Source organism: Acanthopagrus latus, chromosome 23 (genome assembly GCF_904848185.1).
Source record: "Acanthopagrus latus isolate v.2019 chromosome 23, fAcaLat1.1, whole genome shotgun sequence".
In the NCBI taxonomy this organism is placed as follows: Eukaryota; Metazoa; Chordata; class Actinopteri; order Spariformes; family Sparidae; genus Acanthopagrus; species Acanthopagrus latus.
In genome coordinates this window covers 11,630,681-11,699,675 of record NC_051061.1, presented here as the reverse complement: position 1 = coordinate 11,699,675, position 68,995 = coordinate 11,630,681, and the positions used below count along the sequence as shown (strand labels likewise).

The 68,995-nt window shown below is 44.6% G+C and overlaps 7 protein-coding genes across 11 annotated transcripts; 6 read left to right on the top strand and 1 right to left on the bottom strand.

Moving 5' to 3' along the window:
- The first annotated feature begins 150 nt into the window (after nt 1-150).
- Nucleotides 151-2,363, top strand: LOC119013692 (parvalbumin beta-like). Its single transcript, XM_037088457.1, has 5 exons — nt 151-234; nt 1,064-1,139; nt 1,336-1,468; nt 1,759-1,868; nt 2,061-2,363. Exons 2-5 carry the CDS (start codon nt 1,079-1,081, stop codon nt 2,084-2,086), a joined length of 330 nt encoding a protein of 109 aa, XP_036944352.1. The 5' UTR covers nt 151-234; nt 1,064-1,078; the 3' UTR covers nt 2,087-2,363.
- A 1,498-nt stretch (nt 2,364-3,861) lies between these two features.
- On the top strand, nt 3,862-7,264 carry LOC119013694 (parvalbumin beta-like). Its single transcript, XM_037088463.1, has 5 exons — nt 3,862-3,958; nt 4,464-4,527; nt 4,655-4,787; nt 5,480-5,589; nt 6,950-7,264. The coding sequence occupies exons 2-5, from the start codon at nt 4,470-4,472 to the stop codon at nt 6,973-6,975; spliced, it is 327 nt and encodes a 108-aa protein (XP_036944358.1). The 5' UTR covers nt 3,862-3,958; nt 4,464-4,469; the 3' UTR covers nt 6,976-7,264.
- An 864-nt stretch (nt 7,265-8,128) lies between these two features.
- Nucleotides 8,129-14,312, top strand: pvalb8 (parvalbumin 8). Of its 4 annotated transcripts, XM_037088461.1 has the most exons (8): nt 8,129-8,467; nt 8,585-9,501; nt 9,673-10,109; nt 11,928-12,019; nt 12,438-12,515; nt 13,005-13,137; nt 13,531-13,640; nt 14,001-14,312. In XM_037088461.1, exons 5-8 carry the CDS (start codon nt 12,455-12,457, stop codon nt 14,024-14,026), a joined length of 330 nt encoding a protein of 109 aa, XP_036944356.1. In that variant the 5' UTR covers nt 8,129-8,467; nt 8,585-9,501; nt 9,673-10,109; nt 11,928-12,019; nt 12,438-12,454; the 3' UTR covers nt 14,027-14,312. The 4 variants fall into 4 exon arrangements, with proteins under 4 accessions (XP_036944356.1, XP_036944357.1, XP_036944354.1 ...); XM_037088462.1 differs by lacking the exons at nt 8,129-8,467; nt 8,585-9,501; nt 9,673-10,109 and adding an exon at nt 10,225-11,662 and having other exon boundaries at nt 11,952-12,019; XM_037088459.1 differs by lacking the exons at nt 8,129-8,467; nt 8,585-9,501; nt 9,673-10,109 and having other exon boundaries at nt 11,689-12,019.
- An 8,064-nt stretch (nt 14,313-22,376) lies between these two features.
- Nucleotides 22,377-26,817, top strand: aimp2 (aminoacyl tRNA synthetase complex interacting multifunctional protein 2). 2 transcript variants are annotated; one of them, XM_037089907.1, is made up of 4 exons: nt 22,377-22,644; nt 24,213-24,431; nt 24,716-24,950; nt 25,923-26,817. In XM_037089907.1, exons 1-4 carry the CDS (start codon nt 22,522-22,524, stop codon nt 26,309-26,311), a joined length of 966 nt encoding a protein of 321 aa, XP_036945802.1. In that variant the 5' UTR covers nt 22,377-22,521; the 3' UTR covers nt 26,312-26,817. The 2 variants fall into 2 exon arrangements, with proteins under 2 accessions (XP_036945802.1, XP_036945804.1); XM_037089909.1 differs by having other exon boundaries at nt 22,383-22,530.
- Nucleotides 26,818-28,801: 1,984 nt separating this feature from the next.
- On the bottom strand, nt 28,802-31,666 carry LOC119014639. The gene is made up of 2 exons (XM_037089996.1): nt 31,313-31,666; nt 28,802-30,949 (listed from the first exon to the last, which is right to left on the bottom strand). The coding sequence occupies exons 1-2, from the start codon at nt 31,502-31,504 to the stop codon at nt 29,237-29,239; spliced, it is 1,905 nt and encodes a 634-aa protein (XP_036945891.1). The 5' UTR covers nt 31,505-31,666; the 3' UTR covers nt 28,802-29,236.
- A 1,957-nt stretch (nt 31,667-33,623) lies between these two features.
- On the top strand, nt 33,624-49,169 carry LOC119013274 (voltage-dependent calcium channel gamma-4 subunit-like). Its single transcript, XM_037087630.1, has 4 exons — nt 33,624-34,308; nt 44,311-44,394; nt 45,424-45,564; nt 45,698-49,169. Exons 1-4 carry the CDS (start codon nt 34,086-34,088, stop codon nt 46,222-46,224), a joined length of 975 nt encoding a protein of 324 aa, XP_036943525.1. The 5' UTR covers nt 33,624-34,085; the 3' UTR covers nt 46,225-49,169.
- A 5,089-nt stretch (nt 49,170-54,258) lies between these two features.
- On the top strand, nt 54,259-67,245 carry cacng1b (calcium channel, voltage-dependent, gamma subunit 1b). The gene is made up of 4 exons (XM_037089293.1): nt 54,259-54,499; nt 62,909-62,983; nt 64,671-64,808; nt 64,930-67,245. The coding sequence occupies exons 1-4, from the start codon at nt 54,259-54,261 to the stop codon at nt 65,160-65,162; spliced, it is 687 nt and encodes a 228-aa protein (XP_036945188.1). The 3' UTR covers nt 65,163-67,245.
- The last annotated feature ends 1,750 nt before the right edge of the window (nt 67,246-68,995 follow it).

Genomic DNA, 68,995 nt, shown 5'->3' with positions numbered 1-68,995 from the left:
ACGTCTAGCTATAGGCCACGGCACACATGCTACCATCCTCATTTGTTCGCCTAAAAATAGGACGAGACTACTAGACACATTTTTTCGAAACCCATGCATCTTGGTACACCTGATACTGAGACCCAAAGCGCTGTAAATGGTGTTGCTCCCGGCTATAAAAGGGCCAGGGAAGGGGACTTGTGGCAGTCAAACGAGTCCGCCTTGGTTTTCACTCGCCCTCAACGCAGCGCAAAGGTGAGTGGGAAGAGTCCCAACCCAAAAGGCCGCCGGCCGGCAGCTTAACGCAACCGCAGAAGGAAAGGGACTGAGACCAGGAGAGCACCGTGGACTATAACTGTAGGGAGAACTGGAAACAACATAGCCGAACAGCCGATGCTACCACACGGGACCACACGCCTGATTTCTAAAGGATCAACTTTTTGTGGAGGATAATTTGCGCTCTGATCTCTTTTAACCGGATGATTGAAAAAAGAAAGACAGAAAGAAAAAAAAGTTGTTTATTCGCGGCTCCTGTTGGCCTCACAGTGGGAGCATCATCTAGCCTATTTAGTGTCATAGCAGCACAGCGCGCTGGGATACACACAGCCAAGCTTGTGTGTGCGCGTGTGCGCGCGTGTGGGCGCAGCGGGGTGGGCGTCCGCAGGCAGAGAGTAGAGGAACTAAACGAACAGGAGCGCTGATGCTGCCTGACAGCATCTGCAAATTAAAGCAACGCAGTAGCCGAATCGTGACCAAAAAGAAACCGGTGGACAGTTTTAAGCCACTAGATGCTTTAAAATACAATGTTAGATATGATAATGATGCCTGATGTGAAAGCTAGAGGACACTGATGGATGACATTTAGCGCACAGACCAAAGTCTCTGCTTGGTGTCTGATGATTTAAAACACAGGAAAGTCATGGAGGATGAGCGCCTAGAATACATCTCTGAAGGCAGTGCACCTTAGCTCCACAGAAGCAGAACCAGCTGGCTTTAGAGCAGGATTTTCAGAGCAACAACATGATCACTGCCCTGCAAACTGTGACGTTTAAACTAACCCTGAGCCTTGTCTTCTCTCCTCTAGAATAAATAAGAAAAGATGGCCTTCGCTGGTGTTCTCAATGATGCTGAGGTGAAAGCTGCCCTGGACGGCTGCTCAGGTGAGCCTCACTTTTTTTTTTTTTCTCCTCACCAAAGATTTTGCTGACTTCAAAACATCTGGAGTGAACTCTTCAGAATGTGTCGCATAAACTGCCAGTTTAAACTGCAAAATTATCACATTAACATCAACACTCAAATCCTGTGCTGAAGCAGCCTGCTGACCGGGTGCTAACAGTGCTAACATGTGTCTTCCAGCTGCTGACTCCTTCAACTACAAGACCTTCTTCAAGGCATGCGGCCTGTCCAGCAAGTCCTCCGATGAGGTCAAGAAGGCCTTCGCCATCATTGACCAGGACAACAGTGGCTTCATTGAGGAGGATGAGCTGAAGTAAGACACTCAGGAAATGCACACTTGAGCATGCAACGGCCTTTAAGGCACCGAGACAAGATTTTAGAACTTGATTCCACACAAAAGCATCACACAAGCTAAAGAAATGCAATGTTTTAGTGGAGCCTAAAGGTTTAACAACCTAAAACAGTTAAATACCCACGAACAGGCTCATTCACACATCACATTTTGCCTTTAAAGGACACTCATTCCGATTGCCAAACATACCAGTCAAACACAGTCTGACATGTTCCTCATTTTAACTCCCGCTCTTTTGTGCCACCTGCCAGGCTGTTCCTGCAGAACTTCGTTGCCACCGCCAGAGCACTCACCGACAAGGAGACCAAGGCTTTCCTTGCCGCTGGTGACAGCGACGGTGATGGCAAGATCGGAGTCGATGGTGAGAGACACACACGCCTTGATCACACACAATTAATCAGCATTTTAACATCCACTCACATTACTTCTAATACCCGCACACAAACACAATCAAAGTCTTGGTCAGCGGACGGGTCCAATCGAGCTGCTGACCTCACAAGAGCCTGATTCCATCTTGTTCTCTTCTAACAGCAGTTTCATTCTGTTTTCACAGAGTTCGCTGCCCTTGTTAAGGCATAAATTTCCATTGACCAAGATCCACTTCTTCTTTTCATGGAACTGTGAGCTTCTTGCAAGAACCACTAATCATCAGCTGAAAGAATATTTTTTTATACCTTATTTATGAGTTGCCTGCGGAGTATTTCTCAAACATGGAACACATGCTTTTACTGTGAAATGTTATTCGGGTGTGTTAAATGTTCTGAAAAATGACTTGTGCAAACTGTACAACACCATATGCACTTTTGAGGAAGAGTGAAAAAAAACCAGGAATAAATACTCTTTTGGTGTAAAGTCATCTCCCTCAGGTCAGTCTTCTTTAGCATGCTGCATGGGGCTTTCTCAACACAATGGGCGGGCAGGAGGGGGGGATGCTCCTCAAAAATGGGATTTTGAAGAGGCGCTGAGAGGCAATTGAACCGACCTGCCCTGCACTTGTTTTGATAATTGCTTAACGGGGATGGGGGAGTTGAGCTGGACCCGAGCCACGAGCTGGCAATCATAGTTGGAAAGGCCCTGGGGCTTTGCTTGCACGCTTCCAAGACCCTGGGAGGTTTTCAACGGATAGCTGTCACACACATAGTGCAATTAGCTGGCCTGATCCAAGGTCTTTTTTTCTCCACCAACTGCTGCGTAGTCAATTAGATGATGTGCTGTGGCAACAGGGGGGCTATTAACAGCCCCTGTTGCATCAGCAGCCTTTCAGCAGCTCCAATCTGGTGCATAGATGCAGATCTTTAGATTTCTGAGGAGCTTCTTTTTTTCTTTTTTAAACAAATCAATCAGTTTCTTTCTCACAGGGATTTAAAAAGCGACATCGCTCTCTATACACAGAGATATTAAAGTGGAATTACAATCCTCGGGGGAAGCTACGAATGCTCGGGGAGCTGCAAGTCAGCAATATTTAAAGCCTCCACCATATCGGATGACAGGCTGAGCTTGTTGCCATCAACCAAGTGGTCAAAACAGAGAAGAGGCCTGGTGACAGCGGGGTCACCTCACGGGACAGTGCTGCCACCTACAGGCCAGAGCTGCTATCAGCATTCCAGGCAGAGATTTAACCGAGCGGGCAAAGATTGAGAATCCATTCTCCCTTTTATTTTATTTTCCTCTTTTTCTTTTTCTTTTACTTTAATTGGAGTTTAACATGTTTGACTTATGACTTACAAAAAGACAAGGTGAAAGCAGTAGTTTAGGGAGTTATTGTCCAAAACAAACCTTGTTCTTATTCTATTCAGACAACAAGCACTTAAAAAAAGGTAAACAAAATATGCCAATCAAAATGGGACTGATTCAAACCTGGAATACAAGACTATTAAAAACCTGACCTAAATGTTCAATTCCCTCCCAGAAACAGGCTCGATCTGAATAAAGCACAAAATAATTCATCCAAAGCATCTGTTCCTCACAAAGTTAACCACAATGTGCACACTCTGAGTAACTTAGTAACTCTTTTTCCTCAAAGTAATCCGTGAACACATCAGCCAGCAGCCTCCAGCTCCACACTGCTGCTCAGAAAAGAGAAAAACAGCCAATTAGCGCCACTTACGCGCCTCTGGCGCACGCGCGCTCCTCCTGAACACGGCCACTTCCCAATTCGTCCTCCTCAGCAGCGCGCGGGCCTATTCTTAGCGTTATGGGGCGATATGAAAGACTTCTTCAAACGCACCTTTTAAGCGTCTTCATTTGTGAAACTTAAAATAGACCCCTTTGGCTCGCAGGGGACGAGATTTTCGCCGCCCCCCCTCCTTCTCTCGGCGGTGTCAGTTGTCTTATGCCTCAGATTTCCGATCGGAGCGAAACTATAAAAGGTCACCGGGGAGCACCGGACAGATCACTGCAGTCGACTCTTGTCTGTGTTACCTGTACCCACACAAAGCAAAGACAGCAGAGGTGAGTTTGAATGAAACGGACGAGGGGAAGAAGACGGCGGGGACCCGCAGCATCACGCCGGGCATCTCTGAGAAAATCCTCATTTAAAAAACAAAAAAAAAAAAACAAAACTTTTTTCTATTTCTGTGTCTTTTAATGTGGACTTCACATTGCGATGAAGCTAAATAAAGACTTGTTTTCCCTGCGTCTGGACGGCTGCGTGAGGACGTGGATTTACAGCGGCTGTAGTGTTTGTCACCCCTCAATCTCTCGAGTGGGACTCAAGCGGAAAACAAGCGGAAATTTTGAATTTACTACTCTGATTTATTTCTCATCGGAATGTTGACAGTTTGACGACTGTGGAGACGCGATGTGTTGTTTAAAATGGTCGATATCTGCTTAATTTAACGCGATCCATTGGTCTACTGCTTCTGAGAGACGAAATGAACATGAATCAAGTTCAGTTAAGTTGTTGCTTGACATGCCAGTGACTTTATTACCAGTTTTTCTAATTTGATCTCTGCAGTTCAGAATGCCCTTCGCCGGACTGACAGATGCTGACGTCGCTGCAGCCCTGGACGGGTGCAAAGGTGACCCCCTCCACCTGTCACAGCCACACGCTCCTCTTCTGCTCGGAGCATCGCTGTGCTTTCATGTGTAGTTTGGTTTGGTTGAGTGTTTTCAAGTGTGGGCTCACAGATCCGCGCTCATTTTCAGACGCTGGCACATTCGACCACAAGAAGTTCTTCGCCGCCTGCGGGCTGACCGGCAAGTCCGACGACGACGTGAAGAAGGCCTTCGCCGTCATCGACCAGGACAAGAGTGGCTTCATTGAGGAGGAAGAGCTCAAGTAAGACATCCACACACACACACACACACACACACACACACACACACACACACACACACACACACACACACACACACACACACACAGTGCTTTAGGTGTGCTGCTCTGACATGGCTGTGGGGACTGGAGGGAGTGTATAGTCCAGGGGTCAGCAACCTTGTTGAAACTGAGAGCTACTTCATGGGTACTGAGTCATAAGAAGGGCTACCAGTGTGATACACTCTTCTGAAATGACAAATTTGCTGAGTTTGCCTTTAGTCATATATGATTATTAATGATTAATGATACTCATCTATGTGGAGACACTGATCATGTTAATGATTTCTCACAATAATGATCAACAATGACTTAACAAGGTGGGAAACAGATAATATCAATATTCAATTTTAATTTTTAGAACAGGCCTGAGGGCTACTCATGTGGTCCATGGGGTCTACCTGGAGCCCGCGGGCACCGTGTTGGTGACCCCTGGTATAGTCACACTGCTTCATCTTTCTGTTCCCCGAGCATTTTACCCACCTGCCTTTTCATTATTGGAGGGGAATGCACACGATAGGCGCAGGAGTCTTCATCAGGATCTATTTGTGGTCAGGTTGAGCCTGAATTGTGTCTCAGTCTGAGCTGAGGTGTGTGTGTGTGTGTGTGTGTGTGTGTGTGTGTGTGTGTGTGTGTGTGTGTGTGTGTGTCTGCAGGCTGTTCCTGCAGAACTTCAAGGCAGGTGCCCGCGCACTGACAGATGATGAGACAAAGAAATTCCTCAAGGCCGGAGACACCGACGGTGACGGCAAGATCGGCGCTGATGGTACGAACCCTGATCAGCTGTGATCTTGGGATATTAAAGGGGCGCTATGTAGTTTTAATGAAGAAATTCAAACCCAGAATTTGAACTAACTTGAACGAGGTACCAATACGAAGTCAGAAGTACATATATATTTTTCCATAACTGAACAAACAATCTGTTCTAAAGGTGTGTCCGGACCAAGAGCAAGGCGTTAGATACAAAGCCAATGATAGATGAATAGAATAGAAGCGAAGTCATTTGGGCATTTGCGTGATTTGAAAATACTGAACGACAATAGTGTGCAGGGGGGGGGGTGGCCCAGTTGTTGAAAAACACATGCTAAAGTGCCCTCTTAGGAGCGAAAATGCGTGCTAATGTACCTTCTTGGTTGGCAAAACACACTGAACTGCCCCCTTGGCTGGTTAAAATATGATAAACTGCCCTCTTGGGTGGCAAAAAGTGCTGCGAAAGTCTATCAGCATTGACCTTCACGCTGACTTCAGGACATTAACATCACTGATGTCTGGACATTGAACAGGAAGTAGAGGATATTTATCACTAATCGTTTGTGTTTGCCGACATCCAGAGCTGTGCGATAACGCATCTACTCGTGCTGAGACAGGACAATTAAGGAGATGCAATAGAGGGAAGCAGCAAGGAAGTTAGACTGCCTTGTAAGTTTTGGAAATATGTCTCAGCACAGCATAGCTGTAATGGCTCCAAAATCCATTCAGGGAACAAGCATTTTTAAAGTTGTTTGGCCAAAAGACCTGACAGAGCATGAATTCAGTTTTTTTTACGAGGAGGCACCATGACGTTATTATTTGTTGTTGTTATCTCAGCTTGCTTTCTATCAATTTTTTTGCAGTCAGATCATAGTGAAATTGCTTCGTTTTGGGTTCATATGGTGAAACAGATGAATTGTATTGATTTTAACACACTGATTAAGAAACTGCCACTCACCAGAAACAGATAGACAGGCGCTCCACGGCTGAGAACCAGGCACAGGTCAGCCTCAGGTAATGCTGGAATCAGCAGTCATCCAGATGCAGTGCTGGGTGTCACTTGAGTAAAACAAATAAAAATGAGATGGGATCAAACATGTGCGAGTAACACAAAAATCATTTCTTAACCCTGACCCTTCTCAGCCTGTTTGGCTGGACAGATGGCGGGGTCCGCCAAACATAAACAAAGTAAAACACTGTAAAATTGCGTTTTCCTTTAAGGTCAGTTTGTTTGTTCAGTCCTGAAAACAAAGAGAGTTTAATGAACGAAGATCTTTCTCCTCTGATTAAAATGTCTTATGCAAAACTACATAGTGCCCCTTTAATGGTGGCAAACAGACACTAACTAACTGTGTTTTTCTTGTGTCTCCCTGCAGAGTTCGCTGCCATGGTTAAAAAGTAATGTGTCATACAACGGCCAATGACCAACAACACCTGCTCTGATGGAACAACAAAGCCCACGTCGACCTCCCCCCTTTTCATCTGAATATAAATAATTTTTATACATATGCTGAACAGACGTTTATCCTCCTATGCAACACACTGTCCAAAATGATGATGATTGTGAATGTCGCTCGGTTGTGTTCATGTCTTAAATATGAATTTTGCTTACTGTAAAATCTCTATGATGCACTTTCCAGGAACGAACGGTACAAAAAGAATAAATATTCTTTTGCTATGGTCTTATTGGACTTTTCGTTCTTTATTTGGGCCGTCATTTATGTCTGTGACATTCTCGAATGGCGTCTTATACAGACTCAACAGGGCAAAGTCATGCGCAGCCTCTCCTTCCTTTGTGATTTTGCATGTTAACAGTGGTTTACATCACCAAAGCAAGCGTGAAATAAAACAACCAAAAGGATGAACATAGACAGAAGAACTGGGACTTCTGTGATGTTTATATATGTTACAGATAAATTGTTTTACTTACCACTTACTTGTCAAATTCATACTCATCAGCAAATACTTGGTAGCATATCGTTAAAGTAACTGCTTACTGTAGCTGTCTTAGCCAATTAGCTCAGTTAGCCGTGCAGCTAGTTGTTCAGGCTGGGAGCTCCGGTACTAAGGGAACTGGTAGTTTTTAAACTGCTAGCACAGGAGTTTTGGACTGCTACACTGCAACAAGGTACACTGATATCATAATAGCAAGACTGCTACATAATCACGTTCTGTTGATCATTTTAGTTTTGTTTTTTTTACATATCGCCCCTTTAGAAATATGAAGTAAGTAAAAAAACAAACAAACAAATATGTATAGATGTGAAAACATTAGAAAAAGAGTATTATAAATGCACAAAACACTCATCAGTGTTGCCAGAGAGTATGGCCTGAAGGAGGAATATTTGATAGAGGAAAAAAATATATTAAATAGGGAAGAAGAAGAAGAAGAAGAACAAGAACAAAAAGAAAAAGAAGAAGAAGAAGAAGAAGAAGAAGAAGAAGAAGAAGAACAACAACAACAACAACAACAACAACAACAACAAGAACGAGAAGAAAAAGAACAAGAACAAGAACAAGAACAAGAACAAGAACAAGAAAAGGAAGGGGAAAAATGTGTCCTTATGTAGCCTGTGTTCATGACTCGAGGCTCCATCCTGCAGCCACTAGATGGCCTCATGTCCATTGACGATAGACGCTGTGACAGAGAAAAGCGCTTACAGCGAGTCAACACCTGTTATAAAAACGGCAGCTGTTTGGAAATCTATCTGACGCTCTCGATTTAAACTTTCATGGCAGAAGTCGAGCCTGTGAATTTAAATAATTTGGCCCCATTCGTATAGGAAACACACGCAGGACCAAAAACAATGATCATGTTTTTATTTCCAAATGAAGCTGAGGAGGCTGGAGGTGGAGGATCTATACATCCAGGCTTGTGAAGGACATTAGCAAATGTAAATGAATAAATCATCGCCCAGTAACAGTATAGTCTGTCAGGTATCAACATGGCGCATGACATCACGCCCCGGGTCTCGATCCGGTGTCCTCTCTTGTCTCTTTTTCACACACAGTCCCGAGGAGATGATTGAGTTTCTCTTTACCTGCTCAGGAGTGCGGCTTCACGACGAGCTCTCAGCAGCAGCAGCAGCAGCAGCAGCAGCGCATCACTTGTTGAAGGGCCCCATTAACAAGTTGGCACCGGGATTAGGTTTAAGAGAGGGTTGACAATGACAAACCACCGGAGATCCTACAAGCTTTTATTTAATAATGAAAGGCAACTGGGTGCTGCCAGAGAATTCAACAACAGCAGCAACAAAAAAAGCTGCAGTGCGTCCTCTGTGCGCACAAAATGCCCGTCCCTCTCACTGACTACATGTCAAATTGAACCCAGAACACAACAAATAACACTGAAAGGACACACAATTTATTTCCATTGATTTCCATTGACACCTGTCTTCTGTCTTCAGGCTTTTAAATAATGCTTAAAAGGCTCTTTAGTGCATGTCCTGACACTGCCCCCGGGGGCCAACACCACCTGCAGCTCACGGTCGCCAGCTGACGCGTGCAGAGGAGCGACGCGCTGCCAAAAGTCTGACTTCTAATGTGAGGAAGCTGGCCGGGGGCTGCTGCGTCCCTGCCTTTGGTTACATTCAAGAATATCCCCGAGTGTCAGGTTGCAGACGTTTTGAAGACAGCACGCCAGGCTCTGAAACCAGTTTGTACTGATGATTAAATGAGCGTTTTTGTTTTAATTTCCGGTTTAATATTGTGCACAATGATCGCACTGTGCCTGTCTGTCTTTCCCCTTCCCCACACTGCTGCCGCTGCTGCATGCTGCTGCCTGTGCACACCTTCAACTAACCTTACATACGGAGAGAAATAACCTTCTTTTGCCATGTGCTGCTGCAGTCAACATTCTCCCATGAGTGTGCGTAATGACCCTTGGATTCGTTTGTGCCAGAGACGCCGGGGGCCACAAACGCCCTCGGTAAGAGACACCCTTGAATTGGTCGGTTTTTCTTTTGCAGCTGGACAAGAAGTCAGTTGTGCAGCTCTGTGCTCCCAGAAAACTGGATGAATCAAAGCGTCCAAACGATCAGAACCCCTTTATCAATGAAGCCTCGTTTGACCTCCGACTGCTGCTCCTCTCTTTTGACAGTGCACGTGAATACCTGGGACACTGCTCATAGTGCATCATCATCACCATCACGGCGGGACGGGGACACACCGACAGCAGAGGGTGACCTCGCGTCCCTTAATCAGCACAGTTGACAAAGCAATTTAGCGCGACTGTCCCCCCGCCGTCAGTGTGCGTGAGTGAGAAGGCTCCGGGAGTCCCTGACATTCACCCATCAGCACCTATATGTGTTTGAGGTCATGTTCCTGTAGGTTCCATTCAATATTCTCACCTCCGTCTGTGGTCAGTCTGAGCAACTATACAGCCGGTAGAAGTTTAATGCAGCCAAGGCAGCAGAGCAGAGCGCACCAGACAAACAGGTCACATATGGACTGACCTATGATTCTATATGATGAGGGTGCAAGTCATGGAAACCGCATGCAAGGATGACACGATATAATAAACAGCATCAGTGGACGGTAAATTCTTTATTAACCATTTGCTGAGCAACTGTAAAGGTTTATAGCCATCAGTCTGAACTTCACAGTTAATTGGTTTATAAAGCATTTCACTGTCTGTGAACAGTCAGATAACGTGAAAGTTGAAGCAGCAGGGCTCCAGGCATGCTCAGCTTATTTGGGTCACACTTGCACCCGAAAGTCTGTCAAGTGCCACTGGATATTTTTCACTGGTTGCACCGGTGCGCCCGAGATGTAGCAGATTGTTTCCTTAAACAGTTGAGGTTATTGCGATTTCTTTGTTGCCTGTGCTGTTAGTTATGAAGAATAACATGCATCTGCACCTCGAATCCTGCTGAAAATCATTTACACAATGTGATGAGAAAATAGATTCAAATGTAATGTTGGGTGCACCTAAACGGAAAAAAAAAAAAAAAATTAATTATATATTACCAGTGCAACCAGTCTGTAAGGTGGTCTGGACCCCTGGCTAACTATACGTTTCATTTGGTGATGGTTATTGTAAAGCCATAGCGTTCAAACTCGGTAGATCGTCCTTGAAGGAATGTTAATTCACATTTACTTCGTATATTCATTGACATGAATTAAGTGAGCCAGATGTGAGTTGTTATGTACATTTATATGTTTATGTTTAATTTCTGCGTGTTTGCATCTGAGGACCAGTTCAATGTTAATGTAGATTCACAATTCTTTTATGCAAACAGTTAATGCAGTGCTGTCAGAGAGGCTGAGAATAAAGTCGGACATGAAATTCTATCTCACTGGACTCCAGCTGAATTGGTCGAATATCAATTAATGCATGAAGGAACTGAATTGATTATTCCTCACTCACGGATCTCAGTGATGGGAGTGATGGAATGGAACTAGTACATTTACTTATGTGCTGTATCTAAGACCATTTTTCGGGAACTTATATACCTCCACTCCCTTACATTGTACTTTTTCCTAATAAACATGTGTTCTAACTTGTGTTACTAGTTTCTTACAGATCGCACGCTGCGTCAGAGCCAAAGCAGCGACTTTTCTTGTATTAATTGACTTTTGGGGAATATCGGCTCCTCTAATCGGCCAGACGCCTGATTTAGATGCTTTAAACAAGAGCACAGTGCTACATGAAAACATACAGCATGTGCATTTACTTGATTACGTACATTTTATATCAGATACTTACAGATTTTACCCAAGAATGCCACTATTCATAACTTTTATATTTATCAAAATCGTATTTTAACGCCATATAATTGTACTCAAGGTGACACTGAGTCCCTTTGACCTCTTCCGCTTTATAATCCGGGCACTATTCTGTGCATCATTTCCTTCTGCAGCAGCGCAACGCATGTAACATGAAGGGCTCAGTGTCCGAGGACATTTGATTTCCCATAACTCACCTCGAGCGTGATAATAATATGAGCATATTTTGTGTGTTCGTTTCGGGACCGCTGCCTGTAAAAGGATCTCTGCATGGAAGGGTGGTGGTGGTGGTGGTGGAGGGGGAGAGAGATTGCAGTTACATTACAGCCTCCCTGCATCCACTGTACTGTATAATTCTGGAGGTGAGAGGAGGAGGAGGAGGAGGAGGAGGAGGGGTGAGGGGGATGACAGGGAGGGAGTGGCGGATGGGGGAGAAGAATGCGCTTTTTAACTTAATTTGCTATTTACAAGGGCGTTACAGAGGTCCGCGGTCCGGGTCTCTGTGTCCCCGGGCGTTATAAATAGTAAAGGTTAATTAGTTAGCTGAGAAATTGGATCAGGGGCGGGCAGTTAGAATTTGATCCACAGACAGGTAACTCAAGCAATCCCCATTGTCACTGCAATCAGACCTATATAAATCCGCCTTGACAGACAGCAGTCACCACATAGCCTTACCTCTCCGCTGGATCAACGACCGGGCGAGATCTCCCACTAACACGGTAAGTTTGGCTGCGATGATTTCTGTGGATGTAAGGTTGTTGTTGTTTTTTTTCAAACTTGTTTTTTAGACTTAGCTCCTGCAGATTTTTAGCGCATTTGTTTTCCTTTCTTTTTAGAATATCGAGCCTGCCTGTGTTGAGGTGACAGATGAAAAAATAGGCGTGCGTAAAAACTTGACTTTTTTGTGCGTCGGAGGCGCACAGAAAGTTATTAGACCGCTCACGTTTGATCTGCAGGGTGAGATTAAGGGTTCACATTCCGACTCTGTAGATTTAAGAACTTTTCCCTCCGCTTCAGTTCATTTCTGTGTCCGTTTTTTGGTCACTCTCAGCTCTCCATCGGTGTCAGCTTCTTGTGTTGTGCTTCTGTGCCTGGATACGTGTGTTGATAATTCAACGTGGTTGTTTCCTCCTGCAGGAATAAAACAAAAAAAAATGTCTCTCTCATCTATCCTCTCCGCTGATGCCATCGACAGTGCTATCAAGGACTGCCAAGGTATCATCTTCCACCCGTATCATTGCTGCTCTCTCCATTCGATTTGTTTTGTTCTGTACAGTATTTCTAGTGGAGCCTGTGCGCTCACCAGACTGCAAAATGTTGACATGGAAAAGGATACATTAGTGGAGTGCACTCTAGGGGCGCAGAGTTACATTTGTTAGATTACTTTAGGAGCATCAGTCGGGTCCACACATGATCCCGCCAGTAGAGATTTAAAGATGAACAGAAATTGGCCTCTCAAACTACTAAAATATGAAATATTCCACAGGGAGCGTTCAGGAAGCTCTGGGCAGCCACTTACATCACACTTAATTAACGCCTGAGCAGTCATATGTCATCTCCTCTCACAATGTAAACAGTTTTAACTGTCTGAGAATGTGCTGATACTAAAGGGAGTTCATTCCAGTTTGGTGAAAAAAAAACAAGAACAAAACAAGACCAGACCGACACCAAATACTGACGGTGCTGTTCTCTGTCCTCCTCCAGCACCAGACACCTTCTGCCCCAAGAAGTTCTTCCAGGCTTGTGGCCTCACCCAGAAGAGCCCCCAGGATGTGAAGAAGGCCTTCGCCATCCTGGACAACGATGGCAGCGGTTTTATCGAGGAGGAAGAGCTCAAGTGAGTTGAGTGGCCGCTTCGACAGTTCGCAGACTCTTTCTTCGCTGTGTTTCCTGGTGGAGAGGGCTCGACAACTCTGCTCGGTCTTTGCTGATGTTTCAGCTTCCAGCTTCTTGGGGCTGACATGGCTTTTAGCAGCACAGTCATCGCTCACCAGCGCTCGTGTTCTCTGGCTGTACAGAAGCACCTAAAACCTGATAACCTTTGGGAATTACATGACTTGATCGACATCCTTTCAACTTATTTTACATCTTGTTACCTGTGCAAATGTATCTTTTGTGAATATATTGTATAAGGACATTTTGGGCCCCTGTTTTCCTGCGTTCTGTCTTTGTGGTTGTGTTATGTATCCTCATCCTCTGTCCTGAACTTCTGTGTGTGTGTGTGTGGCAGGTTTTTCCTCCAGAGGTTTTCTCCCGGTGCTCGCGTCCTGACAGATAAGGAGACCAAGGGCTTCCTGGCTGCTGCTGATGACGACAGTGATGGTCGGATTGGCGCAGAAGGTGAGATACGGACACAGTTCTCCAAACCTTTCGTATTTTAGATTGGAGATTGACTACATTTAGCTCGGGGCAGCTGTTCTGGGTCAGTAGGTGACAGCTCGAAGAGAGCACCGAGGTAACACAAACGGCGATGCCTCCCGACACACTCCTTCACACAGCGCTTCCCCATCTGTAATTCTAGATTTGTGAATGAGCTTAATTGATCCGACATGTTGTGTCAGTGACGCGCTGTTCACTCGAGAGCACAGCACCTGAATTAGCATCACAATGCTAGATCTCTGTTTCTCTGACGGTGTCATGTCCTCATACTTGGAGGCGGGTGTCGCATCTCCTAACACTGTCTTTCTTTTTGCTCCGCAGAGTTCCAGGCCATGGTTTTGTCCTAATCACCCGGGCGCCATCTCTCCAACTCGATCTGACCCCCGATCCCCCACGTTATTCCAATGCTTCAAGGGCTCTCTTAGTTTTAGTCTTCTTCCCTCTGGTTAGATAAAACCTTTTAAATTATTTTTATTTTGCAATGACTCGCTCTGGTCCACAGACGTTCACATTCTCATCATGTTTTTGTTTATTTTTCTTTTCCATTTTGGTATGTTTTAGACAGACCATAAAGCTGTATTTCCCAAATAAATGTACAATTTACCAAAATTACAGAGAAAATAAAACGATAAAATCCCCCCCAAAACACTGTGGCTCAAGTGTGCATCTTTCTATGTTTCTGTGTGTCTCTGGTTTGAGATGACACCAAGTGGCGTGACAAGAAAAACGTATTATGGTAGTGCTGAAATGTTTCATATGTGCACATGCACAGAAAAAGCAACCAAAAAGTCACACCACTTTCTTTCTTAACACTTCCTCTGTGTCCTTGGACCTTCAATTACCAAGAGGTAAATGAGACTGAATGTCAGACAGTATCACAGATATGAGAGCTGAGACATGCCCTGCTTCAGTCTGAGGTGTGTAGATACAGTACAGGTGTGTGTGTGTGTGTGTGAGAGAGAGAGAGAGAGAGAGAGTTTAGAGCCAACTCAGGGAAAAAGCAGAGGAGGTGACCTTGATGACCACCTGAGTGTCACCGCGGCTGGATCGAGTGACACCTGACCTCAGCTTTGTAAATAAACCCAGTTGAACCTTGGTGCTGCTCGGGCTGGGGCCACAAACCACACACACACACACACACACACACACACACACGCACACAGACACACACAGGAACGCGAAACCCAATGCATTTGCAAAAAATCAAATGCGAGATCCATCCATGCAAACACAAATAATGTATGCACATAAATACACGCACATCAGATTTGGAGGCAATAAACGAATCAGTGTGAATGTGTGTGTGAGTGTGTGAGTGTGATGCACAGATGCAAGCTCTGCAGAATGCTATAGCCGAGGATGCTAGCCTTACACGCGCCCCTCTGCCAGGCCCCGGAGAGCTTGCTCAGGATATATTAAAGAAGAATCGTTTTTTATCACACCTCTGCATCCGTCCTCCGACAGACTTTAAATAGCACGCTGTGTTTCCAATCCGTGCACTTAGAGGATTGACGGGATTAAAATTAAAAACCACCTCACTGTTCAAACACCCGTCACAGGCGCCAAAATACAGTCCAGCGAGTTTTTCCAGCGGATCCACCTCGGTGTCATTTCAATACCTGTATATTAGAGGGTGAAGCTGACAATTACAGCAGACACCTGCTACTCAGAGCTGTGGGGCATACCCTGGTATTAGCGTGAGGCTGAGGATGCTGGTGTGCTGTGATAATGATAGAGATCACGCTGCCTCTAACAAACCTCAGTGTGTTCAACTGATATAAATGTGACGAGGCCATTATGTTTTAAAGGCACACTATGCAGGACTGGTTGGATGTTGGCTGTAAATAAAAACAGCTGGTCAGAAACCAATCCGTGTTCCTGTGAGGAGCAGCTAGCAGCTACGGCCGTGCTTCAGACACGTCAAATCAGCGAGTGAGGTGACGATTCATTTGTCCAAACAGTTTCTAGCGGCTCCTTTTCCAGATGATTTTTTGTTTGGTTCAAAGCCATTCAAAAGCTGAAAGATTCCCACGGTTTGGTTTGGCAAAAGCACCATTGTTTGATCACCTGGGAATGAGACTAAACGATCAACTATCTTTTTCTAAAATCACTGTCACCAAGAAATTCCCCAACTCCCAAAGTACAGCAGCTTGGTCAGCGTCCTGTAGCTTCAAAGTATGACGCTCCACCTACCCTGCTGAGTCAGCTTGAAACGTGAATGGCTCTGCGGTAAACTTAGCAGTAATATCTAAGATGCGACGTCCAGTAAAACTTTAAGAATTAAGGTTGCTGACAAACATTTCACACATTACGACATATTGTGACTTTGGACTGTTAGAAATGCTGGGAAACAGCTGCGATCCGATTAGTTATAGGTACAAACATGACTTGCTTACCTTTAGGTTTAGGAAAAGACACTATACTTCATGATTTTGGGTTAAAATATGTTGAAATAACTACCTAACATGCAAGTCCGCCTATCATTTCCTACCATTCTGACTCAGACTTTGCTCATTCTTAAGACTATTGCAGTTGTTGTAGTGAAAGACAATCCATAACTGTCTAGTGTAACATCTAGTGTAAATGATTGAGTGATGTATAATCAAAGTGAAGCCAGAACAGGAAAATACGCAAGATGAAGCATTCATGCTCACAGTCATAAAAGATAGTATCTTGTGGTGTGGGTCGAACTAAAACGATGCCAATCAACTTCAGACATCCTCGCACATTAAGAGAATATAACTGATTAAAGAAACTTTATTGCAAACTGTTTGTTCATAATTCAAGCTACTCAATTTTAATTAACTTGGATGTTTCTTAAGCTCAAACATACTGTATATTATGCACACGGATACAAAAGACCTGTGCATATTGTTGAAGAATGATCATAAGATATATTTACAGATTAAAACGATGCCTGATGAGACTAAAAACACACAGAGCACTAATTAGATCATCATGTATCAATATCAGCTGTTATCAGTCTGATCGCTGCAGACGGCTGGGATGGGAGAGGGTGAGCTGGGGGGATGGACGGTGGTGGTGGTGGGGCAGGGTACACGACTGAAAAGCGGGACAAGGTTGGGGAAGCCAGTAGGTAACCCAAGCCAGGGGACACACAATGGAGCCGTGACCCCTGCGGGTCATGAGAGGCGAGCGGTAAACAGGAAGGAAACGTGAGCCAACAGGTCGACACTGACTGCTGGATGTGCTGCTGCGAGACAGCAGTACAAGATAATGTGACAAGCAGATTACCTGGACTCAAGGGCAGAGAGAGGGGGCGAGAGAGAGAGACAGTGAATGAGAGAGAGAGAGAGAGAGAGAGAGAGAGAGAGAGACTGTAGTTTTGATGTGCCATTAATGTGCTACAGTCCTGCTGGGACGACAGTGGGGGAATGATGACAGAAACCAGCAGTTATTGGAGCGTAACAGTATCAGCCTTATGAAAATGATTGTCAAGAGATAAAACAGCAATTCAGACAAAACATACAAGTTTAAAGCAGAGTTTCCTTGCACTTTATATGCTGAACAGCTGTTACTTCTAGTCCTGTGGCTAATCATGTCCTCTCAACATGTCATTTCAGAAATAATCACTGAAGAATAAGAATTAAGGGAATTAAGAGTGAGGTTACAAAAAAAAACAAAAAAAAAACCTGGCCCCGTGAATCGGTCCAGTGACTCGGCCATCCTCTGCTTTACTCGTGTCATCGCATGTGTGTGCACTCTCTCCTACATAAGCGCATGCAGAATGTCTGTTGTCTGTCATTATGGGCATCTCTCTCAAATCACAGGTGGCTGTGGCTCCTCCACTGGTTCTGGCTACCTCTTGACTCGTAACACCGGCAGCCTGGCCGTTGTTCATCTCTTCAGCCTGGCTTTGTGACCTGACTGAAAACAGTCGGTCCGTAGGCTGTCATTTGGGTCTTAAGCTTGTGCCCGCTGCTTTCTTTTTCTGGCATCCTGACCTACGTGTTGGTCCTGGCAGCACTGACTTATGCTCTTAATCATCACACTTACGTTTGGTGCTCCGATTACCACATCACTTTATAATGGGAATATTCTTTAGTATGTATAGGAAAACACGGAATTCAGAATCCATTCGACAATTCAAAATATAATGGAGGATAATACAGTGAGGCTTTCTGGCGAGCAGCTCTTAAAAAATAAAAGTCCTCTGCTTCTTGTTCTTACCCAGGAGTTGTGCTAAATCATATAATTTAACGTAACGTGATGATGGATGGAAGTACTGAGGGCGACGTGTCCCTTGTGTATCCCCTGAAAGCTACACCCGTGGTAGCTGCCATGGTAGTAAAAGTAGTAGTGGCAGCAGTAATCACCCTGAACTGTTGGATGCAGCATTGGGTATCAAATAAAAGCGTAGAGCAAGCCAGCGTAACTTAGCTTTGCCCTCATATCAAGCTATTTTTGCGTGACTGCTAACGCCGTGCCGTGCGGTTCATCCAGACCGGCGCTTCAGGATGGACACACGGGCCTTCGCCTGCTTGTCTGCTTGGCGCTTCAATAATTGATGCTCCCGCTTCATTGTCACCAAAAACTCATATCAAGAAAGGAGTGTCCGGCTCACCTTACTGATTAAGTCCGTGTGAAACTTTAATGTGCACCCCATCTTCAACTGATAACAAACTCGAAGTGCTCAAGCAAACGAGGGTAATGGGAAGCTGAACCACCTGGACCTCCGCCGCGCGCCCAAGTGCATGCCGGGACCAACGCCGACCATAATTTGCCTCATTCCCGGGGCCTTTTGGAGCCTGGACGTAACGGGGATGTTGCTACCCGATAGTCTGAACAGGGAGGAACGTCGTGAAAGATTTAACTGGCGTGTTGGGATGACTGAATGGGCTTTGTGAGCTCTGCGCAGGAACTCTATCCATAATGCAGGGGATGACAGCATTGCCACTGTTCCCCGAAAAGCATTAGTCCTGAGCCTGTGCGTATGATGTCTGCGTGCAGCTTCCCTTCATTAATGAATGATAGGCCTGATACACACAGGGCAGTTGAGGAAGGCCATTTTTTTTTTTAGAAGTCTGTTTCCACCCTGGCTTGAGCCTATTGTTTGGATACCCGGTAATTGGCGTGTTTTATATATTAAGCTGTGTCTATTAACCGGACTAATGCAAGATTGCAATTTGAACTAAAAGCCACACCCTGCCAAAAGCCCGCAGCAGCTGCTACATGTGCTGACTCACCGTCAGACTGAGTAATGGCAGCCGTGGCAATGTAGACAGGTACTTTGCAGACTTTTCCAAATGAGAAGGCACAATCAGATAAGATGGAGAGAGTCATCCAGGACAAACTTTCTTCAACTAGCTGAATAATGGAGGCAAACTGTCCTGTCCGGGAGGACAACGAGAGGATGTTTGTGTCTCGGTTTGGTCAGTAAACACCTTACAACATCCATAAATGCGGAGGTAGATACATACAGAGCACCTTCGTAAGCTCGGATAATGCCCATGGTGCATTTAGACAACATGACGCACACGTGTCTGCATCCTAATCGCAGTTTACAGTGATAGTAACACGGTAATAACATCACAACGGCCAATCTTAATGTTGTATTTTGCTTTTGTTTTGTTGCCTTATGTTCCTCGACCGTTTAATTCTACAAGTTCGAGGACAAACAAAGTTTCATCTCCTCTTAGCTGCGCAAATAAACGTTAAGCACACGGCGCTCAAGTATCGACTCATCCCAGAGCTGCACCCACAGGCCGAGCACTGCACATGTACAGTGTTATGATTGTCAGAACCCTTGTATGAACTTAATGCTCCTTCACTTTGATAATAATCTTCAGATTAGTGAGATTTGATAACCACGCTGTCCCCACGTAGCACATGCATTTTAATAAGGCGTGATCAAGGCAAAGCTTCATTTGGGTAAATGTGCTGCCTAAATCAGCAGGAAGTCACGACTCCCAGTCAAGAAACAATTCAGCACAAAACCTCTTGTACAACTGCAGATTGTTGTTTTTACACCTCAGGTTTTGCATGGGTTAAAGATCAAGATATATAAAAGTTAATTAGTAATTTTTTTTTTTTTTTAATTTGGAACAGTGTTTCCCTGTCCCTGTATATAGTGTTCGTGCTAAGCTAAATTAACCAAATTCTGGCTTCAGACTAATATCTAACCAGGAGTGGAAGTAGCTAATTACTACTTATGATTACTTTTTGGGATTTTTTTTTAAGTCTATAATTTTAGGCCATGTAATGTACTTAGTTACTTTTAAAATACTCATAATCTAGTACTCCCAGAGTACAAATTAAATCCATATCCAAGAAAGAAAATAGGAAAATACAGTAAAATATAATAGGTTTAAAAGAGGCCAGACTAAAGAATAAAAGTGCAGATAAAAGCCTTCAATGAAGAGCAGTGGCAAACCAGATATGTGGTGCTTGACTGCTTGTATTAAAACAATTAAAAATTCAAATTGTTCTTCTCAAACGCTAGTTTTTAATGGCTGATGTTACTCTCTTACCGTTTCAGAAAAATACTTATCTTAATACAGGTAGTTTTACTTGTAATTGAGTAATATTTCAGCTAAACTACGCTAACTAGCACTTGGATTTAGACTAATAGTTAAAGAGAAATATGAGAGCGTTACCAATCATCTCATCTAACTCTGACAAAAAGTGAAGTATTTCCCAAAGTGTCCAACTTTACCTTTGAGGCGCTACTCTAAGCACAGTATTCATTGCACTCCCACAGTTCACACATTGTGGGTCGTGTACCTTGTGATTTAAAGAACTACTGTGGACTGTCAGGTTTCAGCTCCCTTCGCAGTCTCAGTTTCTCGCTTAGGTCTTAGTCTGGCCATCAGATCCGACTGTTACCTCAGCAGAGCTGCCAAGTTGTCCCCTACTCACACTCACACACACACACACACACACACACACACACACACTTCTCCTCATTCCCTATTTCTTGTTAGACTTCAGCGAACAGTGAATTGTTCAGGGTTAACAAGCTGTTGGATGGCAAACTCAGCTGCTCATTTTCATTAAACTCTCTGGCTGCGTCTCTTGTGGCTGAAGAGGGGAGAATGTGGCTAAAGTGTGAAACAGTACTAAGCCGAGTCCTGTGACAGAAAGATGACAGAGAATGAGGTGAGTGCGAGGGGACATGTCAAAGGAGAGCACGGTATCAGGCAAAGTCACAGCCTCTTCAGTTGCTTCCTGGTGAGGGATTGTGTTGCCAGATTTGATTAATACAAGGATCGCTTGTGATTGTTAACAGTTAGACTGAGCAGGTTGATTTTGATCGTTGCAACAGGTTGATGGACGTGGAGCTGCTAGACCAAGGAAATGTATGACTGAAATAAATGTAAATAAATAATATAAATGCTTTCTTCCTAAACTGTCTCTGAAGCTGGAGCTGACTGGACTGTTTATTCCACTTATTCCAGATTCCAGCATAAAGACTGCTTTATTTTCCTCCAATGAGATCAGAATCAGAAAACTGCTCTGATAATTCAAATTTGATAACTGGCCAGGCAGGAAATAGTTGACCCATACTATACCTTACACAGTGGCGGTTCTAGCTTGCATGACGCCCTGGGTGAACCTCACCATATTGCCCATATGAGGAACCGTCCCTGACAGTACATACGTCTAACACGTATCATTCAGGACAATTTTTACTTGTGCAATTACTGCCAGAAAGTTACTTCTGGCACTTGAGTCAATTTAACGGAACTATAAGACTTTTACTGAAGAACTATTGGTATGGGTGACTGGATGGATTTCAGTTGGATTTCAAATGGATTTATTTTGAAAATAAATCTCCACTTTTACTCAAGCATGACTTTTGATCAATTTTTGCAACACTATGTTTAGTTATGGTCCGTATGAGGGGTCAGTATGACCTCTTCCTCTGTTGACTGCTGACCTACTAGATGCAGAAATTATATTGTGGCGCCCTCTACTGCATGTGTGATGATACACACAGAGAGAGAAATGTGACAGCGTGTAATGTGACTGTGAATCTGGATGATTTTAGCATTGATGTGTGAATATATAAAACAACTAGAGAAGTCCTGAAGAACTTATTGGATCAGAAAGAAAACTAAGACAAAATAAATAAATAGATAAATAGAAAGAAAGAATGAAGATATAAAAGGTTACTCACCACTTTTCTTTCTTTCTTTCCTTCTTTCTTTCTTTCTTTCTTTCTTTCTTTCTTTTTAATGAACTTTGTTGAAAGACAATTCAATATACAAATAAACACATACGACATGTGTTACATATAATTGAACAGAAACAAGATATTATAATGAATAATGACCGCAAATGGAATCTGTTTGTGGTTGTTAAGGGTAAATAAATAAATAAATAAATAAATAAATAAATAAATGAATTAATGAATTAATGAATGAATGGATGAATAAATAAACACTGCACCACAGTGATCCATTCAATGTAGCTTCTGTGACACTTAAAAGCCTGTTACAAGACTATCTAAAGTCTAGTCCTGGGTCTGTCGTGTTTGAAAGAAAAAAAGAAAGCTGTAAGAAATACAAGGTTACTCATCGGTTTTATTTAGTTGCTTTTTTCAAATGTACTTTATTTAAAAACAATCAAACACACACGTATAATGGAAGAGAATAGAGAATATTTAGAACAAAATGAAATAAGAAGGAAAGAAATAAATGTTTATTCGCCACTTTTTAGCAGGCTGCTACGTCGCCGGATGTGACGTCGCTGCGGCCTCTTCCGGCGCGTCGGTAGCTGCTGCTGCTGCCTGTCAACATCACACATCCCCAGAAAACACCGGGATTTAGTTTTTAACTGTTTGTGTGTGACAGTCCGCAGGCTGTCCTCCGTCGTGCCCATGTACAAGGTAAAGCCCATCAGCGGGGGTCACATAGAGACCGACTTACCGACCTGCATGTACAAGTTACCCAATATCCACGCGCAGCAAGGGAACAGCTGCACCTCCGAGCACGCGCTCCAGGTAACTGACAACTGATGACTGGTCTCATATCGATAAGGTTCATCGATTTCCAGATGCTCCGCTCAGTATCTGTGTCTCGGTGTTGGCTCGAAGCTCGTTTTTCGTTTCGCACGCAGTGACACGCGAAGCCCGCACGCTCTGTTAGCATTAGCTATCGTTAGCCAAGCTAGCTGGCTGGTCAGGACAATGAGTAATCTGACTTCTGGCTGATGCAACGATTACTGCACGTCTCCGCTCCTCCACCGGCGTCTAAACATTATCAAACGATAGTGGGGAGGCCGGTAGATATCTCAGCTCCACCATGTGACGCATAAAGACATGAGACATGATAAAGTCATGTGTCGATGGTCTGAATGGACTGAGTGGACCCCTTCAGCTGTGCTGTGGTGGAATGTAATCAGGTACATCTACTAAGTTGTTTAACTAAGTAAATGTACTCAAATACAATGTTAAAAGTACTTTAACTGATTATCTCCATGGAATATCACGTAATACTTAAGCTCTCAGTGGCATATACTGCAGTGATATTTACACATACATTAACTTAACACGTGATCCACTGTTAGATTAGCTTGTTTTGGAAAAAAAAAGGAACATTTGTTTGATTCCAGTTTCTTATATCTGATTTCTTTATGCTCCTCTGTGCCAGTAAACTAAATATGGGTTGAGGACAAATCACGGCATTTTGAGGAAGTCATCTGTAGCTTTGGGGAAACACTGATTGACATTCACTTCTGTTGTAAACACTAAATAACTAATGGATTAATCAAGAAATAAAATCAACAGCTTAATCAAGAATGAAAATAGTTGCTGCAGCCCTACGTTTGCTCCACGTTGTCTGACTCCAAGAGTGAAATGCTGAAACACACAGTTGGCAGTATACCAGCAGGTCTGGGTGTGACTAAGTTGCGCACAAACCTTTAAAAAAAAAACAACAGCCCCAAAGATGTAGCAGGTTACTTTTTTCCAACAGTTTACGTCATCGTGATTTCATGGTATTGCTACTGTTACCTGGATACTTCCTGCAACACTGCACCACAGTGATCCATTCAGTGTGGCTTTTGTGACACTTAATAGCCTTTTACACGACTATCTAAAGCAGGGGTCACCAACCTTTTTGAAACTGAGAGCTACTTCATGGGTACTGAGTCATACAAAGGGCTCCAGTTTGATACACTCTTGTGAAATAACACATTTTCACAGTTTGCCTTTAGTCATACATGATTATTAATGATTAATGATACTCATCCATGTGAAGACACTGATCATGTTAATGATTTCTCACAATAATTATCACCAGGGACTTGATACAGATATATGACATGAAACAGATAATATCAATATTTGATTTTCAGTTTTAGAACAGGCCTGAGGGCTACTCATGTGGTCCATGGGGGGCTACCTGGTGCCCGCGGGCACCGTGTTGGTGACCCCTGATCTCAGTTTCATCCGTGCAAGGACTGTTAAGTGTGGAGACACCAGCTTGCACCCACATCGTCTCAGGATTGTGCTCAAGCTGTGAAACGCCCAACACTGTCAGATTCAGTTTCTGTCTCTCGTCTCCCAAGAATGGCGAGGTGGACCCGGCTGTCAGAGCTCTGGAGGCCCGGCAGGACGAGATCATGAGGAAACTGCATGAGCTGAAAGCAGCTGTGGAGGGCCTGGCCAAGACGGTGACCACCCCGGATGCCGACCTGGACCTGACAGTCAGCAGCAGCCTCTCCTCACATAGCTGCAGCTCGGCAACCTTCAAAGGCGTCACAGACCTGGACACGGTGCTGGGAAAGGTGAGAAACTGGGACTAACACCGTGCTCTGGAAGATGCACTGACAGAACTAGTCTGTGTCACGACACAACTTTATTGCTTTTGATTCGATGCTTTCCTGTTCACACCCATCATAAGAACTTATAAACACTGCGCTAACATGCACAACCTGTTGATACCGGAATTTGTCTCGAAGCACAAATGGAGGTGTGGACTGATAATAGCCTGTTTGTGTACTCTGTGTTGGCCGTGTTGAATGAGCCAAGTGTTGTAATAATTAATTAATCGTCTCTTTTGTGTGACAAGGACCTCGGAGCTCTCCGTGACATCGTCATAAACGCCAACCCGGCACAGCCCCCCCTGTCCCTGCTGGTGCTCCACAGCCTGCTGTCCCAGCGCTACCGGGTTCTCTCCACCGTCCATGTCCACTCCTCCGTTACCAGCGTGCCGCCGCAGCTCCTGTCCTGCCTCGGGCCTCGCCATGCGGACAGCTACGCCCGCCAGATGTTCCAGCTGGGCTTCACCCTCATATGGAAAGACGGTAAGATGGAGGTGATTGACAGAAACCGAGGAGTGTAGGAGTTTTATACGTTGGTTCCAGGCGTCGCTGTTTAATTTGGATGTAACTTCTTGGGAAAGTGTGTAGGTGGTTTGTTACTTGCTTTTTTTTTCTGAGACTAAAAACTAATTAGAATACTTCTCACCCCACCAAAGCAATCAGGACAAACAACAAGCTAAAAACAAACTGGAATCATTTGAGAAGGGGTTTGACTCTTACTGTCAGTGTTGAGAAGCTTTTTGAATAAAGTAATGTAATTATCAACAAGAGAATGATGCAACCGTAAACACACTGAATAACAAGCAGTTTCTGGGTGTTTTTGCTCTTTTCACATTTTTACTTACAGTGGGCTTGTTTTTCAAGTCCTGCATCTCCTTCACTCTCTCGCAGCATTGGGGGGAAAAATTGGGCTCCACATGCTACACATATTAAACTCCAGACATATTTACAACATCTACAAACAACCTTGAATAAAAAAAATTTAACGTGACAAAAAAATCACTGAACAAGCTGATCGTGGTTCATTTTTATCATCAAAATTGTAAATATCCTCACATGGATGACTTGAAATGCTTTCTAGGTTGGTTTCCTGATTTATTTAGCTTTTTATTTAATATAGCTTGCAGACTGTCTCCCCCCATGAAAACAAATTAAATGGATTTGTGTAAATATTATGATTTCCAAACTAACAACGGAAATCATTCTAATTTAAGGATAGATTTGTTTTTATTTTCCTGATGTTTGTTCTCTTAGAAATGTGAAAAGCCAATGATAAATTTTGTTTTTACAGTTTCTGGCCATGATAAATGGTGTGATTTCAGAATTGTGACCCTAACTCGTGTACAGAGTCTCATTGTGTTTTAGGAGAATCCTTTCTAATCATTCCCTGCTTTGTGATCGTGTTATCTAGATGGTAGCTCTCGTTTACCATGAGGTACTGTCCTTTATCCACAGTTCCTAAACTGCAGATGAAGTTCAGCGTCCAGAACATGTGTCCCATCGAGGGTGAGGCAAACGTAGCGCGCTTCCTCTTCAAGCTGCTGGCGCCCTACCCCAGTGACCCCGCCCTCGCGACGCTGGTAGACAGCTGGGTGGACATGGCGTTCTTCCAGCTGGCAGAGGGCAGCGCCAAGGAGCGCTCAGCCGTCCTGCGGGCACTCAACTCGGCTCTGGGCCGCAACCCCTGGCTGGCCGGGCCGGAGTTCTCCCTGGCCGACATCGCCTGCTACTGCTGCGTGCAGCAGAGCGGCTCGGCCTCCGCCGCTCCCACTAATGTGCAGCGCTGGATCAAGTCCTGTGAGAACCTCGGCCACTTCAGTCCTGCCAAGCTGCTTCTGCAGTGACCGGGGCCGTCCTGGGATCAGACACCAGAAGGGGTGTCTTATCCAAGCAAAGTGAGAGAAGGGCATTAGAATATTAAAGTATGCCAGTCATGTCTGGAACTCCCTCTAATGCTTCCCTCCTTACTAGACTATATCACTGAACTGACAAAGACACAGTCGAAGCAACACGGTTGACGGTTAAAGTAGCTCTAATATTTGTGCCGGCCCTGCTGCTTTTGTAAAATAAAGAGATTGTAACGCTATTTTATGCAAGGAAGGAAGCATGAGAGGACTGTGAAGACATGGGCTTGGTGGTGGATAAAATCAAAGGTACTGACAAATGTTGTTAGTCCAACACACACTGTACACCTTCCACCCACTTTGTGCCTAACATGATCCTGTTCTAAACGTGTGTGTGTGTTAATGTGTGGTAGCGGGTATTACGGGCAGTTTAAAAAAAAAAAACAAGTAATACTTTGTACCATTTGTTTTTCTGAAATCATTAAAACTTTGGATCAAACTTTGAACTGGGCCTTGGGTTTGTTTCATTCCACTGTTTACTTTGGAAAAACAAATATCCTCCCGCAGCTGAACAGGTGGCATTTTAATGACGTGCACCTACAGACATGTGTCCAACAGGTGGCAGGCTTGTCCTTCATGGAACCACTTTGTTCACTTGCTGGGTCCCAAACACTAGTCAGGTGATTCTTCCATGACAAGGTTTAAAATACTACTTAGATCCTTTTAACTATTTGTGAACCAGTTGAATTTAATACTGTTCACTCTATAAAAGTACACAAGCAAATTCAGACCATCAGCAAAAATATCGGCTATTTCTTCAGTTAGTCCTGATGCCTGTCGCAGAATAAGTCGCGGAATAAAAACATGTTTTACAGCTGAGTTCTGAGGATGAATGGAAGAATGTTGCAGCGTGAGAAAGAAGCTGCTCTGCTATCTGGTGCTAAAACAAAGTTCACTTTGTTTGCTCTGTCCTCGGGGCTCCAGGAATCAACAACAAAAAATGTCTTTGAAATAACTTAAGAACTCTCATCTCTGGGAAAATCTACTTCACCTGATTTTCAAAGAGTCCTCGCTCAGACCCCTCTGGCTTCAGATTTTAATTCATATATTGACAACGCTCATCTTGTTAAGGGCTAGTCTGCATCTCCTCTCTGAGGTGGAAGATGGAAGAGGAATGTCATCACATCTTATTGCTCATGTGTATTCCCTCGTACAGACCTTCAACCACGCAGGCAGCAGAAGATGTACACAGAAGTACATTGGTTGAATAAGTTAATTTTGGAGAAATCATTTCAATGAGTGCAATGTCTGTACTTGTAACTATGAGAAGAGAGAAAGCTGAGGTGAGATTTGAACATTCAAGGAGCTAAAACACCTTGCCCCCTGAAAAATTAATAAAAATGTAAAAAAAAAAAAACAAACAAACAAAAAAACCCCTCCATATTGAAATTTTAAAAAAGAAACATCACAAAATATTCGTGGATTGTCAGTTTTTGTGGAAAAATTAATGGGCTCTATTCTGGGTCGGGACCTATTCTCCATCTGTGTTTGTTCTGGCCGGCTTCGAATGTGTTTTGGTCCTCCAGCACTTAGCGACCTATTTTTAAGAGCATGTAATGTAGTGATTGGAGCTTTCCCTAAACTGCACTTCCCTAAATTCACTGTTAAAACTTGCTGCTCGGTGTTGGAGAGCTTTCCCCTGGAAACTGCTGCTCAGTTTGGGACTGGTCGGGCGGCTGTGCTGTCTTCTATTGTGAGGTGACAATTCTATTTCCTGTAGCAATCCTGTGTTCTCTCTCTCTCTCTCTCTCTCTCTCTGCAATCGCTTGTTCAAGCTGCGTTTCTGTCCTTATCAGCTGATGTTTTTGCTGAATAGAATCCCAACAGCCTGTCTGTCAAGCAGAATAGATTCTGGAGCAGTGAGGGCCAGTTTCACAGCAGTCCTACTGGTTGTTTTTTCTTCTTCTTATCGCTGTCTGTCTTTTCCAGCTGCTGTGGGAAAATGCATGATAAAAAAAACCAAACAAGAATATATACAGAGTCATACATGCAATACTGTTGGAAGAGAAGAAAGGGCCAATCCCAGGGCGCCTCATGCTCTCTGGGGGGTTGGTTTTGCATCTTCAGAAGTGTCATGTTTTCGACAGCTCGGGTCCGGACAGAGGCCTGTGTATGAATGCGTGCGTTTGTATGCTCTGACAGCATCCTGTTGGTCTCCAGGCAGCTGCCTGACAAGACGAAAGCTCTTAACTGACATCTGCACGCGTGGCGAGGAAAACACTCGGGACTCTGCATCCCTGGAAATGTGGTGTTTGCGGTGCTGCGTGTCTTCCTCACACACACACAGGCCTCTTTGAAACGGTTATCAGTGTCGGTTGATGCAGTCCGGGCTGCATGCAAATAAAGCAACCGTTCCCGCACCGGCACTGATCTCGCTATCGCTTTCGGTTTCCGCCCTTTTTGCATAAAAAGGTCAGACACAGACACAAGTAGGCTCTTTCCGTATCTCTTTATATATGATATAAAACATACAGACAGGAGATGCATTCTTGTCGAAGAGCTGTAGAAAAAGACACACTAGCTTCACTGAAAGACCGAATCGCTTCAGTTGCACCCCGTGGCTACTTCAAATCACAACAATAGCACAGATAGAAAGATGCTTTCGTCAGTATGTTCAGTCCTTGAATGCCATTGTCCTTTGATTGTCAATTTGATATTTCCATGATGCCGTTCAGGAGTTGGAAGGTATGCTATCAAAAACATGGTTCGGAGAGGCGTATTACAAAACAGAAATCACATCCGGGCTAAATTGTCTGAAACGAGATCTTACTCAGGGGTCCTTCTGTAATGATTTTTAGCACAACATGGTTTGATTCTGCATCGATTAAAAGGCTGAAAGACAGAGAGAGTCGCGGGGGGACGTGTTCACTCAGTGACCGAGGTGCACACGTTGCTGTTGTATCGCAGCAGCTGAATGCGTTCGAAGTAGTCGTCGGTCAGAAAGTTTCTCTGCGAGGTGACCAGGTTGCCTTTCTGGCTAAAGAGGCGCTGGACCGGAGCCGTAGACGGCAGCGTGGTGTTGTATTTGAGGAAGAGCTGCTTCACTCTGGGGAAGTCCTGCAGGCACTCGAGGCTTTTCCCCGTTCCTTCAACGTACTTGCGGATCTCGTCCATCACTCCCCGCTGCTGGATCTGGATGGCGGGCTTGACGGGCCCGTAGCTGAAGAAGTCGTCCTCCGACTCGATGGTCGACAGACTGCGGCTGGGGTTGGTCTCCGTCACGTTGCAGGGATCCACCTGGGACGCCTCTGTAGCCAGCAGGGTGCACATCTCCTCCCTCTCGGAGGCGCCCATCCACCACAAGCGAAACTGAGGAGTCGTCGCCGTTGCGATCTTCGCCTCCGTGCTGGCAAACAGCTCCTGGAACCGCACGTCGATAGCCACCACCATGGCGTTGATGACGTCGCTGAAGTAAGTCGCCGCGTCTTTCTGCTCACTTAGCTTGTTCTTCAGGCTGAGGACAGTCGGGATGACCAGCCCAAGGTAGCATTTCTGCTCCGCTTGGAAGAGTTCAAGTGCAAACGCGAGCGGGTGGAACACCGTCACGTACTCCTTCAGGAAGGCCATCTCCTCGGGCTGCATTCGCGGGACCTCGAGGCGGGCGCACAGCTCCGTCAGCTCCCGCTCGGTGAGAGAGACGATCTTCTGCACGGCACAGTACTCCACGTTCCAGCGTATGACTGCGGGCACGACGAGCGCCATCTTTCCTATCTCCTCCGCCGCATCCATGCCGACCTGAAGGTGGTGGCATTTGCTCCATATGGCGTACACCTTGGCCATGGCGCTGTAATGCAGCTGGCACATGGGCCCCTGCGACACCGCCTGCCAGAAGTCCTCCGAGACAACCAGCTCGAGGGTGTGCGACGCACAGCGCTGCACCGTGGGCAGAAACAGGAGCATGTCCTGCTCCGGCTCGCCCTCCAGGACGGCGCTCACGTTCTCGTAGAAGCCAATGTCGTCGTCGCTCTCCGAGCTGTCCACCGCGAACTCTTTGAAGACGCTCACGAAGGGGCTGCCGTTGTCTGTGACCGTGGTCTGCACTTTGCTTTCGATGTTGTACGCCACGTGGATGTCGTGTATCCGCCCGGCGATTGTGTCGTACGTAATCCGGCCCTGCAGCCGTGCAAAGCCCAGGGCGGCAGATTTCCTCTCCAAAGAGTCCTGGTCGATCCAGTGACAGGTCATCCCGAAGAAGCTTCTGTTGTTGGCCGTCCAGACGTCGGCCGTGGTGCACACGTACTGGACGGTGCTCAGTTTCGCCATCAGCTCTTCCCGCATCCGGGAGAAACCCTGGTCCACCTTTGTAAATAAGGTCACCCTGTCCATGGACTTTAACCCTTCTGTCAAGCCTGCGATCAGCTTCCTGAAGCCCGGTTGCTCTAGCAGATAAAACGACTGACAATCCTCCACGATGAAGTTGAAAATCAGATCGTCAGTCTTTGCCTGGGTCATGCACTTGGAGATGATCTCCGCTTTAAGTTTTTTGAGCTGGCAGTGCCGGCTCTCTTCGCCGTTGTGCTCCTCTTTCTTCCTTCCCCTCTTGGCATCGGGCCTGGCTTCGCAGCCCAAATGTGTTCTCTGGAAGAGACAAGAAAAAAAAAAACCACACAGATACAGTTTCTGGTTACTTGTTGGAGGTGTTGCCACTAGTGTGTGCTGAGTTTGTAACAGTTAAAAAAAAAAAAAAAAACTCTGAAACTTGCAGCATGTAATAAAGCAAAAAAAAAAACACAAAAACTCATAAGAGCACTTTAGAAAGACACATGCAGAGTGAAATGGCTTGTTTGACGAGGAGCCTGCAGCGCCCTGAGTTAATAAGCATGCAGCTATAATGTAACGTTATTAATCACGAGGGCAGCTATTCATTCATTGACTCTTTCAAACATTAACCCGGCGGCTGCTGGAGATCATTACAGGGGGAGATTACTTTGTGAAACTTACGTCTAAATGCTTCTTAAGGTTTGATGTGGAGGTTTTCGACGTGGAGAGCAGATTAACCCTCGGCAGACATAGATTACACTGGACGATGATATTTTTCCCTTGATCTGCCTTGTACGTGAAATGGTGGCGATAACGCCAAGTGTGCATGGCCGATTTAGTCTCGCCGCCGGGCTCACTGTGATCCACATCCATCTCGGACTCTACCTTCACTGGTACCGACGTCTTGAATTATAATAAAAGTACCGTAATCCGATTTAGTAATCGTGATTACACGTAAAGTAACGATGGCGGTAGAGAAATCCTCATGAAAAAGGGGCAGGCCTTTGTTCGGGTGTTGCGCAGAAAACGAACAAGGATCGGACACCGGCGTCGCCGTGCTGCTCTCGCGCATGCGCGTCGGCTGCCCTCGACCGCACGGTAAACGCGCGCGGCCGGCGCGATGCGCACGCGCTCCGCACACACGGGGCGCCCGCACCTTGACGCAGCTGTCCGCTCCTTGGGACTCTCATCCACGCTGATGGAAGTACTTTTACCAGCCAGCATTTCCTTTTCCTACACTGATGCAGCGAGTTGGCGCCACCTTCAGGTCCGCGGACATAAAAAAAGAGAGCACTGCTTTTTAATAGATGAATTATAAAGAAAACATTTAGTCCGTTACTACTTATAAGAAGAAAAAAGTCATCTTGGCTGCAATTGCTGTAAATAACTATACAGATAAAAGTAGAACAATGACAGAAACGAAAACAGGGATGTCAGATTTCCACTGATTTAGGTAATCCAGATAATAATAATAATTATATTAAGTAGTATGGAGTTTACAAAAGCTCTTCAACGGACAAAGCAAAAGCAGGTGACTGAGGAAGACAATGTGACAGAATCAACATGAAGAAGCCCAGGCTGAAGGAAACTTTCCCAACTTCAGTGGTGGACTCAAGATGTTTGAGGGGCCGGGGCGAAAATAGAAGGGCACCTTGAGTGCAAGGGGTGGCCCCAGTATAAAACTGTGATCGATCTATGGTGAGGAGAGGTCACCTCATCACGTTTTATCCTGTGGAAGGGCACCCCAGAGGGCACCTTATCATAGCTAATCTATAGGCACCCAAGAGGGCAGCCCCGAGTCCACCAGTGCCCAACTTCATACCGCTCCTCCTCTTTGTTACAGCTGAGACTCCTTTAGTACACACAATAAGACATTTTGTTACCTAAGCATCGGGGCATGTATCCCAGCTTTGCTTTATCCCGAGGGCATTTTACATCTTGTAGCTTTGAATGAAACGTGAAAGTTTAAGACTGAGTTGACCCGTGGCCGTCTGATTGCCGACTTTCTCTCATCTCAGGTGTCTCAGCTTCTTTGCAGCAGTCACCTGTTGCTTCTGCAGTTGTCAGTCATTTTACAGACACAAAACAGCCACTTTGCACTCTGAGACGGGCTTTACGGTGGAATTAACCAGTTTATCGACCGGATTTTTGGCAGCACCATCGAGGGGGTGTGTTTGTATTTAGCCAGAGGCACCTTGCCAGCAGAGGGGCATCTCCCGCTGGTTTGAACCCCCCCCCCCCTCACTCTGGCTGAGAGGTGCATTAAGCATGCCTGTAATCTGCCGCTGCACGGGCTTGATTTGCATATTTTTGGTGTGCACGTTTAGTAAACATATTTGTCAGCCATGTAATCAAAATGAGAGGCAGGTATTTTCATTTCATTCATTTCATTTCATTTCACTGAGGATATGATGTTTTAGCCAAGTATTTTTTGTGACTTCTGTTGATCTTAAATTTGGCGACACATCTATCTATCTATCTATCTATCTATCTATCTATCTATCTATCTATCTATCTATCTATCTATCTATCTATCTATCTATCTTCGTGCTTGCTGGTACAACGCACTCACCCCGCGTGTAATTGCTTTCTTAATGCTCTGTTCAGCAAGGGAATTGGTTGTTATTGGTGTTAGTGCATCCAAGGGAAGGACCGTTGTGTCAAATTGTCTCATTATTTCTCTCCACCACCCCCCAACCTTCCATCGTCTCCCCTGTGACTGTGAGTTTTGTCATAATCCTCGCTGTTGAGTTCAGTGGAGAGTGTCCAAACGTCTCACATGAGACTCAGATTGTTGTTGGCTAATTGATATCTCCCCAAAGATGGACTCCAAAATGCATCAGTGACCCAATTGAATTGAAAATTGTAATGTCACAGCACAGAGTTGGGTTTTTTTTTCTTTTTTTTTTCTCTCTCTCTCCTTTCTTTATTCACCGGCACACCTCCTCCATTGGTTAGATTTGGTGAGGGTGGGGTCTCACTTAAGAGCCACTGACGTAGCCGTCTTTGGTTTTAACCGAGGCGCAGCCTGTGCAGGGACAGAGAAAAGTGTTTTGAGACAAAGATAAAGAGGCGAAACAGAGGAATGAAGTGGCGAGGGGAGGTTTAAAGTGTCCTGATTTGGTACGCGATGTTGCTGTCGTGCCGTCCTGCGCGCTGCGAGACTGTGTGGAGCGTCTGGAGTGGGCACAACTGGTGTCCGCTCTCATCCACAGCAGCAAACAGTTGGTTCTGAGCATCAGGTGATCGTCTCAGACAGCATTCCCACTTCTCCTTCTTCTTCCTCTTCTTCTTCTTCTTCTGTCTCTGGGTGGACACCTTTTTTTTTTTAAGCAGAGGAGCAGAGAGAGTGGACGCGCCTGAACAAGTATGACCAAAGGATCCGCGCCCTGACGCGCTTCGGTGAGTGCATGTTGGACCGGTGAGAGTGACTTGTGGACTAGTATGAAGCGCCATGGCTTGGTGTGACCGCGGGGTTCAAACGCTGCTGGCCACCGTGGGGGCTTTCGCTGCCTTCAGCCTTATGACCATCGCCATCGGCACGGACTACTGGCTCTATTCGCGGGCGTACATCTGCAACAGCACCAATGCCACCACGGACGAGACCCAATCGCAGCCAAAAACCAAGAAGGGCGACCTCACCCACTCCGGGCTGTGGAGAATCTGTTGTATTGAAGGTAAGCCTTACACGGTGCTCAGCATGCTGATCTGACACACACTGCTCTTTTCTGAAGCAAGTAGTTAAAATGCTCTATTTTGTTTTGAGGAGGAGTCTGTTTTCCCTCAGTGCGCACGGACACTAGGGCGCACTCCTTTTACGCACGGCAAAACGTCTCAGTTGGGAGATGGGGACACAACAAAACACGATGATAAAGGTGGGGAAACGTTCAGAGGTTATAGGTCACGTGGAGAAAGTTGCGGATTTTAACCAGGTGAAGTCGCAGATTTCCGACAGAAAAGCGTCCCGAGCGCTAAACTCGAGCCGTCTGCCAACTGTTACATCGCATTGTTGGAGCGCACGGCCCGCGCAGCAAACACGACTGTTCTAGTCTGCGAGAGACGGCGATGCCAAGCCGGCGCGTCTGAGCCCATTCACTTTTAAGCCGGCCGCTGCCAGGCAATGTGCGCGAGTCTACTTTCATTCATGTCTTCGTTGTATCCGATGCTGTTGCTTGGCAACATCCCTGACATTGCTATGGAAACATGCCCAGTGATTTAAAAATAGATGGCTCAGGGTTCATGTCATGTCCGAGCAAAACAGAGGAACATAATTTTAGTTAAAGGACATGAAGTGAACCTCCCCAAATTCATCTTTTCATCCTTTTAAAAGTGATTTTTTGTTTTTTGGGGGGGGATGTTTGGGGAGGAGGTGCGCTGGCAGTGACGTCAGAGGCAGACAGCCGCTCATTCATTGACCAATCTTCCTTCCGGCCACCCCTTGACTTCTCGCCTCCGCTATCAATGAATGAGTCGATGTTCCTGGATGGATTTGTTCATGTCACAAACGTCTGTCGTCATGATACTGAAATAGATGGAAATAGAAGGAGTAGAAGGAAAGTAAGGAGATAAAACCTCACCTATATTTTGAGAGCACACCAAAACTTACAAGAGGCATCGTGAGCCGCACACAGTACAATCCCACACAGGTTCTACGCTGTCTGAATTTAAAATGTGCACGCCAAGTTGTTTGTTCAGAACTCTATTTCTTTAAAGGGAAACTTTGTAGTTTTGGAGAAGAAATTCAAACTCAAAGAATTTGAATATTTACAATACCAGTGGGGTCATTTCTTTTTTTTTTTCCATAACTGAATAAGCAATAAGCTAGAAAAGGTGGCAGGGTCCGCCATATACTGACAAAGTAAAACAGTATAATGGTCAAAATCAGTCAATGAAGATCTTCAGAATTACATAGTGCACCTTTAACTTTAGTAAACTGCAGAATTAAGAAGGATTTTGGCCATAGCTACAGACAGGCACTTCAGATTTAACAGACACATGAATGCACAGGAGGAGGCATCCTCCCTGAGCGCAGCACATGAAACGTGACACATTTTAATTTCTGGAGCATTACCACAGAAAAACGTGCAGAATGTGTTGTGAGGTGGAAACTTTTTCTTTGGTCACCTTCAACTTCAAGAAAAATTTGCTTAAGGTGTTCATTTATATCATCTTTTGTGTCGATACATTAAGACTTTTTAGATTTAGCAGATGCTTTTATCCAAAGTGACTTACGGCAATTCATACAGTGATGGTGCCGACCACCACATCAGGAGCACTTTGGTGCTCAGTATTTTGCCCAAGGGCACTTCAACATGCAGACCAGGGGAATCGAACCAGTGACCTTCCAATAACAAGACGATGACTCTACCCCTGAGCCACAGCCACCATTTTTATCAATATGAAGCCATTTTATCTCTTTAATAGGATGTTTTGTTCTTCTCCCTAAAAAGCAGCTGGATGTTTTTAAGTTGTCCCCTGAAAATGAAAAAAACAGAAACACCATTTTGCTTGGACACAGGCTGCTTTAATAACCCTTTTGTCTTGGCGTTGGATCATGTGCTTTTTCCATTCTTTGCATTTGACTCAGAAGATTATTTGGCTTCCAACCACATTTGCAAGACTTAATGTCACTGGAGGCCACATACAGCTGTCATCAATGATTAAACTGTCTCCGGGCTCGTCCTGCGGTGATGATGGACGCTTTAGACACATGTGAAGAACATCCCGCTGTGTTGTGACACTTGCAATTTACTGAGAGTCAGGCGTGGCTGGGCACCTGTCTGTGATATGGACAGACTCACAGTCTGCAGTTACGTCCCTCCGAGACCCGGGGAAATGAAAATAAATCACAAAAGCCTGCCATCTATTATGTCGAGCTTTGAAGTAAGTAATGGGAGGTGGATTAATGACGGCGGAGACAAAGGCCGGCTCTGTGCGACGAGGCCTCCTTCCCTTAAAAGCAACAATCTGACAAATAAAAGCCTGGACTATCACATCACTCTCTCCTGCGCTTACAGTTTCACTTCTGCGCCTCTGCTGAAACTACAAGGTGCTGGACAGTGGCTCCGTTGTCATGGAGACTCATAAGTATAGAGAAGACAAAGGAGGAAGTCTCAGCCCCCCTCCTTTCTCTCTCTCTCTCTCTCTCTCTCTCTCTCTCTCTCTCTCTCTCTCTCTCTCACACACACACACACACACACACCCCTCTGGTCATAATGACAAACACGCTGTGTTATTGACGGGGATGACTCTGTGTGTATCACAGCTACTGTGGAGAACATCACCACGTTTGGCTGAACAGACTGCAGCGACAACACATTGCACATTTTCTCCTCAGAAGCCTCCAGTGAGTTTGCTTCAGTGTCTCCAGTCGCTCTGCCCGGCGATTGTTACCTGTGCGGCGTTTCAGGAATACGCCGAATGAGGTCATCCACCGAGACCTTTGCATTTCTCGAGAGTTGTTTCGATTTTTCTCCCCCCCCCCCCCTTCCTTTGTTTGTTTTCTCACATGAATGCCGCGAGGCCAGGGGTAGCACTGAGTGGCGCCTGATTTGCATCAGAATCGGCAGTGCATCAGAGGCTGTCGCTTACGTGCAACCGAGTAAATAATACCAAACCCTGACAATGAGAAGTGACCTAATGAGTAATCCAATCAGCTGGTCCATATTTACAGTAAACATCCCAGCTGGAGGTGGTGTGAGTGGCGAGGCAGCTGGTTTTTTTTTTCCTAAGGGGGGCAGCGAGGAGGGTTTTCATTTAGGGTTGCTTTGTCGCTCCCATCGTGCACTGCAAGTCTGTAATTAAAACGTACCAACTATGAAGCCGTGCAGGGGCACTAATTAGCCAGTGGGCCCTCACTGCCACCTCTGTTACTATGTCCTCCTCTCTGTTTCATGTGCACTCTCTTTTCAACTCTTTATGTGTTTGTCTCTCCGCCGTTCCCAATCATCCTCTTACCTGTTTTATCTTCTGTTGTTCCTCTTTTTGAGTTCACCCTCAGTCACCCCCCTTTATACCCACAAACCCTCAGTCCCATTTTCCTCTAGGATGCATTTCTCCTCTCATTTTAATGAAGTTCCATGCGTCATGCTGTTTGAAAACAGGTAACCCTAAAGGATGAGTCTGAAATGGTGGGAAACTGACTTTCTCGCAGAGAGTAAGGTGAGAAGATTGATGCCGCTTTAATGTTGACATGCCAAGCAGTGGCGGACTCAGGATGTTTGAGGGACCAGCTGTATGCGGCGGGGAACCTGCATGCAGAGAGCTGTGATACATTTATATCCTGGAGGGCCCTTTATTATGTTTTATCCTCTATAGGGGCATCCAACAGGGCACTTTACCAAAGGTAATTGTAGCTGGATTGTAGCTTTGCTTCGACTGGGGGTCAAATCTTACATGGAACATAATATGATAGTATATTTAACTTATTATTTTCTATTTCTTTACAGTTTTCCCTCGCTGTTTGGTTAGGTTAAGGGAGCTGAAATTCGTGGTTGGGTTTAGGAAAACAGGGTTTGGGTTAAAATACATCTCATCGCAACGTTCAACGTGTGTGAGCTTTCTGTGTGTGATGGCCCTGGAGCAACATTAATTGTGGATGGTGATGGAACAACACCAAGACAGGGATTTCAGCTCATTTTCATAGTGCATACACACACAAAACTTGAAATTGGATACGAAAAAAAATGAAACAAAAATGCTGTTTCATCATCTAACAATATCAGGCTTTAATCACACAAAACACAATGCGATATGAAAATTATGTCATAAAATGTATAAGAGAGGACCGATGGGCTGCATTGCAATAGAGCTTTAGTCTCTATACACACTCAAAGCATGAAAATCCCAATCGCATTGAGAGGCCACGATATATGTACATTCTTGTAAGTAAGTGACTACACGAGGCTTAAGATCTCAGTTTTCCTCTAACAATGCGGTAACACAGTCTACCCCAAGCAGGGCTGCGTTTGAAGGAACTGCTGCCTGGTGACAATTTAATTAACCAACTGTCAGTCATATCAACTCCAAATCACTGATGTCTTTGCCAAATTGCTTTTCTTTCATCCTCACTTGGACTGGGGGGGAAAAAAAACAAAAAGAAAAAAACTGGAGGGGTTTGTTTGATTACCCAGAGGCTTTTATATTCTGCTCCGGCATTCCCTGCTCGCTTCCAAACTAACAAATGCATGTGTCTGTGGGAGTGTGTGTGTGTGTGTGGATGTCTGCATTTGATATCGAGGCCCGGCGTCGGTGCTCTATCTGTTTACAGCTTCATGAAACCTAATCATCCCACCTGCTGTACACCTCAGAGCGCTTCTCCCCTGTCAGTGTTCGCGCACTCTCCACCGCAGACCTAAAAAGCCAAGCAGACTCCAGGTCTGCTCTGCGTCTGTTAAGTGAAGCTTTACTGCGAAAACACATCACCTGCTGGAGGCTACGTGGTTCTGCGAAGCGCAATACTGAAGTCGCTTTTGATCGGCCTAATCATCAATCAATTTGCCGAGCTGTTGAAGTGTGAAAATTAGGAGCTTGTGATGCACCTCACTCCTGGAGAGCGACGACTCAATGAGACAGTGCCATTGGTGTATTCCACCGGGGCCGCTCCCTTATTGGCCGAGCAGCGCTAATTCAAAATAATGACAACGTGCATCATCCTGTTGCTAGAGGCATCACAGCTGTGACAGCTGCCTCTGATACACGGTGTGTGTGTGTGTGTGTGTGTATGTGTTTGTATGTTTTGTGTCTGCGTGCATGCGTCCATTTGTGTCTGGCAGTCGTGCACTGTTAAGTGGCGACAGATCTGTGACGGAACAGGCTTTGTTGGTTGCCAAGGAAGTGCTGTCGCTTATTCGGCGAGTTTCAAATTACAATGAAGATGTCAAAAGCAACCTTGGAGATTGTTTATGTAAATGAGCTTATTAAAGACTAACAGGGGTTGCCATGGAGAAGAGGAGGAGAGGCTCAGCACGGGGCTTTGCATCTCCAGTCTAGGCCAGGAAATCCTTTATTTCCTGTGTTATGTGCTGAGGATTATTTCTCAATTTGTCGCAACACGATCACCTTATAACATCCAACAGATTTGTGGATCAAGATCTTTTTTACCAACACTCCGGAGACCAACCATATGTCTGTCCAGTCCAGTATTATGACAGTTTGGGATACGGTGACAAAATGTACGTATAGGACTCATGTACATGGGCACAGATTAGTTTTTGTCACTCCTTCACTTATCAAGAAAAATCGTGATCTTAAAGCTACAATATGCAAAAGAAAATTCACAAGTCAAGCCAAAATGCATTTCTGTGACAGATCTGAAACCAACGTGACTTCACCAAAGTGCTTCACAGCCAAGGACGAAAACAAAATACGGTCATCAAAACAGACAGCAAAAGCTCATGCAGCATTCAAGATGAGATCCCTGAGCAACAAATTAGCTATAATCAGTGACAATTCACAAGGAGAGGCGAAAGTATTGACATATTGTGTGAAGAGAGTGCACTTCACCACATCTTCCCCACCCGAGAGGGCACTTGATCATGTTTTATCTTCTGTAGTGGCATCCAAGAGGGGGAAGAGAACGTGAAGAGTCATGAGTTCTGACATTATAACAAACACATCTAGGATTGTGTCTATCTATTGAAGTCTACTGAAATCTACTGAATCTACTGAAGTGAGCTTGCAAAACCGGCATGCGGTGGTTCCAGAGGTGGGCGCCGACTGATGTCCGAACCTCCCTCAGAACCCCCATCGCCTTCAAACTGTATTCCTTGTCATCAAACTGGATTCCGTTGGTCTCAGAAGCTGCGTTTGGTTACAATCGGGCCGTGTTCACTGAGAGGTTGCTGATCCTGTTTCAGATGCCCTCTTCCCCGGCTCTAGTTCTGGTGCTTATTCTGATGCCACTCCTCCAAACCCTGGAGCCCCAGACTGCATGGCTAACTGAGCTAACAAGCTACAGTCAGCAGCAGTTACTCAGGGTATATGCTGCCGACAGGTGGCCAGTTCTTACATATTGCGCCTTATAGTGTATCATTAAATCAGTCAGTAGCTGCCCGAAGTTCTTTCCTTCATGCTTATGTGCTATTTGTCTCTTATTCTTGTGATCGAAAATGTTCTATGAACATTTTTCCTCTGACAAATTATGAATAAAACAACTTCTAATCAGCCTATAAAAAATGTCAGGCCCACTCATGCCCATATTTGGTTTAAGTCACATATGGAAATTAACCGCAAGTATCTGTCTCTTCAGTCAGTTTCACAGCTTTTACATTGCGCAGCCATCCTCCGACCTTTGTTTCACAATCCACATTTTGCCCTTTAACGCTCTCTCTGCCTTCCCTGGTTCCTTGCTTGCCGATTCCCTTCTCTCCCCCTCCTCCTCCTCTGTCTGAGCTCCTCTTTAATGTGGCCTCCTATCTTTTCCTTTTTCATCCCCATCATTCCTCTGGTGCCTGCGCTGCTGTTGTTTCATTTCCTTGTACCCTCTCCCCCCGTTTAATCTCCTCCGCCCTTCCTCCCATCTAGTCAGTATTCAGACTTTATTTCATTTCTTGAAGGGTCGATCTGACAGCCTGCACGCACACACACACACACACACACACACACACACACACACACACACACACACACACACACACACACAAACTAAACATAGACATTGAGCTGATAACTGTCACTCATAAATCACGCGCCTTGAGGCCTCCGCTTATAATCAGATTCCCAATCAGTTGTGATACTGTCTTTTATTTCTTCCATTCTCTCTCTGTCTCTCTCTGTCTCTCTCTCTCTCACTCACACACACAAACACACACACACACACACACACACACACACACACACACACACACACACACACACACAGGAGACAAGACAGAGGCGTCAGACTGGCTGGGGGAGCAGGGGACTGGACTCGAGTAGAAGATGGAGAATATTGTGCACAAGTCCAAAAAATAGTAAAACAGTAGTGTTCTGTCTGAGCTCACAGTGAAAAGTGTGTTGTTTAGTAGAGACGACACAAACGCTTTTTGAAAAAAAAACAAACAAATGCACATATAAAATCTGCTCAAGCCCCAGATGCTGCAGCATGATCTAGTGTTTACACGGCAATTAACAGCACAGCAAAGGTGTCTGTATTTTTGTAATCTTCACAGTTCTTGATCTAACCATGAGAGCAAGATGTCTTTTTTTTTTTTTCACAAGTCTCATATTGCTGCTTAAAATAGTCCGCAGCCCTTTTTTTTCCCCTTTTTTTTCCCATCAGTGACTAGACACAGAAACTTGTGCTCCATTTCCACTGACTGATTTGACGCTAATTAATTTGATGTCCCTTATTAAGCAGCAGACCTAGTTAACGAAAGCGAGCGTGGCCTTAAAAGCTGCGGCGCAGACGGCGAGGGCTGCTGACCCTTTCGGCACCTGTGATATGCAGTTGACAGGTGTCTGTCTGGCGCAAGGCTTGTGATTGGGAGGCTAAACATTTTAGGTCCGCCCTTATCGCTGCCGCCTGTTAAGCCGTTAGGGATGAAAAAGGAACCTCGGTATTACATTCTGATCAAGTGTGCAGCCGTAATTTCAAGTGGTAAATGTGCCACCGATAGAATAGTCAACTGCATTAAAGTGCTTGACAGGTGTAGCAGCACTGACGGAGGCTTATCGAATGGTCAGTTGCTTTTTCGTTGTTCGTTGCTTAGACAAACACAAATATACAAACATACATATGCTCTTTTGAAAATATGTGAGTGGAGCCGCAGTTCGGCCCACCTTCATTTATCTGTGGGTGCTGTTTGCAGAATAACTTAAGTGTTGCGGCCATTCACAGCCCAAATGGGTGAATGAATAGTCAGAGAGCTCCCAGCATTACCGCCGCCTCGCTCAGCACATCCATTAACCCCACCCCCCCAACCCATTTCTCTCCAGACAAGGTGTTGTTTATACACCGGCTCAATTACAGCTACCGCCTTCTCTCGGTTTTGACCTCTCTCTCTCTTTCTCCTTCTCTCTCTCTCTCTCTCTCTCTCTCTCTCCCTACACTCTGTTCTCTCGTTGCAACTCGCCGCGGCGCTAAAAAGCTTCCAGCTCACGCTCTTTTGTTGTTCGAATAGGCTCCTTGTTCCTCCCGGCACTCAGCCATTCACCTGAGCTGGATTTCGTCACGCGCCACAACCCCTCAAACCCCCCCTGGGGAATTGCAATCTTAATCCCGCCGCCGTATAGCGTATGCGCTGATCCTGGGAGCACGAACCAACCCCCCAATATGCGTGCTCGCCGAGGTGTGAACTTGAGTTTGCAGGATTCAGGGAGCTCCGAACAACAACAACAACAATCGCTGCCTGACCCCGAGTGTTCTTTTAAAAGTCAAGTTCAGAGGTCAAAGTCTCCGCTATAGTCAGAGGTGAAAACTGTCGGGAGGGTAATGATCAATCCTAGAGAATATGTTGCTTCTGGAACCGATGTTGCAATGTTGGTTTACAAAAACAGACAGAAACCTCCTGCTCTCACACTAGATTGCAGACAAATTGTACTTTTTTCACAACGTCACATCAAAGTGCATACATGCGATCAATCCAAGATGCGTGTTTGACGCCCTCATATCTCATTAATAACGGCACTTTCAATAACGTCAGGAAAGCTCTCGTCATAGGTTCAACCACTTATTATAGCGAATGGAACACAGTTATGCTCGGCGCCGATGGCTCCGCTCTTGAGATTCTCCTGGAACTGACCAAAAGAGGGAGTGTGATGCAGAAAACACCCCAGGGTTTATAAGAGCGAGCCCAGAGCAAGACTGTCAATGCAGTTTGTGTTTTTTTTTTTTTTCAGCTTGAGCTCTGGGAGGACTTGTGTGGGAGCAGTTGCGGCTCTCGGCAATGCAAATGAACCAGTTTTCCACCCGGAAGTGACTGTTGTTGTTAGCATGACGTCACAGTGATTTGGCCTGTGAAGTTTCTATTAATAGACATTGAGTCCTTTCTTAGTTTTTTTTTTTTTTAGTTCTCAAAATAACTCTCAAGGCTGCTGTTTTGTCCTCATTTTAGCTCCCCTCCGGTCTGCTTCTTCTCTTCAATTCTTCAATTTGGTTTGTTCGGTCATGTAAACCGTCGCCAGGAGCGCCGGAATTGAAGTGTGTGTGTTCCTCATGCAGACAGGACCGCCTCTTTATGGAGTTCTCTGTCCTGATTGGACTAAAGTGGGAAGGGATACAGTATTGCTGGACACTGAATGGTCAATGCGCCCACGAGGACACACCTGTTTGTTTTGAAATGACAGTGCCCGATGGGGGACGTCCAACACCCGCCCGACTACATCACTCACTCAGTATGACAGGAACGTTTAGGGAGCCACTTTGCTGTGTCCCAGCCAAAAATAACCAGCAGTAACCCGAGAAGTGACTTCCCACTCCTCCCTCTTTTATCAGAGAGGGGAGGACAAGTGCGTCTTACTCCAGTGGACACGATTTAACGGGTCACTCGGTTGGGAGCGACTGCAGCTCCGCCTGCAGCACCCACGCATCCTTCAGCCCGCTGAAACCAACAGGTGTTTGATGGATTCACACCAACAGCCTAGACCACAAGCGTCACATAAATCCAGTTTAACCTCACGCATATATTCTCGATCCCATCTGTCGGCTGGTCGGTCCTCATGTTCTAAACACCATGTGTATCCTTCTGATTGTCCTGCAGGCATCAATCAGGGCAGCTGTTACAGAATCAACCATTTCCCTGATGACAACGATTACGACACGGACAGCTCTGAATACCTGCTGCGTAAGTGCTGCCCATTCATTCTCTCTGTCCCGCATTGTTAAAATCATCAGCCCTGTTGCAGGAAGTCCACGGACCTTTAATGCTGTCTTAATGCTGACAGGAACAGAGACTCATGCAATGCAGTATACTGTACAATTAAAGGTAACCTTGCCAAACCCAAGTACAAGATGCTGCATATTTGTCCGAAAGCATTAACCGATCTTTTTTGTTCTTCAAGGTTTTCAATTGACTTAATGTTCATGCGTGCTAATCAATTAGCTCCAAAGCCACAAGCTCACAGCAAGAGGAACTTCTGTGGGGAAGAGTGTTTGTTGGCTGTGTGGGGACATAATATCCTTGTGAAAAAAAGAAATCCTTGATGGTCCTTTTTCATCAAAGGTTTTTTTCTATGAAAAATGGTTAAAAAATGAAAATGGCAAAGGCCTTCACTTAGTTTTGCATTAGTCTGATATAAAAAAGAGATAATCAAATATCAAAAGAGCTTAATTTACTGCACAGCCAATTCAGCATTTGCCTAATATGCAGAGAAGAACAGAGGAGACTTATCAGACTTTGGACAAAGTCCAAATGCAGTACATTAGCCAAGAGGGCTTATTCAACTCTACAGTTGAATAAGCTCATCCATCCTTGGACACTTGTAAAATGGCACAGTGATTCATTTCTGGGGAGGTGATAGTCGGTGAGGGCTCTTGTTCCATCCCACAGCTGATTAGCAAAGCTTTGTCACAACAAGGCCCCAACGTATAAAAGGTAATGGAGTTTTCAAAAATGGATGATAAGAGGTGAGGGGCTGGATAAATGAGGGTTCAGCGGGGTAATGAAAATTCAAATTATTTAATAAAGTCCATTTTTCTTTAACAGAAACGGTTGTTCAATGAATTTCCAGATCTCACACGCATGTGCCTGTTATTGGTCTATTTATGGTTGTATTTTGGTATCTATAAAACTGATTAAAATGAATCCCAGTACAACCATTTTTCGGTGATTAAATGATCTCCTTGCCGTGTCCTCTTGCCTACATCCCTGCAGGTATAGTTCGGGCCTCCAGTGTGTTCCCCATCCTCAGCACTTGCCTGCTGATGCTCGGCGGGCTGTGTGTCGGCGTCGGCCGAGTCTACAACAAGACAAACAACGTCCTCCTCAGTGCAGGCATTCTCTTCGTAGCCGCAGGTGAGCAGCAGGATTGCGCTGTCAGCCGTGCTCCCAATGGTCATGGTTGGTTCTTCATCATGTCTCCTCAAGGATTCGTCGACGTCTTCTGACTCCTTCTTGACTCTGTTGTCTTTTGCTTCTCGCCCGCCAGGTCTGAGCAACATCATCGGCATCATCGTCTACATCTCGAGCAACGCGGGAGACCCCAATGATAAGCGCGACGATGACAAGAAGTACACCTACTCCTACGGCTGGTCATTCTACTTCGGTGCCCTCTCATTCATTGTGGCCGAAACCGTGGCCGTCCTCGCCATCAACATCTACATTGAGAGAAACAAGGAAGTCCGCTGGAGGGCGCGGCGCGAGTTCATCCGCTCGCTCTCCTCCTCCTCCCCGTACTCAAGGATACCGAGCTTCCGCTACCGCCGACGGACGTCGCACGCCAGCTCTCACTCTACAGAGGCGTCACGGGAGAACTCGCCGGTGGTTGGTTTGAAAGGAGTGCAATCTTCCAGCGGGGCCCTGGATGAGCTGTCCATGTATGCCCTGGCGAGGGACAGCGTGACAGAGAATACGTACAGCCCCGAACATGAGGCGGCCGCTGAGTTCCTCCAGGTCCATAACTGTTTCCCCAATGATTTAAAGGACGGGGTGAATCGCAGGACCACACCGGTGTGAGGGGCATATCGCTGGGGCTCGGAGTTCACCTGGAAGTGGATGTGGGCGAATCTGTTGGGCTTGTGGTAGCCATCATCACAAGAGACAGTCCTTTCTGAAAAGACTGGAGCAAAAGAGGGGGGGGACAGAAGACGAGCCAGTTAGTCATCACCTGCTTGTAGAGATCATCGAAGCAGAATAGAGTTACATTGTCTATGCTGTAGCCGATGCAACATTAGTGTTAATTTTCAGCTGTCGAAATGCTTAAAGGAGCAGCGCGTGGATCACATCCCCTGTTTGTGTAACGATCACTGAACATTTTGGATGAAGGGAGGGTGGAGCGTTGAGATGTGCTAATCAGCAGTGTTCTGCCTGTAAAGTATGTAAAACAAGGTGCTAAATGAAATGTACTCTTCAACTTGAAAGTGTTCCATTTGTGCGTGCAGTTGCTATAAAGCGTAGGCCTCTGTCCGAAAGTTTGTATCGTGCCCTCATAACCAGTCGGGTCTTGCCTTATACTCTAATCAAAGGTGTGAAAGAGACAGCCGGGGCTCTGTCTCTCAACCGTCCTTTAAAACAATGTATGGCCTTTTAGACAAACTATAAATATTTTTAATGCATCATTTTTCACAACAGTGTGGTTTGGGAGTCGGTGTCCTAGCGAATGACTGACTTGCTGAGCGGAAATGCGTTCAATGTTTAGTATTTTCGGGAGATTGTTCGAGTCAATCATCCAACATAAAAAGGTTTTGTCTCCCTCGCTGTCTCTTCCTTAATCCTATTCTTCTCTGACATTTGTCGGTGGAACAAAATGTCCGACACTTCTGTTGAATGGCCCCTTTTTGTTCACTTCCATATCAGTCCGCCGTCCTTCCATCACGCCCCCCACCCCCACCCCCCCATGGATGTGACATTATGTATGTGCCTGTCACGAGAGAAGAGCTGCTGACAAAAAAAGGGGGTGCCCAGAACTGTGAAAACGGCACGGGTCAGGACTTCCTTTGGCTCTGAATGAAGCCTTGGGATCCACAGAGCTTAATGGATAACGATCAGAGCCAGGCGGAGAATGTTTGTCTGTCTGTCACACCCCTTGCGAGTCCATCTGGTCGTCTTTTTTTGAAAAGAGGACCCGGCCAGGAGCAGAGGGAGCCACGTGTGGCGGCATCCCTGAGGGATTGGGCTTTAATAACCGGACGCGCACCCGTGTGTGTGTGTGTGTGTGTGTGTGTGTGTGTGTGTGTGTGTGTGTGTGTGTGAGAGTGAGTGTGTGTGCGCTTTCGCACGTACGTCCATCACTGCTCTTTCTTTTAGTTCTCTCAGGAAAAAAACTGTGTTGTTATGGCAGGTTGAAAACTTTGAGGTCCTCTCCAGACTTCGTGGTCAGCCCAGTCTCTTCAGTGTGAATACTGATTACACGACTTTAAAATTTTAGATGCATGCAGTGAATACGCCAAAGCCCAGTTTTGCATCAGGATCGTGATTCGGGTAAAACAATGCAAACTTCCCTTCCGGAAGTCATAGATGAAGACAGGCGACCAATTGAAAAGCACCATTACCTTGATGGAATTTCAGATTTCTCTCAATTTGAGCTTCAGCTCTGTGGAAAATAGGGACACCAAAACTGTCAGGTGAGATAATATAAACAGCTGTCCAAGTCAAGTTGAGGATTGGTTTGACTGATAGGTCCAGCAAAAGTAGATCGCTGGGAGACTGGTGTTTGTGTCCCAGTGAAACCTGAAGTCTTTGCTGACCTGTTTTAATTGAGAGAATGTAACTTCCATCACTTAGAATATGTTATTGATAACATTCAGCCACTAAATGATCCATTCCCTCGCCTCCCTACCATTTGCATTCATGCCAAATCACAGCTGTCGCTCGAACCATCTGCCCCTCAAGTGGTTGCCAGTTTGTTGCAATGCCTTATGTTGCTAACGTGAGGCGGTACAGTATGCACGGCACATCCTGTTGACGAAACACAGATACCACATGATACCAGTGGTGTTATACTATTGGTTTCCTTTAGATTTTTGTTTCCATGTTCACCTGCATACAAAATCGAACTTTGGTGGATGCACTCAAAGCAGTTTGAAAGCTTAAAGTCGTGTTGGTTGTACACAGGTTGATTGGGTTGCTGTGGCAGTGGCGGGAAATGGACCAGTGATAAATAAAAACCTGGCAAGAATGATTTAAGTAAAAAAAAAGAATAAAATACCATTAATGTATTTAGTAAATGTTGTGAGTATTTACTTGAGCTTGCTCCAGGAATCAGCTGGAGTTAGGGTTTTGTTCAGTCTGAGGGCTATTCAGTTGGTTCCGATTCAGTAGGTGAGCTCGCTCAACCTCACAGGAGCATTTGATTGTATTTAATGTGTTTGATATGCCATTAGAGATACCACTGCGTATACAAGGCTGAGCTCATGTAAAAGAAAGCCATCAGTGTTGATCTTTTATATTACAGTTTTGGGGAAAAAGTAAAATGTGTTTGTTTGTAATGTAAAAGCTGTTAAGTTGTATATAAAAGTACAATAAAAAATACAAAAGAGAGGAGGAAAAAAAAACACTTAATGTGCAAAGACATGAAGACAGGGTTCAACAGTGTCAATGATAATGACTTGATGCAGTTTGGTATTGGTCATACTATTAAATCTACCATTTTATGTTCAGGTAAACACACGCTGGTTTTGTTGTTATCAGTCAAAAACAATTAATCTACTGAATATTCTGTTTGTAATGTGAAGTACAGTAAGTTAATTTAGGAGATTAAAAAAATAGATTTTCTATTCCATGTGTATGCGGCAGCTGTACTTTACTGTATGTGCTTAAATTGATTTTTTGGCTTACTGTTGTGAATTAAGCACATTCTCCAGTTTTTTGAAGAAGCAAACGTCTACAAACATTCAAGTACGGATGCCCAGAATGGAGCGGAGAAGTTGGAGTTGTATAATGAAAAAAAAAAAAAAAAAAAATCACGGAAAAGAAATTGAGGTGTCAAGAAAATAATATTCAATATGTGAAAAAGATCAAACCAACTGGAAAAACATCACTATTACCTGCACATACCCTTATTTTTTGAGTGCCTTTTTTAATTTATACACTGTATTTTCTGCTTCCTATCTAAGTCGGAATTTACTTCAATTGTTCCTCCTCATCATCACATTTTATTTACAACCAAAATCATACTGTTATAGATGAATAAACTAAATCAGGGTTATACTGTTGTGCTTCAGTGGTGATTTCTTTTAACAAGACTTACAGTCATGCTAGCAGCTACGGAAGTGTTCAACGTGCAATCACTCTCATAAGGACGATGTTGAAAAGGTGATGTTTAGCAGGTTCACTGTTGGTCATGTTCAGCATTTTAGCTCAGTGTGTTTGAATGATAACTTTTACCAATTAGCGCTAAACATGAAGTACGGCTGAGGTTGATGGGAATGGAATGGAAAAATACTGTACAAATTAAACATTTTAGAAGGTGGTGGCAACAAATCAAAAGAGATTTCCAATGCTATATGTGCACCAAATTTCATGGCCATCTATACTGTAGTTGTTGAGACATTTCACTGATTTCAAAATCTGAAAATTCATCCTCTGAGGACCATGAATTTCCTTAATGGTAAACAGAAATGTTAACTGACATCACAATTACTAAAAATCCACACACCTGGCAACGCAGGTTATTAGGGAATCCTACCAACTATGTACAAGCAATACATGTACACATGATGTATATGATTTGTGCAAAATAACTGCACCATACATTCATCTCAATGTAGCTTGATTTCCTTTGAATGCAGCGCTTCATTCACATTTCTTTGGCTGACCTTCTCCAAGTCCTGAATGCCTCTTCAGCTCACCTGCACAAGACTGAATCACTGTCATCTCAGAGTGAGCCATGAGCTGCTTCATCCTCGGAGACTCCTATTGTAAGAGAAAAATAAATCAGCCGGCGTCGTGCTGATAGCAGCGCTCTTTGATCAAAATGTTATAAAGCCGTCACTCTCGCTCAGAGAGATGCCACCTGATCTTACCAGGTTATTGTTTTTGTTTTTTTTTAAATCCAGCTGATTCATCAGTGAACGGAGTGAACCACTCTTTTTCTGAATGTGTGTGAATCATATTACTGTCGGGATTGAACAAAAGAACGGATGGTTGGCAGCTGAATGGAGCCGGTCAGCGTATATTCAACTTCTCAATGCAGGATAAAGGCTTCTCCATATCACAGTCTTAACTATTGTCCACCATTCTTTTTAAAGGGGTAATACATGAACCTGCAAGAAAAATAGGGATGTACTGATCAGTATCGCTCTTTTGGTTCTGAACTCTTTCTGTAATAACAAAAATAAAATCACAGATATGTCGTAATACCCGCATTCCCTAAAAGGACGAAGCTGTTCAAAAACCTGGGAGCAGCTGGAGAAACTGTTTTCTCTGCTCATTTCATTCAACCACCATAACTGGAATTTAGAGAAGAATCAGCGCAGTATTGGGCTACATAAAGCACAAATTACTTTCAAAAAGAACATTAAAAACAAACAGTAGCGGGTGGCAATCGACGGTCGCGGCAGCTAATCTGCTAAATTTGGCGTTTAGTCCGCCAACATCAGTGTTTGTTATGTTGTTGTTGTCACCGCTTGCTCATGGTAATGTTTCCCTGTAAATACACAATTCACATTTTTTTGGTTCCAATCTATGTTTTAGGACGTACTTCTAAAAAAAAGAAAAAAAAAATGGGTAAGTTGGTAAGCAATTATGAAAGCATCCAGTGGCTGAGTTTTGACTAATCCTAATAAAAAAAAGTGTCCAGCTACCATCAATCGAGACACTGAACAAAGTCCAGATTTCTCCAGTGACAACTTACCCAACTAGCTCATTACTGACATGAAGACATGAAGATTGAGTAAATCGACACCACATTGAAAGTATCGGTGTCCACAGTGGGTTCAGCCCCTTTGGATGCAGGTGTGCTTACGTTAGCCAGGTGTTTCCTTAGCAGTGTTGCCCTGGCCAGCGATTAAATAACATTTCCTTGGTAGCCTCAAATACAGAGTATGGCACGCAGAATTTCTCCTACGTTGCCTTATCCTGCCAGATGTGTAATCATGCTGATGAGATTTCATTTTGAGAAAAAGAGGAATGTTTATGCAGCTGTTTATCTAACTGGGGAAATCATCTTTTGACAGTAATGTCTGATGTTGCCGTACAACAGCTACATCAGCCCCTCGTAATTTCCACCTAATTTAATCTCTCTTCAGTGTGAGCTCATTAACTCACAATTCACCGTCCCACATCACCTCCTGCTTCATGTAGATCAACGACCAAAGCTTTTTTTTGTTTTTGCCTGAGCCCGGTCTAGTGAGCCCGGACGATGTCGTTGGAGGGGGGCAAACACGCGTAGTAACCAATCCCGCTGTTTTGGACAGGACTATTAACATGACCCTCATAAAAACTCGCCACAGGGCACGGGTAATCTAATTTAGCTTGAGTAATGCTGCCTGTCATTAGCAAATGAATACAGTCGGGTCCCTCTGAAAGCTATGCAATCTATTGAGCTGTGGGTAAAATTAGCCTCCGGTTAAGCTTGTTTTTCATCCCATGCTAAAAAGTTCTAGCTGGCAGCTGTAATTGAAGTTAATGGCTGCTGAGTTTAGACGTGTCAATCCTGATTCCAGCCGATGTGATTTTGCGTGTTTCTGTCACCGCTCTGATTGTTCCGGCGAAGGGAGCTCACCAGTGATATTTCTGCCAAGTGGCACTCGCGGGTGAGTCAGAGATGCCTTCCCGCCAGCTGCCGTCGTCCGTTTTCTCAGTGTCTCTGGCATGTTTCTGGCCCCGTATGTATGACACATTCACGTCGTCGATTACACGATACCACAGCCGTCCGCGCGGCCGCCTGTTGCTTAGAGACTGTGAGGCGTTTGCTCTCTCCGCGTCACCCGGGGGACCATGAGCAAATGAAGCAGGTCAGAGGGTCACCCAGGAAGACGGGGCCGTGCCAAAAGACACTATTATTACACACTTAGAGACAAGCAACGGTCTCACAGCCTCAGCGTGGGACTCGTTCCTCTGGGAGAAGAGGCGCTTTCGCTGCAAATGCATCCAGGTGGAACGTGATGATGAACACAACTGTCTCTCATCTCCTCTCAACCCCCCACCCCGCTGTGGGGTTTCATTTTTTCTTTTGTTTATTTGTTTTGAAAGCTGGTGAGCGAGATGATTTTTTTTCTTTAATGATCAATTTCCTGGTTCAGTTAGCTCCGGATGGTGTTTACGGAGAGCACTTTCTCATTCATTTTCTGAGAAGCGTCAGGCTCTCTGTGGTCTTTCACACGCGCACACATGAAGACATGATACACATGTTGTTTGTATAATTGGCGTGCAGACGGTACAAACAAAACAGATCCTCTCTCCACCTCCTGCTAATGTCTCGCCATTTAGTGTGTTAAAAACCCAGAACTGCGTGAGTGTTGTCAGGGCTGAAAAATGGGCCAGAGTCCCGTCTAAAGTGGGGCACAGTTTATAAAAAGCGCGCCCATTTGCTCGAGTATTTCATAGGGAAAAGGTTGATTGTGCCTCTGAGATGTATCAGCTTTTTACATTTGTTTTTTTCCCCCACCTTCAAACACTGCAACGTCATTCAATAGTAAAGCCATCAAAAGCACTTGTGTGCTGAAACAAATGAGAAATATATGATAAACGATATGATAGAAATTCTTAAGACGCTGAATCAAACACAGTATGTCAAAGCCACTGGTGGGTTTGACATACTGCTCCAAATGCACGTTAAAGGTCTAACACGTAGTTTTAATTAAGAAGAGAGACATACACTAAATACACAAACTGTCTTTATTTTCACAACTGAATAAACTAAATATACTGACCTAAAAGGACAACACAATGTCATACTGTTTTACTTTATGTTCATTTGGCGGACCCTGCCACCTTTCTAGCTTCAAACAGTGTTCTGGGGTCCTTACTTTCCTGTGGGAACAGCTTGTTTATTCACTTACGGAAAAAAAAATATATATATATTTCTGATTTTGTGTTATCACCTCATTAATATTGTAAAGTTTTAATTTCTTTACCAAAAACTACACACCGTCCCTTTGATATATGTGCAACAAACATAAGAAGTTCTAATAAATGAGAATTCTCTCCTCATGAACTGAACATTGCATTTTAGAGGCTCCATATCAAAGCCCTTTTTTCTGTCTTCCTGAATCTGGATCAGCTGCCAGCATCAGGTGGGACCCTCGTCTCGGGCCTCGTCTCTGCCGCTGATTGGCTGAGTAAGTAGATCAGCTCATTCAGACGACAACTAATAAAGGAAATCTCCCCCTCAGGAGTCCCCTGGCACTTGGCGCCTGAGACGATTGCGCTGGATTGGACTGAATAAGAATATAAAAAGAGATGTGGCGGAGTGTTTCGCATACACGAGAAGTCGATGACATCAGTGTTTGGCGACGCAATGAAATGTTGAACAGCGCTGTCGAAACTCACTCAAAGTTTTCTCTCTGATGATGTAGATTGAGGTGCAAAAATGGAACGCTTCACAATCACCTGACTGTCCAAACTGTAAATGAAAGTGTCTGATCTCGACCTGACCCTTGGCGACACCAGAATGGTCAAGTAACAAGTGTAAAAGTCGCAGGTACTTTCTATTACATCTTCATCTCGTAGCTGAATGGCCTCGCCTCGCCAAAGGCAACCAGGGAGGGAGAGGAGGAGAGGAAGAGAGGTAGAAACTAGGGCACTGTTATCTGGCCCCTTTTCACCAACCACCAGGCGCAAGGCAGAGAAAGAGAAAGAAGGAGCTGTGGACAGGAGTGCGCGAGAGAGGCGAGGACATCAGAAGTGTAGCGAAGCCGCAGACAAGACGGGGGGGAACCTCTGGAGTTAACATCCAACGCCAAGGGGCCGAAAGCAAACAAGACGAAGGCAACCTCGGGTGTTCTACGCCGTCTTCACGATCCGTCACACGTGTGCAAACCACAGGCACGCGCACGCACGCACGCACACACACACACACACACACACCCCCGCAACTTTGCACGCAACATGTTCGAGGAGCAGGCGACCAAGGTCAAGATCACGTCCGTGGTGATCCTGGTGGGCATGTCGGCCATGCTGGCGGCCGTGGTGACCGACCACTGGGCCGTGCTCAGCCCCCGGGTGGAGAAGCTCAACGCCACCTGCGAGGCGGCCCACTTTGGCCTCTGGAGGCTCTGCAAGAAGACCATCTTCATCGTGGAGGAGGACCCTCAGGGCAAAGGCTGCGGCCCCATCAGCTTACCTGGAGGTATGGAGCCTCTTGATCTCACTCGCTGGATGAAAACCTGCTGTTTGGTGATTTGATTTTTTTTTTTTTTTTTTTGCATTTTCTGTGCTCAAGCCTTAACAATTCCATTAGTTATCGAAGTGCTTCTTTTTTTTTTTTCTTTTTTTTTTCCTTTTCTTGTGTGTTTGCTGACTGACAGCTCTCGTGGCTGAAAATAGTCCCGGATGTGAGTTTTTCCTTTTGCCAGATTTAGAAAAGACAGATGAAGAAAACAAACATTTGTTGTTGGAAAGCAGTTTGGAACCTGTAAGGAAATATTTATACTGCAGTTCTGCTTTATGTGTTCGCGTAAACAAGCCAGTCCAAAACCTCGCAGAAACAACAGAGGAAACAAATGTACTTGAGAGATGAATTTGATGGCGTGACTGTTAGCTCTCATCCAGTCACTTTCATCACAGTTAGAACTGAGCCTGGGCATTGACATGTGTCGGGTTTCAGCAATGCAGGATGGTGTTTTTGCCATCACTGCCTCCTTGTACGTCAAACCCTCAAATATTGCGCCGCTGACATCTGAAAAATCATTTAAGGACAGTCTGAGCGGATCTGTGCGTCCATCCCTTCCTCTTTTAACCTCTCCTCTCACACAAAAAGGCACGCGCCAGCACATATGTTGGCATGTGCATGTCCGACACACAGACACGCACACACACAGATACACACGGACATGCGTTTGGACTGATTGCGCGAGATTCCTGCATTGTGCTTCTCACTGAACCGTCATTATCTTCCACAAAGGAAGTCTCTCTGAACAGGCTGCCAATTAAGTGCAGCCGAACAGCTGAAGTCAAGTGCCCTAATGGAAGAGCATGGAAGCTACACTTCACATTTAACATAAAAAAAAAAACACATTCGTCTGTTCAGTCAGATGATGATGGACTCTCAATACGTTAAGAAGTAGGATTCATTTTACCTCACGGCGAACACCTTATTCCTCAACTCTTTGAATGTCTTAACAGGAAGTGTAACATAATTCATATATGCAACAACGTACAGACGATAAGTTGCAATGTTACGTTGTCATCTCTTGTTACGTCTCTGGGCTTCATTGGCTTTGAAGGAACCAGATGCAAATCAGGCCGTCTAGCTTCGAGTCAGTTTTATTAGTGTAGCCCAATATCACAAATCACAATTTGCGATTCGTCCTAAAACTCGATTCAGATCAGGGATAACTCTGCACTGCAGTCCGTGGGGAGAGATCTTTTAAACAAATGCAGCTAATTCAAGCAGTGTTTTCTGATACACTGATACACCTTGGTTTGCCCAATGTTTAAATGGGCACTGTGTCGTTTTGGAGAAGAATTTCAAACTCAGAATTGTAACATTAACCAAATTAATATGGTAATAATATTTTTTTTTCCATAATTGAATAAACAAGCTGTTCTCAGAGGGAAATGAGGTCCCAAGAGCACTGTTTGAAGCTAGCAAGGTGGCAGGGTCCGCCACATATAAACTAAAGTTAAACTGTATGAAATTGTTTTGTCCTTTAAGGTCAGTTTGTTTATTCAGTTTATGAAGAGATTTAGCTTGTTTAGACATTAGAGGAAATGAAGATCGAAATGTCTTCCTCCAAACCACATAGTGCACCTGTGAATTACCACTGTCTGTGAAAATTCTCACCTTCTTCTCTGAGACTTCCTGAGAGGAAGAAAAACTAAAAAAGTTGGAGGTGCTGCTTAATCCAAAGAGCAAAAAGTCAATCTTCAACTCACACGTTCATTTAGGAACTTATTTCCCATCCTTGCATAACACCGCGAACGGTAAGTAATTCCAAAAAAGTAAATGTGTCTCGCATTCAGAGGCCTGCTCTTTCAAAATAGCCTTGTGGCTTTAATTACGAGCTTGCTCAGAACAGAGCGAGCCCTGGGGTAAACACAGTCTCTCTGGCCTCTGGCTGTGTGCGTGCGTGCCTCGCAGCCTAACGGAGAGATTTCAGTCTGACTCTATCATTGACTTTAGCCTCCAGCTCCAGCACCTCAGGATCAGTACGGGCCTTAATGAAGTGTGGCTTCCCGCTCTGGCTCATGAGTTAGAGTACACCTGGGAGACTCAGGGGGGATGAAGGGGATCGGGAGAAAAAAAAAAACAGGAGTCCACATGGGAGGACAGGGGCAGGGGTGCCTCTGTAGATGGGGCTTCCTGACAGACTGAAGCTGTCAGCGGCTCACCTGTCTTTACATCCAGCAGTGTGGGGAATATGTGGCAGGAACATATGAGCTGTTTTGACAGAGACCCCCACTGCTACATTCCCATGATTGCACGGTGCTTCCATGTTTGGCTCATGAGCGAAGATGAGTCACATTTTTATATTACTTCTAAAGGTCTAGTGATTCGGGCGTGTGGCTAGGCAGCTCTGCCATTTGCTCCCACGCCACGCTCGATGGTTCAGTTACACAAGCCCATCTCTCTCCATTTGTGGCCCCGGTGCCATCAGAAATGGATCTGTGGGTGTGGTGTCGTGTCCCTAGTCCCGCTCGATGCGATGATGACACTGGATGAGATGCGATTCTTGTTTCAGAGAGTGAGTCTCAGCGACTGTCCTCGCCTGGCGGACTGGCTGTCGTTCTCCAGCGGCCAAGAAAAAAAAAAAAAGAAGAAGAAGCATCTACAGGTTTATTCTCAACAGGTGCTCTCTCTCTCCGCTGGCACCCACTTGGTCAACCTGCCAGATCGGTGTAATTTGACAGCGGAGAGGAGCAGAGAGAAAGAGCCACTGTCTGGCTTCTGCTGCTTGCTTTTCCCCTCGATAGAGTGATATCGGCAACTTGCAGCTTGGCTGAGTGCTGACGTCTGGATTGCACACTGTGTTTCTAATTTCACGTGTATGAAAAGTGTTTTCTCGTGTGATAAATTCACAGGTGCTTGCAGTTAACAAGCCAACCTTAACACCAACGTTAACACCTCATGACAAGGCCTGCATAATTAAACAGTTTTGTTCCCTCCATTGATTTTGTATTAGTAATTCTAGTAACCCAATTTCCAGAGTAAACGTTGTCGGTGTAAGTTTCCGCAAGCCAAGGATGTGTTCAAACTTTATGTTTTTTAATTTCACAACCAGCTGATTAGGAAAAGATCTTGTTTTGTCTGTCGCCAACAACACTCCTGGAAATTTTCCCGACGTCTTGTCAAATATGACAAGTTCTGTTGCCACCAACAGAGCTTGAAAATGTTGGATGTGTCACTGAAAATATCAAATAGTTTGGGGCTTACAAATGTTTAAATGCATCTCGAACGGCTCTATCCATCGGTGGTGGCTCGTAAATAGTATCCACTGGTTTAGCGCGTCTCAAAGTTGAGAGGTTGTTTGGGTCTCACGCTGATAATATCCACTGGTGTCACTCTTACAAATGATGAAACACTGTCCCCAACAGTGACGTCTCATTAGTGATATCCCATGGTTTTTGTGTTTATAAATGTAACAGCGTCATCTCAAACAGTGGTCTCCTGTCAAAGATTTATGTTAAAGATATGGCTTGATGCCTTCAAATGATGAAATGCTATCTCCAAGAAGAGAATCTCCTGAAACCCTGTTACAAGCAGTGATCACTTGTTAAAATGTCCATTAATTAAGCGCTTATGGATGTTTCTAAATCTATCTGGAACAGTGGGAGACATGCTACGCGGGGTCGAGGTGAAGTCTGAACAAATAAGATGGCGAGTTATTCTGCTGTCCTGAGATTGACCGGGTGTTCGTTCCACCACTGAGGCACCACAGAGAAGAGTTTGCTGAGCGACCTTTGTTTGCTCTCAGCGATGGCGGTCACCAGCCTGTCAGCTGACGTACGGGAGCGAAGTGCTCGCGCCGGGACGTGTGGTCAGAAAACGCTTTCCCAAGCGGTGGTCTCGTTAATTATGTCCAGAGGGTTTTGCCGTTATAAATGTTGAAACGCTGTCTTGAGCAGCGGCGTCTCTTTAATTATATCCAGTGGTTTGCGGGTGACAAATGTTGAAGCGCTTTCTCGAATGGTCGTCACTGGCTTTGAAGCTGTCTTGCCTAGCTGTGGTTTGCAGAAATTAATGACTGGGCTGCTTTTCCATCTAGAAAACCATTGCTTTGTTCTGGAATTAGAGAAAGTTCTAATGACATTGTAGATGGATCTACAAACGTTACGGCGCAGCTGACTGGCTAAAAACAGCACGCCAGCGTTGCTTCATCAGCTTCTCAATTTAAAGGTGCGTGAAGTGTTACATAATGGTTTAAAATAAAAAAAAGAAGACCCCTGAGTCGATAGAGAGTGCACTACCAGATTACATCCTTGATGAACGGTACACCCAAGCAAGCAGCGGTGATTGGACTTAATGACACGCATTTGCATTTTCCCAAACAGATGGGGAGTCGGTCGTCAAGAGGCGCGTACACAAACACTTTTTCATATAGGCACAATTACACCGCTTTTGTGATGGGGTTGCATAACAACGGCAGCAAAGCAGTGAACCCAAGTGACTTTTGAAATTAGCTTCCCACAAATGACGCATGACAGCTTGAGTGCTGTAAAAATCAAACAGAACCCTTTATGGATCGCACCATCACTGCTCGGCTGGGAAATAAAGATCATGATTTGGTGCTTTTGTGCGCGCGTGTGTCTGCGCGCAAAGAAGCCAGGAAGAGGAATTTATCATCGGAGATGTTTTTAGTGCTTCCAAATGGTCAAGCATCCGTTTTTTGGGTTTTTTTTTTGTCTAATTCTATAGCGGAAAGATATTACCACCAGAGAGTCTCAAGATAAAATGTCCTCCTCCACGGGTTGGTGCCCCCGATTCAAGCACCGATGTAACCTTGAAACACCATTTTCACTTCATAGACACCCAGTCATTTTCCTCTCAAGTCTGCCAGGTCCCTGCTCGGAGTGCACAGCCAGAACTGTGGAGGTGTGTCGCTGAATTTGGCATTCAGAAAACAAGTTTAAGGTTCAGAATTCGAATGAATCACTTCCCATTATGTAAATTTCAAATAAATGAAAGTAAACACACGGTCAGAGATAACTGCTGGCGTCCCTTTCGAGGCGAGATGCTGGGGTGTAGTTTGTGGTGACGATCGTCGTGACAGTCGAACCAAAGAGGTTTTGAATCGAGTGGTAACGGCCGGGCCACGCGTGCAAACACGCGCCTACCGGATTAGGCTGCGAGGACTCTCCTGTGCTGCCGTGTCCCAGTTATCACAGCTCCTGGTGGAATAGCTGTTCAAATACCACCAGCACCACCAGCAGCAGCAGCAGCAGCACCACCCATCCTATTCACATTGACCCAGAATTAGTCGGTCATTCTGCGTAGCTAGAAAAAGAACAGCCCCCACCTCCGATCACCCAAAAATCCTGTCACTTGTAAAGCTCAGGCAAAAGATGAAAAAAAAAACAAAAAAAAACCCATTCAAGACCACTTTCACAGCTGTCACTGGAGCTGAACACATGGAAATACAGTTATTCAGTGAGAAAATCTGTTGTTTTTTGTTATGTCAGTTCATGTATTTCCAAACTTTGTTGGCTCATTCAAATGGTGAAAAGAAGAGACATCAGCACAGAAGCCGGCTGTGAAAAGAAAAGAAAACCGAGGAGAGTTTTAAACTGGGAGTAGAAGCTGGGTTGGAAGAGAGGGACGGGTATAATGGCAGGGGGAGAAGGGGAGGATGTAGAGGAGGGGAAGGGTAAGGGGCGAAGCTGCGTATCGAAGAGAGGAGGGGGGGCGGCACAGTTCAATGGAAAGAGGCAAAACTAAAATGACAGGCGACACCACCGTTCTAATCACTCTCCCTCCCTGGAACTAAATATCCCCATTAGCCAGACTGCAAGGTCAATTATAGGCGCCCAGATGTTTTCTCCCTCGGTGGATGTTCACCATCCGAAGTTAAGATACATGCTCAGGTTTGTTTTTCAAGTGCTTCTGGGCAGCTTGTTTGACTTTCGTTCTCAGCCACAAAGCCCTCAAACCCCCGCTGAGCACTACCTGCTCAACACCAAGCAGAGACAGACACAGTGAAGCTAATGGCCGGTGAGCACGGCGCAGCGTTTGGCAGCTAAAGAGCCTCATGTTTCTCTCGTGAGTTGTCATAGAACAAAATCGGAGCATAAGGAGCACGGGTATCGGAGCTCTGTTCACCAGATGGTCAGCAGAAATACTCCAAATGAAAGCTAATGTGTCTCTGTAACTGCCGGAGGCGTGAATAAGCAACTGCAGGCTGACGAGTTCGCCATATCAACTCGCAGTTATTTGCAGTTACTCGCAGGTACAAGCCAACTAACAATCCACTGCCGTCAGGTTGGAACGACAACTGAGCTCTTGTTTAGTTCTCTGTGAAATCCCGAATAACTGCTAAATTGGTTTGATGAATCTAGTGGATCAAGAATGGATGGCTTGACTGGTCTCTACGTTATCCTTTTTTAATTCATCGGGATGAGGCGGAGAACTGGAGGCTCAGTCTTTTGGAGCTCCACTTTGTGTAAATCACATCTCTGTGTCTTGCCTTTGCTCGGTGGGCAGATAATAGTCTTCACAGAAACTGGGGTAAATCTCGCAGCGACACCCAAACACGTATTATGTTAGATTAGCTGAGCCCCAGGGGTACAGACAGCTAATGAGAGAAGACTTATGAAAATAATATATTTGCTGATCCGAGCTGCACCGTGACCCCGCCTCTGGTTCTCCCCACCGCCTGCCCGCCCATCCCCTCACACTCACACACACACACAGACTTTGACACCCACATACAAACACGCACACACGTATGCATGCACACCCTCCTCTTGATATGCCGTTACATGGGTAAATAGATAGGACTAGGCAAGACCTGCAGCAGCCTGTTGCTAGGTTACCTCTTTAGTGATTCTTTCTCATCCTGGATAACAAACAGCTCCTCTGTTGCCCGGTACACACACACACACACACACACACACACACACACACACACACACACACACAAACATCGTCCGCCTCTGTGTGGACAGAGAGAGAGCACCTGTCTGCTTTATGGGTTTAATCTCAGCAAGAAAAGGGTGGTGGAGTGGAGGAAAGAGGGGACTCTCACTTGGCCTTTACGTCCTCTCTCCACCCCTCCCTCTCAGCCCAGCTGCCCTCAGAGACAGCAAATAGATAGATGGATGTGTGGGCAATGACTGCAGCCAGGAATGGTGTTTTATAAATGGGACTACATTGAAGATTGTGGTCAGAGGACAAGAGTTTGGGCAAGCACAGTGCAGAAATGTGTCATCTCTGTGTAGAAATAAGTGTGAACTGATTTCTGAGAAGTAAACACAGCCAACACTGAGGACAGTGACTTTAAGACATTTAATTTTAGGATGACATCAAGTCACGGAGCACTGCTGTTATTCGGAGGCGGTGTTGAGCGTACATCTAATCAAACTGCCAAAGAGGAAAAGCAACAGTCGAGCACGCTGATTCTCTTCCAATTTAAAGGAGAGAACGATGAGATTTGAGATGAGAATAAAGTGGGAACCGCAAAATTTAATGACTGGGTGAAGATGTGCATTGGCCTCTGGGGTGGGACATAACGCACATCCTGACATGGTCACATGTTTTTGCTTACTTAACCTAACCAGGTATTGTTGTTGCGTAAACGTATTCATGTATTTTTGTTGCCTTCACCTGACCAGGTATTTTTTGTTGTGTAAACATAATCACATATTTTTGTTGTCTAAAACCGAACAGGTTTTTTTGTTGTAAAGTATGTTTGTTTCCTAACGTTAACCACCTATTTTTACATAATTAGAAATGATGGACCCAGAGCAACAATCTGGCCAATACCGCCTCTTTATACTAGTCTATCCTTTGCTCCTGTTATTATCACCCCCTGCTGGCACTGCAACATTCACACATGTGTTTAATATTAGCACACAGGCGAGGCAAACGGTCACACTCGCTGTCCTCCAGTGGATACATGGGTCTATTACATGTTGTAAGATGTACTGGGAATTTATGACCAAATTGGGGTATGGAATGGCATTGAAAGTGTCCAAATCACTTTATATATTAATGAGTATTGGATCCCGAAAGCTGTTTTAGAATCAATCGAGAATTGTAGACATCTGAAGTTTGACAGTGTTCTGATCAAACACATTTGATAGCTGAAAAGCGAGAAACTGACGTCACTGAAAATATATAACATTGTTTTTTACAAGGCCAGCTGCAACACACCAAGGCAGAACTGCAGGCTGAAATAAACACTAAATTAATAGAATATTTACTCTTTTACTTGTCCATATGTCTAATTAATATATGATTACATGTTACTTTTCTACTGGTAGATTTGGTAGATTTTGCATCGATAGTGCAGACCCACAGGACTAAGGATGCAACCTGTTTCTCTTCCTCTCACGTTTCATCTCCTTCTGTCTCTTCTCTTCTCTCTGTCTTACTCTTCAGCAAAAAACTGCTCCTACTTCAAACACTTTACCTCGGGGGAAGAAGCTGAAGTTTTTGAAGTCAAGACTCAGAAAGGTGGGTGCCTCCTCTGTGCCACTAAGACTGCACGTTACAACACATCCAAAAGTCAGGCCCAATTGTGACATGACAGAAATATAACAGAAACCGTCTCTGGTAAAGGGAGAGGAAAGAAGATGTACAGTATTTCTGCAACACGGATACAAGTGCAGTTATCATATACCCCATATTATGTGAACCTACGCACAACATGTGAAGAAATACAGTGTAATAGATACACACAATGACGCAGGCACCTACATACTCCCATCTTACACAACTCATTTCCAATAGCACATTTTTTCAATATAATATGGAAATGTTTTAAACTCAGGTACATGCACACCATCCGTCATATCAGATAAGAAATCTGTTCTAATTTCCTCCGTTTTTCACTCATACTTAATTGTGCTTTAGTTGGCTACATTAACTCCCCTCACCTAGTAAAGAGGCCTACGACCTCTTCATTTTACACAGTGACTGTTCAATTCTGATCGACCTGTGCCCTCATGTAAGACAGTTTCACATTCACAGATTGCTTTTGAAACAAATAAATGCTCCTAAGTACATTTGAGGCGTTACAGAGTAACTTTGTCTCTGGTAGTACTGCTAGCTGCACGGCTAACTGAGCTAACGAGCAAATGACAGCTGCAGTTGGCAGCAGTAAGCGGTTAGAGGTGGCCAATTCTTAAACATTGTACCTTTCACAAAGAATGTGTCAAGATTAGCAAGATTGAAAAATATGATTTACATTATCATGAAATCAGCCATTCTGCCTATTGTCTCTTATTGTCCCATAAGTTCATTCTGATGCTGCTATTTCTATATTTTTACTTACAGTGAGTCAAATTTTCACTTGAGACTTCAACTGTTAAAAGAATACTTCCACATTATTGCTACTTTAGCGAAACAACCTGATCACCCTCTCTGTTCACTGACCCATCGCGCCAGTAGAAAGAGCCGCATCGACTAAAAAAAAACAAGAACTGACTTGTCAAATCTGGACGGCTTTCAGATCTGCTGATGGAACATGACACAGCGCAGGGGTCGAGTGCACAGGAAATACATGAAAACATTCCCAGAGACTGACACACGCACGCCATGCCTACTCAGACGCAGACCAACAGTCTTCAAACAGACGCCGAACGAGCCCCGATTTCTGCTCCGGGTGTGAGGTTATTTTACACCCTGTGCTTCTCCACAGTCGGGAGGCTGAGATGCAACAGGATGCTCGGAGGATCATTTCTATCACAGTTGGAGTGTCAGAGAGAAGCAAAGACGAGATTACCTTTATCCAACAAACAGACAGGAGGAGCGTGAGAGAGAGAGATGTTAGAATCATCTCGTTTAGAGGCCCCGCAGCATCTTATCTGTCATGCAAATGGTGTTATTGCCAGCTCGGATAAATGACTGTTGTTTTAAAAGCGAGGCTAATTTAAAGGCTAATTATCTGTGTCATAACTGCCTGAGCGTAATACTGAAACAATTATTGTGTAAACGATATTGCAACCTCCCCTTCCTACCAACTCTCTCAATTTTTAATCGCTACCTCTCCGCTGTCTCCCTTCCTGCCATCAAGTTCTCACTCAATCTCGCCTCCGGAGTGTCTTTCGTTCTCTCTCTCTCTCTGCGTCTCCTCTCGCTCGCTCGTTGTTTCCTTTCGCTGTCTGCTTCACTTCCTCCTCTTTCCCAAATCTCTCCCCAGAGTACAATATCTCGGCAGCAGCCATCGCCATCTTCAGTCTGTTCTTCATGATCCTTGGCACCCTCTGTGTCATCTTCTCTTTCGGGAAGGGCAGGGACTACCTGCTCCGGCCCGCTGGGATGTTCTTCGCCTTCGCAGGTCAGATGTAGCTGTATAGCAGATGTAGCTCTGAATATCTGAAAGTGCTCAATAAACCTGATCCCACTGAGTTGTTGAGTTTTACCTCCAGCAAACCCCGTCTCTCTGTTTCCTCACACAGGGCTTTGCATTTTCATCTCCGTCGAGGTAATGCGCCAGTCAGTCAAGCGCATGATCGACAGCGACGAGACCATCTGGATTGAGTACTACTACTCCTGGTCCTTTACATGCGCCTGCGCCTCCTTCACCCTGCTCATCCTCAGCGGAGTCGCCCTGCTCCTCATCTCCATGCCACACATGCCACGCAACCCCTGGGAGACCTGCATGGACGCAGAGCCCGACACCTTAGATTAGCCGCAGGTGGCGCGACGGGCTAAATGTTTTAAAAGCCTGGTTTAAAAATGACAAGAAAATACAAGTGGTTTTGCATATTTTAGCCCTTTAACTACTCCGACTACACTCCCACATATTTACATGTATCATTACTGCGAGCTATTTTCCAAAGCATTAACCGTTTTTAGTTGTTTATTTCTTGCTGTCCATGTCCGCTGATTTCAGTTCATGTTGGTAAAATATGCAAATCAATGTGGAAAGAATTGTAATAGACAATTGGTGACAGCCACAGCAAAAGCAATGGCGTTTGCACTATCTTCACGCGGTAACCAAGTTGAAAGCAGGAATTGTTTTGAAAACTTGTCATCGTTGGTTTGTTTGAGAGCCGAGGAATAATGAAGTAGCATCTAAGACTAAAAGAAAAATTAAATGTCTGACATTACCTACCCAGATGGAAAATTGGGTAATGTTTCAGTGTTTCGTCATCAAAACATTACACGAGTTGCATCATTCTCCTAACCTGTTCTTAATCCTGGTTTAAGGCTTGAAAACAATTACACGCTATATATTGCTGGATTTGAAATCTTATTGGCTACATGATGCATCAACAATCTGGAAGCAGGCGTTTCAGTAGTGCAGGAGAAGGGAGGTAGAAAAGAGTGTCTGTTACTTGTCCACACATTCACACGTAAGGGCGGACCTAGGAGAGATTAGAGAAGATGTACCTTTATTGATCCCCCCTTGGGAGAAATTGCTCCAGTGAGCTGCCAATCCAGTGGCTGCCATCTCTGCATCCACATTGTAGAGGCATAATGACGTCTGCTGTGAAATGAGAAGAGTCTTTTTACTGTTGAAGCATCAGTCATTGCAGTTTGTTTTGTTTGTTTGTTTTGCCATTTTGTCACCATTTATGCATCGAGTTCTGTGAGTTAGACTAAATATGAAATTAATCTAATGGACATTTGGGAACACGAGAAGACAGTTTTTTTATTAGAGTTTGATGCACTACTTAAACACCCAGACACTTAATTTGTAAATTGGCAAAACTTCATACATGAGTGAGTAAATAATAATCTCTAAAATGGAACTTTTGGATGACGATGCTGTGTTTGGGTTTGTGAAAGCATATTTCATGAATGCAATGCTTTTTCAGCAAGAGGGTCTCAGTTTTTTTAAGATGTTGGAGCTTTCCTCCAGCACCTAAACACCTCCACACATGAAGTGGGCCCTGCTTTTTACTGCGTTACCAAATTACCAGAAAAGCGATGTTACGTGGATACAAACTAAAACTGAACTAAAATTGACTGGAACTATTGGATGCCTGGAAGTCAAGAAAAGATCAGTCTAGAGGCACGTGGTATAAGTACAAACAATGTGAGGAAATATGAATAAAAACATGCAAACACACCTTTAAACCTTTAACACTTGACAAGACAAGACGTGGGCCAAGTGCCACATTTAACAGTTTGAGGTTTGTTGCACTGGATTAGACTGGAAAAAGACTGCAGTAAGATAACAAACAAGGACGACATGATCAAACCTTTAGACTTAGACAAGGTAGGATTACAGAAGACTAGGCAAGATTTAAAAAAGCAAAGAAAAAAGAACTGGACTAAAACGGTACCAGACCAGATGAAGACGGTGAGCGATTGCGCTGTAACGCCTTGTTTCAAGTGAAGTAGTGAATCGTTATAATGGGCTACTGTCACGCTGCAGTCTTTCCTTTTCTCAAAGGACTTTTTTACAATCAATCCATGCCATTGATTGTCTAGAGAGAAACCACTTGCCCGCTACTCCCTTGATGACATCAGTCATTTATTGCAGGTCAATGTTCAAGACCCCTGGATACGTAAGTCCAGGAGCTTCGATCCATGATATCGGTATTTGCTGAGCCTCGGGGTGACGCTTTGTATGTTAGCACATGTACTCTGCAGTCAGAGGGCATTTTAAAAGCAGTTAAAACACCAGAAATAAACAGAGAACGATAAGAAAATAACCGACCATTTACTGACCCCTTACTGTCACCGCATGGATGGATGAAATATGATGTTCAAACAAGTCAATTCAACAGGGGTCATGACTCTCACAGCCCCTCCTTTACAATGTAGACCTATCTGTTGGGGCCCCTGTGCATCATATGACATTGTAATTACACATTTGACTAATACGGAAAAATACCAATAAAGCCTGGCACCCTTCCTTGGGGCGTAGCAGTGGCATATGGAGCTGTAAGAACAATACCTTGTATATAAAGAGTTTCGCCAGTGGTTATATTTTTCAACTCTCTCCAAAATCTATAAGCATAAACGTGTTTGGAAAAGTGACTAAACACTGTGTTTATCTGCTCTATCTGCAGACATCAATTTGAATTTCAGGTGAATCTGGTTATCCTGCGGTCGTCACTCTTTATTGTGAAATGTGCGAAAATGGAACGACCGTTAGTTAGTATAGTAAGGGCTTATCAAATGGTCAACTAAAGTTTTGCCACACAGTGGGTTATGAAGCATACCTTCTCATAAAAACACATTATAACATCCATAGAGTTTTTACAAAGATAGATAGATGTTTATGCAACTTGTGTATTTACAATGCTGTATCAAATCATGCTACCTTTGATTTTGGGGCCACATACTGTAAAGCTAATATAGCCTTTTAGGGGTAAGTATGACTTCTACATGTAAGTAATGCCTATGATTTTAAAATGGTTCCTTTAAGCTTAAATAGTTTTCTGTTGTGTAGACAACTGTTGTTGCTGTCAGATGAAAACCTCATTCAGATGGACGGACTGTTCGTATACTTCTTTATATGTCTTTTTCTTTAAACTATTTTCATGTTCTAATCATAGATGACCTTTTACAATCAATTAAAAAAAAGCCCAAAATCAGGTTGCATCTGACAGCAGTCATTTTTATTTGGCCCTTTTTCCTGTGTAGATTCGACACAAGGGTCGTATATTGTTAGAGAAACAGTCTTCTATGTCCAACATGTTATTTTTCAGTGAGTCACTCTGGCCCCGAAGTCATTCGGATGGTGCAGGTGCAGTGAAATTAAAGTTCCATAAATGACGCTATTTCACAGGGGAACACGAGAGGAAATGATTACATTTAGCTCTGAGGTCCTTCTGAGAGCAACATTTCCAATTTTCTTACTGCAATCACAAAACTCCACTTGGTCAGTGTACAGGTTTGTATTTGAGAAAGCCGAAGGTTTCTTTCATTTTTATTGACGATTTTATATTATCTACACTGATCACATGAATCAATCCTGTCATCATACTTAGCTGTATGTGAATGAGCTGTTGACCTGTAATTTAAATTAACAGCAGAAAAATAAGAGATCTTTATTACAATACAATAAAAGATGAGTTTCAGACATGAAATTGTGATGTTTTTTTTGTTTTTTTCTCACCCAGATTTCTTTAGTATATATGCCAACCGACAGATACATCAGATATGTAGGAGGCAGTGCACATTCATCCATGGCTTAAAACATTCAGAGAGTCACTTTGGTCCAGGAGAGCAAGAAAATGTGTTTGAATTGAGTGACAGAGCTATTGGAAATGCTCCAGAGACTGATACAGCGCAGGTCAGGGCTTTTTCAGGCATGGATGTAATGAATGCATGAAGCCTCCTAAATCATTCATGAGACCTTTACCTTTAAGCTACGAGAACGGCAGAGCGGACACAGCTGTATTTTTTTTTTTTTTTTTACTCTCTGCCGCCTACATCAGTTTTGATCCCTCGAACTCCCTCATGGTTCTGTTTCATATTGTTTGCTGAAACACAATACTTTTTTTCCCTACATGTGAGAAACATTGTGTTTAATATTAGGCCAATTAAAATAACACATGCGAA

Bases quoted from the DNA above. Each gene is read 5' to 3' on its own strand.
- aimp2 (XM_037089907.1), top strand. From the start codon at position 22,522: ATGTACAAGGTAAAGCCCATCAGCGGGGGTCACATAGAGACCGACTTA. The intron at 22,645-24,212 runs GTAACTGACAAC...TCGTCTCCCAAG, and splicing joins CCTCCGAGCACGCGCTCCAG to AATGGCGAGGTGGACCCGGC. The intron at 24,951-25,922 runs GTAAGATGGAGG...CTTTATCCACAG, and splicing joins CACCCTCATATGGAAAGACG to TTCCTAAACTGCAGATGAAG.
- pvalb8 (XM_037088461.1), top strand. From the start codon at position 12,455: ATGTCTCTCTCATCTATCCTCTCCGCTGATGCCATCGACAGTGCTATC. The intron at 12,516-13,004 runs GTATCATCTTCC...GTCCTCCTCCAG, and splicing joins TGCTATCAAGGACTGCCAAG to CACCAGACACCTTCTGCCCC. The intron at 13,138-13,530 runs GTGAGTTGAGTG...TGTGTGTGGCAG, and splicing joins ATCGAGGAGGAAGAGCTCAA to GTTTTTCCTCCAGAGGTTTT.
- cacng1b (XM_037089293.1), top strand. From the start codon at position 54,259: ATGTTCGAGGAGCAGGCGACCAAGGTCAAGATCACGTCCGTGGTGATC. The intron at 54,500-62,908 runs GTATGGAGCCTC...CTTACTCTTCAG, and splicing joins CCCCATCAGCTTACCTGGAG to CAAAAAACTGCTCCTACTTC. The intron at 62,984-64,670 runs GTGGGTGCCTCC...ATCTCTCCCCAG, and splicing joins TGAAGTCAAGACTCAGAAAG to AGTACAATATCTCGGCAGCA.
- LOC119013692 (XM_037088457.1), top strand. From the start codon at position 1,079: ATGGCCTTCGCTGGTGTTCTCAATGATGCTGAGGTGAAAGCTGCCCTG. The intron at 1,140-1,335 runs GTGAGCCTCACT...TGTGTCTTCCAG, and splicing joins TGCCCTGGACGGCTGCTCAG to CTGCTGACTCCTTCAACTAC. The intron at 1,869-2,060 runs GTGAGAGACACA...CTGTTTTCACAG, and splicing joins TGGCAAGATCGGAGTCGATG to AGTTCGCTGCCCTTGTTAAG.
- LOC119014639 (XM_037089996.1), bottom strand. From the start codon at position 31,504: ATGGATGTGGATCACAGTGAGCCCGGCGGCGAGACTAAATCGGCCATG. The intron at 30,950-31,312 runs GTAAGTTTCACA...TGTCTCTTCCAG, and splicing joins ACCTTAAGAAGCATTTAGAC to AGAACACATTTGGGCTGCGA.
- LOC119013694 (XM_037088463.1), top strand. From the start codon at position 4,470: ATGCCCTTCGCCGGACTGACAGATGCTGACGTCGCTGCAGCCCTGGAC. The intron at 4,788-5,479 runs GTAAGACATCCA...GTGTGTCTGCAG, and splicing joins ATTGAGGAGGAAGAGCTCAA to GCTGTTCCTGCAGAACTTCA. The intron at 5,590-6,949 runs GTACGAACCCTG...GTCTCCCTGCAG, and splicing joins CGGCAAGATCGGCGCTGATG to AGTTCGCTGCCATGGTTAAA.
- LOC119013274 (XM_037087630.1), top strand. From the start codon at position 34,086: ATGGCTTGGTGTGACCGCGGGGTTCAAACGCTGCTGGCCACCGTGGGG. The intron at 44,395-45,423 runs GTAAGTGCTGCC...ACATCCCTGCAG, and splicing joins CAGCTCTGAATACCTGCTGC to GTATAGTTCGGGCCTCCAGT. The intron at 45,565-45,697 runs GTGAGCAGCAGG...CTCGCCCGCCAG, and splicing joins CATTCTCTTCGTAGCCGCAG to GTCTGAGCAACATCATCGGC.